We start from the raw sequence: 70640 nt of genomic DNA, 5'->3' as shown, positions 1-70640 counted from the left end.
CCCCCCTCAAAGGGTGGGCCTAGTGATATGAATGCAAGGCTAGCCTTGGCTATATAGTGAGCTCCTGTCTGAGACAGACAGTCAGAAAGAGAGAGGGAGAAGGAGGAGGAAGGGGAAGAGGAATGGGAAGGAGAGGAAGAGGGATGGGAAGAAAGAAGAAGGAAAGAGAGGGGAGGGAGGAGGAAAGGGAGGGATGAGAAGGGAAGGGAGAAGCAGTGAAGACTGAATACTTATTAGCGTTCTAATAAATAGTATTATTCTTAATAAAGAACTTTGGTGTGGGGTCTGATCCAGCTGGCCTGCTTCCTCCCAGAATAGTAGACTGAGAACTCCAAACTCTATTTATCAGCAGAGGTCAGTTCTACTGAGAACAGGCTCTCTAGTAAGTGCTGGGTCTTTATTTGGGAAAGAAGACGCCAAATTTTGCCAAGGTAGGCTGCCACCTCTTGATCCCCCTTCATCCCACTTTGCCCTTCAAGGTGATATAGATGCATTCTGAGCAGTTTTAGGGACCTTGTCCCCATCCAGAAGAATCCACAGCCACAGAGAACGGGTGAATGAGCCCATGACAGAGCTTTCTCTTGCAAAGTGAGAACAGGGGTGCTGAACAGCCGTGGCCCCACCCACTTCACCCACCTGCACACACTGGAGACACCGGGGTGGGGATCACATGAGAGGCCACTTTGGGATGATGACACAGCGTTGTTATCACCACCATCACTTGTTTCCCTCCAGCTCTAACCTTCGTCATCAGACCGAGGAGGCACACACTGGTACTCCCGCCTAGTCCACAGAGGAGCAGGCCAGGAGCAGTGTCTGGAGCCGCTGCAGTGTGTGCCACACCCAACACACATATGACAACACCCGGTGGCATTTTCTGTTGGCCCAGCTAGAAAGGAGATACCACCTCCGGTTTGCTCTCTCTGCTTTCCGCTTGTGGACAGAGATGTGACTTCTCAGCTTCCTGCTCCTGCCACCACGCCCGCCGTTTGTGGCCACCCTGTGACGGACCCTCATCCCTCTGGAACCAGAAGCCCAAATCCACTCTTCTCTCAGTTGCCTTGGCCATGTGTTCCATCAACAGAAAAGTGACTAGTGTTGGCCCCAAGCACTCGTTCCTTCCTACAAGACAGAACTGAAGGGGATGCTGAAGTCGCAGAGGAGAAGCAGGGACCAGCCGGGAACCGGGAGGGGTTCTACCTAAGGAGAGAGCAGTGGGGCCCGCCAGCATGCTGGGCACCTGCAGTTCTCTCTGCCTGTACTGCTCTGAGTGAGAGTGGCCCCCACAGGCTCACAGATTTGAGTGGTGCTATTTAAAAGGATTAGGAGGTGTGGCCTCACCGGAGGAAGTGTGTCACTGGGGGTGGACTCTAAGGTTTTGAAAAGTCTCTCTCTTCCTGCTGTTTGCAGATACAGATGTAGAACTCTCAGCTACTTCTCCAGCGCCATGTCTGCCTGCATGCTAGTATGATCCATCCCTGCAGTGATAGTGGACTATACCTCTGGAATTATAAGTAAGACCCAACTAAATGCTCTCTTTTATAAGAGCTGCCATGGTCATGGTGTCTCTTCAGAGCAAGAGAAAACTGATGGAGATGGTGCCTTACGAGATGGTGGGAAGGAGGCTATCTGTCTCGAGTCCATGGAGCTAGCTCACCTCTACTGGCCATGTTGTTACTGCACTAAGGTACAACATCTTGAAGATGGGGCCACTGTTGTCATATGCCCTGCTCCAAGGACAAGTGAGGACGCCATTCATTGTTCTGACCCTGAGGCTCAGTTACTGCTGAACCACCCTGCCCTATGGCCTGCCATTCCCAAGTGCAGCTATTCATGCACCCTGCACTAATGGCCAAGCTGCAATGCAGCCTCCCCAGCTGCCTCCCTGAGTACCACACACTGAGGTTACACCCTGCCTCCTAGGAAGAGGAGGTCCATATTAGTCAGGGTTCTCTAAAAGAACCAATGCAATAAATATAAATTATAATATATTATTAATATTAATTATAACATATTTTGATATACACACACACATATATTACAAAAGAGAATTTGTTACATTGCCTTATACACATGGGTTGGGAAGTTCAACAATGGCCGTCTACAAGGATGGGTACCTCAGCATCTTTGATCTGAGGCTGAACCTGGAGAGTTCCTGCTGAGCTATAGTCTTTAACACACCTTGAAAGCTTGATGAAGCTGGGTTCTAATGGGGGTGATGGATGACAGTGGCAGCAACGGAACAGTAGAATAGATGCCCTTACCAGCAAGAAGCAAAGGTAGGCAAGCAAACTCCCCTGATATCTAGGCCTAGTACAAAGGTACCACCCACTCCAGGTGAGGGTCATCTCTCTGAGGTTAATCCCTCCTGGAAGTACTCTAACCGGCACACCAGAGACTTGTTTTGTGAATGACTCCAGATTGAATCAGGCTGACAATCAAGATTAGCCACAACAGTGCCTCAACAAGTCATTCGCTCTCCTTCCTTCTGGGCCTGCTTGTCTGTGACTAAGCTAAATCTTCACACTGCTTCCAGGCAAGGTGGAGCCTTGATCACCCAGAGCAGCCTCTGTCCCTGTGCTTCAGATAAAGTGATGTCCTTCCTTCTGGAACAACATCTGGCAGAGCCATGACCCAGAGTAACGTGCTTCCCTGGGACCCACCATCACCTCCCAAAGGCTCTGCCTTGCCTTGTGGATCAGTGCATCCCAGGGCTGAGCTGAGATAGCTCCCAAACCCAGGGAAATAGTGTTGACTGAGCTGGGATGCTCTGTCCTATGGGCCAGGCCACATCACCATGTAAGGTTCCAGCTCCCCTAGCACTGGGTGAGGGCCCCTGCAGTCTGAGCTGCTGAAAAGTGGGGCTATCACTGTACATAGAGCACAGACAGACCTCAGGCGACAGCTGTGGTCTGCTACTCTAAAGTTGTTGCCTCTGCTCTTGCTTTTGTAGACTCTGAGATGCTGTCATCCCCCACTCTCACCCCTGCATGATGCCTCCCCCACTGATCACTAATTGAGAAAATGCCTTATAGATTGTAGTGAGAGGCTGTTTGTTTGTTCCCAACTGTTCAGCCCCAAAATAACCACACCAAAACTGTATTAAATCCCTGCTTGGCCTATTAGCTCTAACTTCTTATTGGCTAGCTCTTATATCTTAATTCAACCCATTTCCATTATTTTATATTTTGCCATAAGGCTTGTGGCCTACCAGCAAGGTTCCAGCTGGCAGCTCTGTGTCTTTCCCCTCTGGTGGTTACATGGCATCTCACTGACTCTACCTTCTTTCTCCCAGCATTCAGTTTAGTTTTCCCCACCTAGCTCTGTTCTGCCCTGCTCTGCTGTAGGCTCACAGCAGTTTCTTTATTAACCAATGGTATTTACAGCATACAGAGGGGAATCCCACATCACCTCCCCTTTTCTGTTTAAATAAAAAGGGAGAGTTTAACTTTAACATAGTAAAATTACATATAACAAAACAGGTATCAACCAATAATTACAGTTACAATATTTATATCTACTTTATCTCTTATCATAACTAAGGAAAACTATAATTATAACTATTTATTCTTCAACCTCATCAAAGACTCCAGAAGGATATAATATTACCTAAATAAACAGGAAGTACATTGTAAGCAACTTTGAAAACTCTAGAACTGACAGAGATGATGGAGGAAGGTCATTGGCTAATAAAGGAACTGCCCTGGCCCATTTTATTGGTTAGAGGATAGGTGGGAGGAGTAAACAGAACAAAATGCTGGGAGGAAGAGGAAGTGAGCTCAGAGTCTCAACAGCTCTCCTCTCGGGAGCATACACCTGAGAGAGACGCCATGCCCTGCCCCCGGGATGAAGCTCCGACCCAGGATGGACATAGGCTAGAATCTTCCCGGTAAGCGCACCTTGGGGTGCTACACACAGATGATTAGAAATGGGCTAAATTAATATGTGAGAATTAGCCTAGAAGAGAATGGGCCAAGCAGTGATTAAAAGAATACAGTGTCCGTGTAATTATTTCGGGGCATAAGCTAGCCGAGCAGGCGGCTGGGGTGCCGGGACGCAGCCCCGCCGCGCCTCTAATTACTACACAGAGACATCTTGCTGCCTTGACAGTCACCCAAAGTTCTTCTGTAACATTGGGACACCCATCTTCAGCCTACAGGTCCATAGTGTCCGGCACACTTTCCCACGAAGCAGGAAATTTCAAAGACAGTTCTGCCTATAGTGGCAGTTTGTCAGTCACTTTTTTCTGTGTCCTGCAGAATGTCTTGCAGACTCTTTCATGAAGCAGGAACCCTGAAGGACTGTCTCACCTTTAGGCAAGTTCAGCAGTCATTTTTCCTGTGGGTCCTGCATGTCCAGTTCATACAGTATAATATCAATCAGTCCAGGCAAGAGCAGTTTCTTGTCCAAAATGGCTAACAAACTCCATAAGGAGCCTCTTCGATACCCATCTTCCTCTTGAAGTTATTGCTGCTGCCAGGAGCAGATGTGTCTCATGTCATGAAAAGTCCTAAATTATTAAAACATTTTAAATGCCATATTCTGCAGTCTTTGAAAGGTTTGAAGAATGCCTATCCATCTAAAATATATCTCTTTTAAAAAAATATTTATTTATTATGTATACAATATTCTGTCTGTGTGTGCAGGTCAGAAGAGGGCACGAGGCCCCATTACAGATGGTTGTGAGCCACCATGTGGTTGCTGAAAATTGAACTCAGGACCTTTGGAAGAGTAGGCAATGCCCTTAACTATTGAGCCATCTCTCCAGCCCTGAAATATATCTCTATACATCTAGAAAACCTAACATAACTACAAGCTTGACTTTTATGAATGACTATCTATTAACCTATATTTCTTAATTATGCATTACATGTTTAAATGAGCCACACAAATGCAATACCTTAATCAAGAGCATATGTGTGTGTGTGTAATAAAATTAACCTTAAATTATATCAATAGACCAAGATCCATACCTGTAGTGGGAGCTGTGGGCCTGCTTTTCATCCCGCCCGGCTCCCGCACGGCTAGCTTTACACCAGAAATAACAACACACAAATTGTATTCATTTAAACACTGCCTGGCCCATTAGCTCTAGCTTCTTACTGGCTAATTCTTACATCTTGATTTCCCATTTCTATTTATGTGTGTAGCACCCCAAGGTGCGCTTACTGGGAAGATTCTAGCCTACGTCCATCCTGGGTCGGAGCTTCATTGTGTCTGCCCCAGAGAGGAGAGTTATCGAGTCTGAGCTCACTTCCTCTTCCTCCCAGCGTTCTGTTCTGTTTACTCCACCCATCTAAAGGCTGGCCTATCAAATGGGCCAAGGCAGTTTCTTTATTAGCCAATGACCTCCCTCCATCACATACCAATACAAATCTCTATAGCAACAGCTGGAGCTCAAGAAGGCCTTTCCTCAGCTGAGGCTCCTTCCTCTGTTGACTCTAGCTTGTGTCAGGTTGACACACAAAACCAGCCAGTACACAGTAACTTTTAAATCACACACCTGATGCCCAGGGAATCAGATCCCCTGCAACTGGAGTTACAAATGATGTGAGTCACCCTTACTGGGAATTGAACCTGGGTCCTTGGCAAGAGCAAAAAGTGCTCTTAATCTCTGAGCCAGCCCTCTATCCAGGGACTCTTTAGGAACTAACCCAAAAAGAAAACCTACAAATTACCACAAAAGACGTTCAAAGTAATAATCCTAAGGGAACTCTGAAAAACAGGCAAAAACACAAAGTTGGGCCAAATCACAGAAATTAACTCAGGATTAAAATAAGAAATAAACAAATGCATACCATAGAAAAGACCCAAATGAAGCAAGGCCAAACAGTGAACTTGCTACTCAGTGTTAAGTTGGGAGCGTAGACCCCAACCCCTTGCATCTATCCCAGCCTCCTGAGAGTTTGTACTGGACTCCAAATCCCAGCAGGCCAGAGTATTTAAATGAACTCCCAAAAGAGGAACACGTGGTCTCTTTTTCTTCCTCCCGGTGTTCCCCTCGGAGCCACCTGAGAGTGCAGAGCTCCCATTAAACCTGGATATTTTTTAATTTGACTTGTTTTGATGTGTCTTGATTGGGATTTTGCATTGGCAGAGAGTTTGTGTTAGGAAAATATTCCTAACATCTTGGAGGTCCCACCGAGATAGGACAGGCCCTTTCCATGCTGCAGGCCACGTGTTGAAAGCTCCCTAGTCTACAATCTGAGTTCTCCACGCCTTGCTAAAACCAGCTTCTGGGCTGCGGCAGCTTCATGTTGGTGAGTGCCTTTTCTTGTCTGTGCTATAGGGTTTTGGGGGGACCCATTCGTATTTATTTTTGTCAATTTTTGGATTCTTGTCGAAGTTGTGGCCCATGCCAGGGACTCGATTCCCAGCAGCGGTCAGACCGGCGTACCAGCTTGGCTAAGGTGGAGAATTATTTGTTTTGGGATGCCAGGCATTCCATTTCCACGGCCCCATATGGACCTAAGAGCCATTTTGGCGGACGCACTGGAGTGGACTTAGATCACGTGGTTGGACATAGATTTTAAAATGGGCACTTACAGTTCAAAACCAGATCTACTGTTGCCCCTGTAATGCCTCTTACAAATTAAAAAAATCTTTTTAAATTGAGCCTGACCTAAATCAATCTGTCTCGAATGACTAATTTCCATATGTACTAAGTCTTGAGCTTACCACCCTCTGGGACCTAAAAAAAATTTGTTGCCATATGGACAAATGGACAGAGCTTACATATGTCCATGGTTTTTGGGCTCTGTGCTCTCACCTCCCGCCACCCTTAGTATCTTACAGTACCATGCTGCCAGAGGCACTGGTCTCTCCCCCACTCCCTCAAGCCCACACTAACCTACTCCCTCTCTTGGTTCAAAGTCATCTTCCACCTTACCCACCTCCCCCTCCCCTTCCTACCTCAACTCCCCACCCTCAGACCCCCTCTACGCACTGGGCTAGCCCTTCCCAATCCTCTCCATGTTCCCTTTCTCTTCCAAATCTCTCTCAGATAGAAAAGCAGCTAGGTTCCTTTTCTACTAATCCTTCTGCTTACCCATTTTATCTCTTAGTCAGTACCAGATATTAGGAAAGAGTTAAGAAAGGTTGAGGATGTTCCCCAAATCCCTATACGGGAATTGGTAAAAGTGGCCTTTAAAGTTTTTAATGCCCAAGAGAAATCAGCTGAGTCTTCCCAACAGACAAAGCTACAACAATCTACAGGCCCAGGCCTTAGCAGCAGCACTAAGGTCATAGGAATGGGGACAAGGGAAGCCAATCACAGGGCTCTACCCTGATAGAGCCCAGCCTAAGTCAATCTCACAGACAAACTGTTTCAAGTGTGGCCTAAATGGTCACATGCCACAATATTGCACTACACCTGCTCTGAGGTTGTGCCCAATCTTCCAGCAACCTGGACACTGGAAATCACAATGCCCCCATGTGGGCTTGTCCTCTGTGCCATGCCATGGAGGTCCGGCCTCACCAACATTGGCAAATGAAACTGTGCCAGCCTTGCAGAGGATTGACGCTGCCCAGACTTGGTTTATCATGTAACCCTATCCGAGCCTAGGGTAAAGCTGCAGGTAGTGGGTAAGTCCATTACTTTTATTCTCACTCCGGTCTTAAGTTTCCCTCACCAATTTCAGCTATGGGGGTAGACGGGACCCATTCCTCCCCACTTAAAATTTTGCCACTGCCTTGCATTCTTGCAGGACAATTTTTTCTCTTTCTTTCTTAGCCATACCGGCTTGCCCAGCACCTTTACTGGGTGGAAATATCCTTAGCTGCTTCCCCAAAGCTTTGTTCCTTTAACCTCACCCATCTCCGAGATTCTATTTTACGGTTCACTCCTCCTGCCAGACGTGTGCCCAGGCCAACCCACAGGGGCTCTCCACATTTGTCAGTCTCTACACCAGCTCTGTGGACACCAACTAGACGAAGATTGGCAGGTTGATTTCACTCATATGCCTACACATAAAAAACGTCATTATCTCTTAACACTTGTGGACACTTTCACAGGATGGATAGACGTGTTTCCAGTCTCCAGGGAAACAGCAGATGTGGTGGCTTAGGTACTGGACCACATCATTCCTCTCTTTGGTGTCCCAAAAACCATCCAGACGGACAATGGACTAATCAAACAACAACTAACCAAGTTCTCCACTGAACTCAGGTTAACTTGGCCCTCGCCTCAGCCCCCCCCCCCACGTTCCCCTACAGGCCTGAGCCCTTTTGAGCTGCTTTATGGCAGGCCCTTTCTCCTTAACCATCACCTCCCAGTTCAAACTCCTCCTCTGGTGGGGTACCTACCCTACCTCTCCCTTTTAAGGTCCCTTCTCCATTCACATACTGACGGTTGTCTCCCTGCCACCACACCAGTGGACCCTAATGCCCCTAAACTTGCCCCGCTCTCTCCAGGGAACAGAGTACTCCTCAAACAGTTAACTCCTAGGTCTCTCGAACCTCGATGGACAGGACCTCACACGGTAATCCTCACCACCCCCTTGGCTGCCAAACTCTTGGAACACCCATGCTGGTACCATCTCAAGCGGGCACCTACTCAGGACACTTGGTCTGTCCAGCAGACAGGACCTTTCACCCTCCGGTTTTCCAGGATGCCATAAGGAAGGGCCTACCTGCTCATCCTGACTCACTCATCTTTAGTGATAACAATTTTTTTCCTAGACACCTGCCTTCTCATTTCCCCCAAGGAACAGATGCCTGCCGTCTCCGGGATGACAGTTCATGGGATGCCTCTCCAGGCACACCTCTCACTGAACGTGGACACCTGGCTCTCCCCTTCCACACCCTGCCCCATGCCTGCAGAAAGTAGCCAGATTTGAGTCTATGCCCTTTTTTCCAAAGAGAGCCTAAATGTTTGTCATAATTTCACTCCAATTTTCTGTCACCCCTATATCCAAAGAGTCCGGAATGTTAAGTTGGGAGCGTAGACCCCAGCCCCTTGCATCTATCCCAGCCTCCAGGTCTGAGAATTTGTATTGGTCTGGACTCCAAATCCCATCAGGCCAAGTCCTGACCCCTCTCTGGAGGGTGGGTTCAGGACCACTCCCAAGAGTATTTAAATGAACTCCCAAAAAAAGGAACACGTGGTCTCTTTTCCTTCCTCCCAGTGGTCAGGGCCACCTGAGAGTGCAGAACTCCCATTAAACCTGGATATTTTTTAATTTGGCTTGTTTTGATTTGTCTTGATCGGGATTTTGCATCAGCAGAGAGCTCACGTTAGGAAATATTCCTAACACTAAGTGCATGGGAAACACAAGCAGAAGGCTCAGAAGTTCATGGCCAGCTTCATCTATATAGTGAGTTTGAGGGTAACCTGAGCCGAATGAGACCTTGCCTCTCCCTCTCCCCAAAAAGAAGCGAACACAAATCTTAGAGCTAAAGGATTCAGTGATCAACCCAAAAATGCCATCAAGTACTCTAACAGCAGACTAGACCAAGCAAAAGAGAGCCTCTGAATCACAAGACAGGTCTTTTTAAATGATCTAGTCAAAAAATAGACAGACAGATATATAAATAAATAGATAGATGATGGATGGATGGATGGATGGATAGATGGATGGATATAGAGAGACAGACAGACAGACAGAAACAGCCAGCAGAACAGACAGGGGTCACTAAGCGACCAAGCTTTCACACTGTAAATTCCAAGAGACAAGCTGAAGGTCGAATCAGAAAGCTTCTTTAGTAAAACAATGACTGGAAACTTCCCAAGCCAAGGAGAGATGTGGGCATTGTGAGCTGTGAAACTCAAAAGGCCCCAGAAAGATTGAGCCCAACCCAGAGCCCTCACGAGAGACCCTAACTCATCGTGGGTGCATGTCTGTAATCCTAGCACTTGGGAGGTTAGAGTGGGAGGATCGTGAGTTCCAGGCCAGCCTGGGCTACATAGTTGGCTTTAGTTTTTAAGGGAGGAAGGGTATCAAGATGGCTTAGAGGGCAAAACTGCCTGCCACCAAGGCGGACAACCTGAGTTCATCTAACAGGAGAGCCCCGACTCTTGAGAGTGGTCCTGTGACTTCCACACGTCTCATAATTTCCTCCTCAGAGGGAGGGACTAGACAATGTTTGTCCCTCTAAGGTCCCAGAGACAAACTAAACTTTGACTCTACTAAAACCCCAAACCTGAGGGGTCATGGGTGACAAGCTGCTTACAGGAATATGGGGGACCCCAAATCAGCTTCCCTGGAAAGCCTCCACCCAGCATGGATGATGGGACAAACAGATATACAAACAGAGCCCAACCTCTAGTCTTCACTAACCTATATGTGCTTGTTCCTCCCTGAGAGCCCAAGGCCACGTTCAATTGGGCAGGATTGTGTACAAGTGGATGCGATGCTGGAGTGGATTGATCCCTCCTTCTAGGAGTGAATGTCAACAGTCAACAAGCCCGGTTGGGTGGATCTTCTGCAAGCAGACACAGCTGGTCTCATGGAGATGGTGGGCTCTCTACTCCATGGACAGTGCTGTGCAGCAAACGTGTGTGGTATGACACACATACATACACACTAAAAGGTCTGGCAAGATGGCTAGTGAGTGAAGAGGGCTTGCTGCATAATCAAAAGTACTAGAGTTCGGATCCCAGCACTCATACAAGAAGCTAGGCTTCCCTAAAATGTCTATAACCTCAGTTCCAAGAAGACAAGTTGTTTCTTGTTGGGTATTTTGGTGGCAGCAAAGAAAACAGTAACTAATATAATCGTTTCACAAGCCCATGGGTATTGTCTCTCTCTTTCCTCACGGTATACAATGGACATGGTGTAACATTTGGGAATCATTAACATAAAACGTATGAACGTGCCAGGAGATTTGATGCACACCTTTAATCCCAACACTTGGGAGGCAGAGGCAGGCATATCTCTTGAGTTCAAGGCCAGGCTGGTCTAACAAGTGAGTTCCAGGACAGCCAAGACTATTACATAGAGAAATCCTGTCTCAAAAGAACAAAACAAAGCAAAACAAAAAACACACGAACATGTAAGATTTACTGGTTTCTTAGAGGTATCATCATTACTGCGATAAAACACAATGACCAAAAGCAATTGCGGGGGAAAGGGTTTGTTTGGCTTACACTTCCCCATCACTGTTCATCACTGAAGAGACAGGACAGGAGCTCAAACAGAGCAGGAACCTGGAGGCAGGAGCTGATGCAGAAGCCATGGAGGGGAACTACTTACTGGCTTGCTCCCCATGGCTTTTTCAGTCTGCTTTCTAATAGAACCCTGGACCACCCGCCCAGGGGTGGCCTCACCCACAAGGGGCTGGGTCCTCCCCCATCAATCACTAATTAGAAAAGGCTTGCCTACAGCCAAATTTTTTCTTGTTTCTTTCTTTAAATATTTATTTATTTTTATTGATTTTATTTTATTTTATTTTTATTTTTTTGGAGTGAAAGATCATGATTTTATTGTCTTCATAACAAGGTCAGCTTAGAACTGGATCACTTGGCCCTTTCTCTTCTTATCACCACCCAGTTCAAAATGCTTGCATCTCTTAATAGCCAGCATCCTCTTAGATCTGCAGTTGGGCTCCACACATTCCAGTCTCAGCACAATCTTCTTTGTAGTTTTTGCCTTTTTGCGGAAAATAGGCTTAGTCTGCCCACCATAGCCACTCTGTTTCCTGTCGTAATGCCGCTTTCCCTGGGCATACAAAGAATCTTTGCCCTTCTTGTACTGGGTCACTTTGTGGGGTTGGTGTTTGCCACATTTCTTGCAGAATGTACGGCAGGTCTTAGGAACGTTCACCATGTTGGCGGGTGCGATATCGGCACAGAAAGAAAGAGGGAAAGCCAGCAACGGAAGTTTATCTTTATTGATTTTATTGATTTTATTTTTCTCTGCTCCTCTCCCTGCCTATCCCCTCCCCTTTGACCCTCTTCCGTGGTCCCCATGCTCCCAATTTACTCAGGAGATCTTGTCTTTTTCTACTTCCCATGTAGATTAGATCTATGTATGTCCCTCTTAGGGTCCTCATTGTTGTCTAGGTTCTCTGGGATTGTGATTTGTAGGCTAGTTTTCTTTGCTGTGTGTTTAAAAACCACTTTTGAGTCAGTACATATGATAATTGTCTTCCTAGGTCTGGGTTACCTCACTCAATATAATGTTTTCTAGCTCCTTCCATTTGCCTGTAAATTTCAAGATGTTAGTTATTTTTTTCTGCTGTGTAGTACTCTATTGTGTAAATGTACCACATTTTCCTTATCCACTCTTCGGTTGAGGGGCATTTAGGCTGTTTCCAGGTTCTGGCTATGACAAACAAAGTTACTATGAACATAGTTGAGCACATGTCCTTGTATCAATATTGAGCATCCTTTGGATATATACCCAAATGTGGTATTGCTGGGCCTTGAGGAAGGTTGTTTCCTAATTTTCTGAGAAATCACCATACAGATATTCCAAGGGGTACAGCCAGATCTTATGGAAGCATTTTGTTAAATGAGGTCCCCTCCTCTCATGACTCTAGCCTGTGTCAAGTTGACATCAAACTACCCAGCACAACTAGAAAAGGTAAATATAGAATTAAACTTAGAATATTCCAGCACTGTTAGGGTACTATGTAAGTCATATATCCTTGTATGAAAGTCAAAGTCAGAACAGTTTTTTATAATGAGGCTAGAGAAATGGCTCAGAACTTAGCAGCATTTGCTGCTCTTGCAAAGGTTTCTAGCTGAGTTCCTACACCGAGGCCAGACAACTGACAACCAACTCCAGCTCCAGGGAATCTGACGCCCTCTTCTGGCCACTAAGGGCACTTACACTCATGTGCACATACCCACATACAGAAACATATACACACAATTTAAAAAAATAAAGAAATCTTTTTATTTTTATTTATTTTTTATTTTATTTATTTATTATGTATACAATATTCTGTCTATGTGTATGTCTGCAGGCCAGAAGAGAGCACCAGAACTCATTCCAGATGGTTGTGAGCCACCATGTTGTTGCTGGGAATTGAACTCAGGACCTTTGGAAGAGCAGGCAATGCTCTTAACCACTGAGCCATCTCTCCAGCCCCAAGAAATCTTTTTATTAGTTTTTTTTTAATTTTTTTTTTTTAATTTTCGAGACAGGGTTTCTCCGTAGCTTTTGGTTCCTGTCCTGGAACTAGCTCTTCTAGACCAGGCTGGCCTCGAACTCACAGAGATCCACCTGCCTCTGCCTCCCGAGTGCTGGGATTAAAGGCGTGCGCCACCACCGCCCGGCTAAGAAATCTTTTTAAAACAAATAAAATAAGCTGTTAAATATCTTAATATAAAAAATATAAACCATGATAGCAAAATTAGAAATTGTTGGGGAATACAAAAGTGCTAAGTTTGGGTATGCAAATAAAGGTATAAAATGCTCTACCTATCTGATGTTCTGTATAAGCTTTGCTGTGATCAGAATGGTACAGTGTAATAAGGAGTCCACTTGTTCATCCCAGCCACCCAGAACCAAAATAATCACACAGAAACTACTGCTTGGCCCATGAGCTCTAACGTCTTATTGGCTAACTCTTACATATTAATTTAACCCATTTCTAGTAATTTGTATATCACCACGTGGCTGTGACTTACCAGCAAGATTCCAACCAGCATCTGTCTCTGGCAGGGCTACATGGCTTCTCTCTGACTCCGCCTCCTTCCTCCCAGCATTCAGTTTAGTTTTCCCCACCTAACTCTGTTCCCCTATAGCTCTGCTATAGGCCCAAAGCAGTTCCTTTATTAACCAATGATATTCACAGCATACAAAGGGGAATCCCACATCAGTACAGCACAAACCATAAAGAAAAGGTTATCAATAAAGAACACCAAGCCTGGTCTGTCTCACACCTGCAATCTCAGCACTTGGGAGGCAGAAGCAGGAGGATTCCCTTGAGTCTGAGGCCAGCCTGGGTTATATAGACTAACTGGGTTATATGGTCTATGCTGCAGAAGAAGACCCTGTGTCCACAAAGGGGGAGGATGGAGAGAGACAGAGACAGAGAGAATGTGGACCTACAGAGTAAGTGGCAAACAGCTAACAAAATGGTGGAGGGGAGCGGGAGTAAGCCTTACCTATCAACAATATGTTAAGTAGAAAGGGATGGTGCGGTGGGGGGAGTAAGCCTTACCTATCAATAATACCTTAGCTAGAAAGGGATGGCGGGGTGGGAGGAGTAAGCCTTACCTATCAACAATATGTTAACTATAAAGGGATGGTGCAGTGGGAGGAGTAAGCCTTACCTATCAATAATACCTTAGCTAGAAAGGGATGAATGAGTGAGGGGAGACCAGGGAGGGGGCAGCCCTGTCAACAAAGAGCTTGCTGTGCAGTCATGAGGACCTGAGTTCAGATCCCAGCACTCCTGTTCTGTATCCTTAGCACTGTGTGAGGGGGTACACGCGGGGACACATGGTGGGGACAGGTGTCTGAAGCTCAGTTCTCATCCACAGGCATAGAGAACTGTTTGTTACCAGGCAAATTAATCCTGGAATCCACCTGTATTACCAGTGTGCATCATCATGGCATGTCAAAACCCCCCTCCAGCGTGTGCACAGCACAGGGACCAAAAACATTCCACTCCCCAAGCCAAGAAGTCACTGTGGACCCCACAGTACCTGGAGCACGCAGAGCACAGCAAGCGCCCATGCTTGCACACCCAGAGAAGCCTGGGGTGGGAGGCATTGAGACCCACCAGTAGCATTGCTCCAGTCAAGAATGAAGCAATGCCAGGCTGAACCTGCCACCCAAGCTGGGTCCCTGCAGCCCCGGGTTGGTGTCCACAGCACAGTCCTTGGAGGAAGTCTGTAGCTCTGGCCCATGCAAAAGCAGAGAAGGAAAATCCATTCGGGCCAAGAGCTGTCTGAACTTTGTCCTTTTCTCAAGCAAAAGAAAATATTATTTCACCCTCTAAAGAGAACCACACATAATAACAGGCGAAATGTCAAGACCAATGTTGATATAAACCCCCAAGGAAAACAAACATCTCCGTACCTTCTCTGTGGCCTCCCCACCTCACCCTGCTCAGCTAGTTTAAACAGACCTTGGCAGAGGGCAGAGGGAAGGCAGGGAATCCTTCCTGGCCTGGGGCTGCCTGCTGTTTGGTTCTCTAAGAACCCATAGATGAACCTGGGAAGGACAAGCAGATGGGCCTTATGTTAAAGATCTTGGACTGATTTCAGATCCAAGCTCACTGAGCGACCTTGGGCAAACAGCCTGACCTCTCTGAACCTGTTTTCTCTTGGTAAACTATAGGACGAGGTAGCATGAATAATGTAGGTACCAGGCACTGAGTACGGGCAATCAGCACTCTGCCCAGCCAGAGTTCCACAGTGGGAGAGGAGTGGGGGTTCTGCTGTGGCTACGTGACCAACTGAATACCCGGAGGTGCCCAGTACTCACCCAACTGCTTCATGAGATTCAAGCGGCCCTGAAACAAGGATATGGTGGAGAGCCCAAGGAGGCTCCAGGAGGTGGAGGGTCCTATCTGAGGTCGCACAGCCTTGAATAAGGGATGGGATTTTAAGCCTGACCTCCAGGAAGCTGGAACATTCTGGGATGGAGGATGGTGAAGTATGCATCTCAAGAGTCCTCATGTTTGACTCAGTGTGTCCACTGAATAGCTTCCAGCTCTCGGATCCCCTGGCTCCAGGTTAGCCCAGAGTTCAATATGTAGCTGAGGATAGCTTGAACTCCTGGAATTACGGGATTTTTTTATTCTTTTCTTTTCTGAACTGAAGGCACAGCGAGGGTTTAACGAAGATCCAGAATCATATTCTTGCAAAGCTCTGCTTCTACAAAGTTCTCAATAAGCGCAGGGAAGGGAAGAGAAAGACAAGACTTCATTATGGCTGCCCCACATGGCTGTCCCATAAATACAGGCACACGGAAGAAGGAAGGCTCGGCATTTCCAGAGGATGGAAGGGAACCGACTTTGGCATCAGAGAAGTGGCTCACCTGGATTCCGAGCAAGGCTCGTGTAACAAATGCACATGGGGCAACTGTGTTTACTGCAGGCAGCTCTGATAGTCAGTGTCAGCAGACCCTCGGGAGAGGATAAGTAACTGACCTGAGCCCTGTGGGGGGGGCTGAACCCCTGGCCAGGAACAACCCCTGGGAAACATCGCTGTGTGCACTGGAGGACAGGGTTTGGAGTAGCTGTGATGAAGATGCTCAGGGACAGCCGAAGGAGACCGGAGGGCTGGTGACTGGCCTAGCGTCAGGAGACCCTGGGGTCCATCCGCGGCACCAGGGTGTGGTGGAGCACCGCTTCAACCCCAGCATTGAGGAGGATCAGAAGTTCAAGCTTGGAATACATAAGAATCTGTCGATGATTATGGGTGCGCTTGGTGGTGCATGCCTTTAATCCCAGCACTGGGGAGACAGAGGCAGGTGGCTATCTTATGAGATTGAGGCCAGCCTGGTCTACAGAGCAAGCGCCAGGCCAGCCAGGGCTACATAGTGAGACTCTGTCTAAACATCAAACGCATAATAAAACAAAATAAAGGAGACTGGGATGAGAGCGGTGGCCCCGGGAATGCTGAGCAGAGAAGACACCAAGAAAGGTAGGAAGAACAGGCCCGGTGCCAAGTTGGCAGAGGAGTGGGTACAGAGTGAGGAGGAACCTCACAGGATGATCCTCTGCACGGCTCACTGGGGCTGGCAGCAGTACCCCTTCCCACCTGGCATGATAGCAACCCACCAGCAAAGGCTAAAGAGGAGTTCCATGGGGCCCCTGGGGTGTTGCGTCAGAGAAGAAGCTGGGCTAGGAGGTAGGCTTGGCTGTGGTCCCTGGAGCGGGCAGTGGGTCAGCCCTGGGCTGGGACACAGACACACCTGTATCAGAACAGGGAGTCACATAGAAGGTGACTGGACACGGATGGAATACAAAGACGTAAGCAGGTTGGCGCAGCAGACACGTGTGGCCCCATTGACTGCAGCCATGCCAGCGCCCATCAGGAGACAGACGGAAGCCAGGAGCTGAAGAGATAGGCCGCATAGCACTCAGCCACCTGGCTCGTGAGAAGTGTGGGGGGAAAGGCAAACAGCATTGGAGATGGTGGTTTTGAGAAGGCTGGGGGGCCAGAAGGACTTGGATTTCAAAACAGAGGCTTGAGCTACTGTGAGTTATAAATGCAACATACAGGAGCTGACAATTGTCTAAAGGAAGATAAGATGTAGTGATGACCTGTAAGGGTCACCCAAAGATGGACTGGGGCCCCTGGTAGGCCAGCAGGCACATGTGGGGCCATGGACTTTGGATTCTGACCAGACTAGCTTTGTGAAACCCCATGCACCCCCCGCATGGAGCTGCAGACGCCCTCCTGGTCCCCCATGCAACATGAGGGTGGCAACTGTCCCTGCCCCATGGGAACAAATGCCTGAAAAGACACTTGACACAGGACCCGGCAAGCAGAAGACCTTGACAGATACTCTCGAATAAGAATAATAAATAACACCGAGCAAGTCGAAGGGGCTTGAGGCCCGGAAGTGGCAAGGTCAGGGCTGTGTTTTAGAAAGTCTGGGCTGGAGGAGGAGGTAGCCTTGGGGAGAATCGAAAGGTCGGGCCCTTCTGGAGGTATTTCTCTGAAGTCTGTGGGAAGTTTGTAGTGTCAGGTTAAGGATCTGATTGGTTCCATGTTTGGTTTTGATCCGGCTGCTTCCTTGAGTGCTCTGGCTTTAGATAATCAGGTCTAAGCAGGAGGATGGTGAGGCCTGCTGTCCATTCAAGTGGGGTGAGAGGGTCCAAAGCAGCTTCAACGTGGATCTGGGCACTGAGATCAACTGATGGGGAAAGGCAATCAGAAAAGCAATACATTACATACGGCATGGATTTGGGGGAAGGGCTAGGGTGACGGGGTCAGACTCAGGTCTCCTGTCCCAGGGCTGTGGGTCTCTTGGCCCATTCTTTGGGGGACAGTGAGCGTGGGGCTTCTCGCCATACTCAGCCCTTCTTCCACGCGGCATGGTTCAAGGCGTCTACTCAGGAAGACACCCTTGGCCCGTGGCTCACTCAAAGGTCCAGGACCAGATGAGACAGGAAAATGGCCACAACAATAAGATCCGCACTGTGTTCTTACCACACACCAAGCTCTTCCTCAAATGTCCCGACCCTTGGATGAGACGGAGAAAGAGACTGAAGGTCAGGGAGCCATTGCTTGGCTGAGACCTCATGTTGGCTTAGAACTGCCTTCTGGAAAAAGGCTTCATTCAGACACAATAGAACGAGTGACCCTCCCCCTTCCAGCTCTCCGCTGCTAGCCTGCTGTGTGACCACAGGTGAGAGGTTTGCCCTCACGTGTGTGTTGGGAATCCCACTGACTCGCGGCTGTCTTTAGCTCCGCACATAGTAGGTACTCCATGGAGGCCGGAGCCCTCTTCCCAGGGTTTCCCTGTCTGGCGTGATAATCTCCATGGAATCCACGCTGTGAAAATAAACATGAACTCAAGTGGCCCCAGTCTCCGTGGCAGCCAAAGGGAAGCTAGGTCCCCAGCCCATGTCTGTTTGAGACAAGAACAAACGTTTCCCTGTGAGCTTGACTCCCCCCATTCGCTTCTGAGGCCAGCTGGTATGGGGGTGGGGCGGGGGGCCAGGCCCAAAACAGTGAGCTCAGCTGCCAATCAAACCCAAGCCTGCCTCCCGGCCTCCCTTCCCCCTCCCTCCCTCCTAACCTCTCTTTCTCCAGTCCCATCTCAGCACCCAGACAGGTAAACAGCCTGCAGGGAACAGCTGGCTCTGGCGGAGTGTCTGGGAAGGCTCCCATGGTGGCTCCCGGTGGGACTGTCACCTCACCCACTTCACCCACTGCCTAGAGCTCTCGAAACTGACGGAAAATGGGACATCCCCGAAGGACACACCAAAACTCTCACGACTCGGTGTCTAAGAGGGATAAATTCAAATTTTGAGTCTATCATAACTAAGAAATCTTGGGAGTGTAGGGGCTCCCCTGAGCCCTGTCCCGCCTCTGTCATGGCATGGACTGTGGGATAGGGGCGGTGACACCCCAAGTAAGCACAATGCCCCTGGCCAGCTGCTCTTTGGATTCATTAGAATGGTGGAGAAGGGGCAGATGCCAGGCAGGGCAAAGTGAGCCAGCACTCTTGTGGCAGCCTGGGAGCCAGGGAGGTGGTGAGAGCAGGGATTGTGGGAAGGGTGGTGACCCTGAGAATCTTCCCCAGGAGTAACCATGAGTCACACCAAGCCAGGGATGAAGAGCAGAGGGACGGCTGAGTGGCAGTGGACACAGGTCTGCTGAGGAGGAGGAGGAGGAAGAGCCCAGCCCCCCCTAAGGTGCTAATAATCCTGGCAGGGCCCCCACAACCAAACCTAAGTGTGAGGAGTGAAGGAAGCCCACAGGCGGAGCAGGAACGGGACCTGGTAAAGCAGCAGCGGGACCCCAGCCTGCATCTCTTTTCCCACCCCAGGGGCCTTTGGTGGTGAACTGTGCCCCAAAGATACAATGGCAGAATGAGACAGAGGAGTGCCCAATGGCAAATGTGACTGAGCCCTCAGCACCCCGTTCATGCTGTTCTGCTGGCAGGAACTGGGAATTCAATTGGTTTTCTTATTTCGCCCTTACCTTTCGCAATCTTACTAAAGCTAGTGATTAGTTTGCTTGCTTGGTTGGATTGAGACAGTGTCTTGTTTAGCCCATGCTGGCCTTGAACTCATTACGTGCAGAAGATGACCTTGAACTCCTGATCCTCCTGCAGCTTTTCCCAAGCACTGAGCTCACCAGTAGCTGTCCTAGGCCTGGCTCCTCACCTCTTGTAAGTTTCCTTGTGGGTTGCATTGGATTTTCCAATCAGTTGGTTATGTCATCTACAACTAAATGCAACTGTACTTTTAAAAACATGCATTCACTTATTTATTTTGTGTGACCATGTCTCTGTGCATGTGTGTGTGTGTGTGAGCAGGCATGCCTTGGCATGTGTATAGAGGCCAGAGGACGACTTGCATGACTCAGTTTTTTTCCACTATGTAGGTCCCAAGCATCGAACTCACGTCACCAGGCTTAGCAGCAAGCACCTTTAAATACAGAGCTATTTGCTGGCTTCATACTTTCTTTTTTCTTTCAAAACAAAACAGCCACCAAGACTCATCTGGGGTGTGGACACAGTCCCCACAGAACCTCAGAGCCAGCGTTGTAGCCTGTTGACCACACTGGCCCCCTGCTGCATGTCATAGGTCATGACATAGGAGCTGAGAAGGTGATGAATGTGGGAACGAGAATCATGGAGCCAGCCTCTCTCCCTGAGGATGGAGACATGGAAAGCCAAAAAGCAGACTTTTCAATATTCAATTCACAGTAGATTTTGTTATTTTTTTATGTTTTATTTATTTGCAGGGGACATGCATGTATCTCACTGCATATATGGAGTCAGAGGACAACTCGTGGGAATCTGCTCTCTCCTTCCAAGTGGATCCCAGGGTTTGAACACCGATCCTCTGGCTTAGCAGCAACCTTTTCATCCACTGATCCATCTTACCAATATTTTTTCCTTTTTTAGTCATGTGTGCGTGTGTTTAGTGGGTGTGTGCACCTGTTCATATGTACATGTGTACATACAAGTCCATGTGCATGTGTGTGCATATTTGGAAGGCGGAGGTCAACACTGGATATAGTCCTCTATATCTCTCCACTTTATTTTTTTTTTAAGATTTTTTTATTATGTGCACAGTGTTCAGCCTCCATGTACTCCTGCAGGCCAGAAGAGGGCACCAGATCTCATTACAGATGGTTGTGAGCCACCATGTAGTTGCTGGGAATTGAATTCTGGAAGAGCATCCAGTGCTCTTAACCTCTGAGCCATCTCTCCAGCCCTCTATTTTTTGAGACCAAGTTTTTCAATGAACTTGAAGTGTTCACACTGGGGAAGTGGAGGCAGGAAAATCAGAAGCTAGAATCACCCTGGGCTACACACGACCCTTCTTTTTAAACAGTGCAGATCAGCCAATGGCTACCTGATACAGAATCCCATGTGTATAGTTTGTACAAGTGCGTCTAAATATCCAGCAAGAGACTTGCCTCATGGCTACTTTGAAGGACTGCAGATATCTTCAAGGCATGCTTGATTCTTGCGTTTGAAGGTTATTTATTTGGGGGACACACACTCATATTTCCACATGACTGTAGAGGTCAGAGGGTGGCCTACAAGCCTCAGTTCTTTCCTTCTGCCATGTGTGCTCCCGAAATTGAACTCATGTCCTCAACCTCAACAGCAAGCTCCTTTAGCTGCTAAGCCATCTCGCTAGCCAAGTTTGATTTGTGGCACTATGATTTCATTTTGGCACACACACACACACACACACACACACACACACATGAACAAATTTATGTACATCGAAAAATGTCTGAAAGATAAATATTTCAAAATATTTACCTAGGCTTAAAAGGTGCGATTTTAAAATGCCCATTTTCCAATCTATTTAATCTTTATTTAAACTCATAAAAATATAAATAACTTCCATTTATTAAGCACTTGCTGGGTGCCAAACATCACACAAAAAGTTTTATGTTGCCTTGGTGGAGTTTACAGCAGTTCACAGATACATGTACTGGAGCTTGGAGACATCGAATCTAAAACTGAACTCTGAAATGCTTCAAAATCCACAGCTTGGGACTGAGAATGCCACCCACCAAAACATGAGTGGGGGTTCCAGAGAACGACTGTAAACACAGTTCTCCAAATCCACCTTGCTGTGGGTCCCAGGGATCAAACTTGGTCGCTAGGCTTGTGTGACAAGTGCCATCCTCCTGAACCATCCCTATGCAGTTTCCCGAGTCCAACCAGACTGAATACTCAACCGAATCCCGGTTAAGCAAAGAAGAAGAGGAACCCCAAGAGCATCCATGAAAACCTACTCACAGCGTCCGCTGGGGCTCGGGACTGCCATCTGCGGGAGGTTTCTCCTGGCCTCACCTCCTGGGGGTGGCATCATTCTCAGACAACCAATCCCTCTTGGGAGCCAGGTGTCCCTGAAGCAATTGCACCCAAAACTGCCAAGTCATGGCAAAGAGGCACTTCAAGCAAAGACCTGGAGCATCACCCTGTAAGCTTGGCTCGGGCCACTGACCACACTGACCATCGGGGTCACTCTCCATGCCACAGTGATGGATTGATTCATTTTGATTGGCTTAAACCTGGATCACATGGTCTATGGGGGAGTCAGAGGATGAAGTCGTTCTAAAGAAAGACAAAGTTGGGGTGGTGGCTATGGAATGGCGTAATATAATCATGAATTCCTGTTAACGAACTGTGGTAGACTGGGGGTATATGGCTTGATCCCAAGGGTGCTTGTTTAGGACCCTGGGTTCCATCGTACCGCCACATGAAGCAGGCATAACTATCCTTACTCAGAGTCCCAGAACTTGGGTAGTGGAGACAGGAGGATCAGGAATCCCAAGTCATTCTAAAATAGATAGAGAATTTGAGGTCAGTTCAGGCTACATCAGACCCTGTAGGAAAAAAAAAAAATTATTTGCGTTTTGGGTTTCTTTAAGACAAGGTTTTTCTGTGTAGCTCTGGCTATCCTAGAACTCACTCTGTAGACCAGACTGGCCTTGAATTTAGTAATCCTCCTGCCCTCAGAGATCTACCTGTCTCTGAAGAGATTCCTGGGGGTTGGGATTAAAGGTGTGCATCACTAAACAAAATTAATAAATAAAAAAATAAAACTTTTATAGAGGTAGATGAAGTTGTCTAAGCTGTGGCAGGGGGTCATACCATGCCAAATATACTCCGACTGGTACTTCCAGCCCAAAGCTAGGTGGCCGTCACCCAGCAGTTCCCTAAGGCCTGGACTAGCCTTCCACCAAGACAAAATGACAACAGCAGTGACGCTAGAGAATAAAATAACTATTTGCCATTTGGTGGTGGAGGCGTGGAGCACACCTTCAATCCCAGCACTCAGAGGCAGGCAGATCTCTGTGAGTTCGAGGCCAGCCTGGTCTACAGAGAGAGTTCCAGGACAGCTAGGGCTACACAGAGAAACCCTGTCTCAAAAATAAAATAAAAAAATTAAAAAAAAAACACGTAACCATTTGAAAGAATGCCTATTTATTGGTAGCTTATGAAGCAATCAGGAGCTGAGTTCCAGGGCCTCTCCCTGCCTGGGAATGGGTCCACTCACACCCTGCACTGCTGAAGTAGAAAGCCAAGGTCAAAGGGACGACCCAGTCTGCGGTGCTGAGGGCAACAGTCCTACTGGCCTGAGTGCTAATAACACTCTCTACAGCCTGCAGGGCCCAGAACTGTAGACAGCCAATGTGCTGGGACAGAACACCCAGGGCAGAAGAGACCAAGGCAGGCAGGTGCCTCTGGATACCGTCCTTGCTGCATTTCCCCGGCATTGGTGGGAAAGGTTACGCAATCAGCTGGGAAACTGTGTGCGGCCTCCCAGCCTGCTAGATAGTCCTCTTCCTGTAACTGCAGCCTTCATCTCCCCTTGATAATTATTTTATGTGGTAAAGGATGTCATCACTATGAAAATAAATCCAAGCCCTAAGTAGATGGTGAGGCGTAAAGGGATGTTCGGGGAGGAAAACCGTCCTGGCGGACTATGAACAGCGGTTTTCTAAAGTGCAAACAGCACTGTGTATTCATGCATAAACATATGTACATAGATGTGCGCATGTAAAGATTCTAACGGTTTATAAGAGGCTATCTTTATATGGGGCCAACTGCGGATGTAAGCTAACATCGTGGTTAATTTTATTATCTCGTTTACTGCACTTTCCAGGAAGTCTTTACTGAAGTCCGTTATCTTTATAATTTAAAGATTTTTTAATTTTGTACCAGAGTTTCTCAGTCCAAGAGGCTGAGGCTGTCTGTAATGACCGCAGGCTTTGTTTTCCTTTTCTCTTTCATTCAACAAACTTACACTGATGTCTGCTGCACCGAGCACTGTTCGGGGTGCCGGGAAGGGTTCCTGGTGCCGTGGACGGACAGACAGACAGTCCGACATTACAATCAGGTACAAGAGAAGCATGACTGGCCCCACTTAACATTAAACCCGTGCGAACAGGCCATGCTCCTGTCTTCTCTGTACCTGAGAGCCCAGGGTGGGATCAGGAAAAAGGCTAGACACTCAAGTGACACACTAAGGACCGAGTCCCGGGATAGATGCCAGCATCCTGTCCTGGAAAAGGCGAGATGGGTCCCTTGCATGGGGTGGTGTGAGGGCTCGATGAGCATGCTGAGCACCCTTCTTAGAGTGTCCGGGGAGTGGACTGGACTGGCAGCAACGGGCAGAGATGGCTGGAGGCAGATAGGAGGGCTGTGAGGATGGGCAAAGCCTGACTTGACTTGAAAATCAAGCACACATTTTATGTACCATAAAGTTACTAAATATTAAATATTTGAAAAGAATTTCAAAGTATCAAAAGGGAAACAAAAGAAGAAGAAGGAGCTAGCATTGTGTCAAGTTGGTGATGTGGTCCCACAGTCAAAGTGTGAAAATCTAAACTACATGTCACTACGATGTCCCCAGAAGGCAAAGAAAAACAAACACATAAGGGCTGGAGAGATGGCTCAGTGGTTAAGAGCATTGCCTGCTCTTCCAAAGGTCCTGAGTTCAATTCCCGGCAACTACATGGTGGCTCACAACCATCTGTAATGAAGTCTGGTGCCCTCTTCTGGCCTGCAGGCATACACACAGACAGAATATTGTATACATAATAAATAAATATTTTAAAAAAACAAACAAACATATAAACTTCCCTGAAAAAAGTCTAATCTTATTGGTGTGACTTAAATTCATGGTGGTAGGAGGTGGCGGCTCACATCTGTAACCCCAGCACTCCTGAGGCTGAGGTGGAAGGATTGCTGGGAATTTTAGACTAGCCTGGGCTACACAGTAAATCCTGTCTGGAAAGAAAAGATATGGGGTTAGACTGTGGCTCAGCTGAGAGTTCTGCCACCGCGCACCAAGGCCTGGGTCCCACCCAGCACCGGTACCACATAAACCCAGTGTGGTAATGCTTGCCTGTAACCCACAGTTCTGAAGGTGGAGACAGGAGGATCAGGAATTCGGGTTATTCTCATCTATATATGGTTGGAGGCACCTGGGCTACATGAACCTCTAACTTAAAACAAAACCAAACAACCCACTACAGTCCAGAATTTAGGTTAGAAACATTAATATCAACTTAATTAAAAAAAAACTGCCAGGCAGTGGCACACGCCTTTAATCCCAACAGTTGGGAGGCAGAGGCAGGAGGATCTCTGTGAGTTCGAGGCCAACCTGGTCTACAGAGCTAGTTCCAGGACAGCCAGGGCTGCTATACAGAGAAACTCTATCTTGAAAAAACAAAACAAAACAAAAAGCAAACAAACAAGCAAGCAAGCAAACAACAACTTTATTTTCAGCAGTGTTTGATACAAACCTTGAGCACATGTGCAGAGTGTCTGTGCGCCCTGCACTGGTTGGCGCCATTTGCTGTGATTTCTAAGCTAACATCAGTGCATCCCAGCTACAGCTCGTCTCTGTCAGCTCCTTCTTCCCGGTGGGCAGCCTGTGGCGGGTGTGTGACATGAGTCCACAGCTATGTACTAACAGACACAGAAAGAGGTTAAAATATTAATAATAAACAGAAAAGTTATGGCCTGGGGGCATAGCTCTATTGGTATCGGGCTTACCTAGCATTCATAAAGCCCCGGGATTGATCTCTAATGCTGAAAAAAAAGGGGGGGGGGGCGTGGTTACACAGGCCTGCAATTTCTACAGTTGGGAAGTAAAGGCAGAAGGCTCAAGGTCATCCTGGACCACATAGGAAGTTCAAGTGTGAGGCCCTATCTCAAAATAATAAATAATAAATAAATTAAATGGGGGCTAAGGAAATAGCTCTGTCAGTGAAGGCATGAATTTGATACACAGAACCCACATGGGATGGGGGGGGGGCAGTGAGGGATGATTGCCTTTTAATCCCAGGATTGGGGAAATGAAAACTGATAGACCCCGGGTTCATCTTACATAATTGGTGAGCCCCAGGTCCCAGTAAGAAACCTTGGCTTAAAAATAAGGCAGAAGGACTACCGATGAGGTGGTTCAGCAAGCCAAAGCTATCACCACACAAGCAAGGGGATCTGCAGTACATCCTGGTAACCCACATAAGAGAAGGAGACCAGCTCCACATGCCAAGGGGCACACACTCCATCCAACACACACATGCACTTACTAAACCAATCTATCAAGCCACCAATAATAAAGTAGGAAAACAGCTGACGTCAGCCTCTGGCCTCGAGACGCGCTTACCGGTGAGCACACCCACACACATCACACACGCATATGCTACCCGCTTCCTACCAATAAATCATCTAATAAGTAAGCAGATAAATAGCACTTTAAAAATAAAAATAGACAGCCAAGCAGTGGTGGCGCACTCCTTTCATCCCAGCACTCGGGGGACAGAGACAGGTGGATCTCTGTGAGTTCGAGGCCAGCACAGGTTCCAAAAACTACAGAGAAAACCTGTCTCAAACAAACAAACAAACAAAAATAGACAAGCCAAAAAAATGAAAGCACTTGCAATACCCCAGAAGTTCCTGTGATGACCAAGATGGTAACCAAGTGACCACCAGGTGGGTCACAGCATGGACACGCTGATCCATACCCCAGAGGGGCAAGGTGGAGCAATTGGAGATTTTATCCTGCTGTTAGCTGTGAAGCACCACAGGGAATTTTCCATTTGATACGTTTAGATCACTATTGACCCTGGATAACTGAAACTGGGGAGTACACTGTAGACAGAGATCACTCTGATTACCAGAGAGACAAGCAGAGTCATTTCACTGAACTAAAACCCCTGTGCTCCACTAGAGAGGTGAAATACGCTCTCTCTCCTCCCAACACCTGTCCATCACCCACCTTTCTACGGTCTCCTTAGCTTCATCTTATTCACAATGCTATGTAATTAGAATCAGACATACGGGCTTCCTTCATATAGCAATACGCACTTAAGGGTAAACACCTAAGTAATGTCCACTGAATGGACCTACCCGTCTGCTAAACCATTCTCCTAGTAAACATGTGGGTTGATTCCAAGATCTGGCATTCATGCCCCACTCCAAGTGGGGTGGGGGTAATGTATTTCCTAGCTCATCCACAGGAAATGCCCAGAAACAATGACCAGTCCAATAGGAATGCATATTACTTAAATCTAGATTGTGGTCTCTAAGCATGATCCCTGCAAAGAAATTGGGGCTCCTTAATAATGATTCCAGATGTGTAGCAGCACATTTTCAAGGTCCATCTGGAGCACCCCAATCTTCCAGAATGCAAAGGGGTCTCGAGAGCCTCCTGGGGTCACAGGTTTCAGGGGTCAAAGGAAAGAATGGGGCATGAATCGGAATTTGGGGGGTTGCAGTGCATTAAATCGCTATAGTCACGAGGATAGTAGAGAAATAGCCTCTGGGCCAGTGAGATGGCTCAGTAGTAAAGGCCTTGCCTCCAAGCCTGACAAGACGAGCTCAGTTCCCACAGCCCACCTGTGTACTGTGGCATGTGTGTATCATATGCTCACATACAGGTATACAAAATAAATAAACAAACAAATGAGGGTAAAAATAATTTTAAGGTAGCGCCAGTCTGGGTGTGTAGCTCAGCAGTAGAACACCTGCCTAGCACACCCAAGACCCTGTTTTCTATCCCCCAGTACTGAAAACAAAAGTAAAAATTGTCTGGGCGTGCAACTCAGTTACTGAATGCTTGCTTAGCAAGCACAAGGCCCTGGATTCAAGCCTCAGGATGGCATAAGTCAGGCACAGTGGTCACACCAGCAATATCAGCACTTGGGAGGTGAAGGCAGGAGAATAGGAAGTTCAAGGTCATTCTTGAATACCTAAGATATTCCAGATCAGCTGGGTTACAGGACATCCTGGGAAAGAAAGAAAAGAAGAAAAGAAAGGAAGGAAGGGAGGGAAGGAGGGAGGGAGGGAGGGAGGGAGGGAAAAAAGGAGAGATGAAGGGAGGGAGGGAGAGGGAGGGAGGGAGGGAGGGGGAAGGAGGGAGAGAGGGAGGGAGAGGGAGGGAGGGAAGGAAAGGGAAGGAGAGAGAGAGGGAAGGAGAGGGAAGGAAAGGGAGGGAGGGAGGGCATGAGGGAGGGAGGGACGATTTGAGAACTAGTAAAGGGCCAGAGCTGCCAGGCCCAGTGGCCATACCTGTATTGTCCTCTTTGGGGAGGCTAAGTCAGGAGGGCTATAATGAGCCCCAGTCAGCCTAGGCAGCTTCCCATGACTATTTCAAAATAAAATTTAAAAGGCAAAAAGATAAAAATAAAAAAGGACAGGAGCTAAGGGTGTGGTTTAGGAGTAAAGTACTTACCCGACATGAGTGAAGTTCTGAGTTCTATTCCTAGTGTTAAAAAATAACAGCCAAGAGCCAAGTAAGTTCTCACTATCTCTCGCATACTCTAAAGGGGATCATATGGTACTTGGTTCAGCTAAAGAGACACTGCCGTCCTCACAGATCCCAGCTAACAGACGAAGAAGGAAACTGGCCACAGAACAGCATCCTTCTGCAAGTCATGTTACAGCGATGCATCTAGATGATGAACACCAATGATCGCTAACACACACACACACACACACACACACACACACACACACAGATGCCGCATCACCGTGTGGACTCCTGGCAGGAGGACACCACACCCCCCTTGAGGCAGGCTGCCAAAAATTGAACCTGCATCTGAGCGAGTCTCCAGATCTAATTATAGGAATTACAGAGGACAGAGGAACATGTTTAAGGATCCCACAGGAATACAGGCAGCGGGCTCCAGACCTGAATCAAGGCTGAAGAACAGTGGTAAGGGCTGGGGAGCCAGGCAGGTCAAAAAGGAGCCTGACACAGCTTCAGAGACCGGGGAAATGGCTCGTGGTCCTTCTTGTAAGAAGGGCAAGCATAAGATGTCCCGGGTCTGAAACAATCACTGGGTAAGTTTGGGTAATAAATTCTCCAGACTGTGTTCATTATTTTCAATTGTCAAATTGATTGGCTTAACAAATATCTGGGCCCAGCACTGGGGGTGTCTGTGACAGCGCATTCATTCCCAGAGGACTGGCTGAAGAGAGAGGATCCACCCTGAAGATGAGTGTCGCCATCCCAGGGGCTGAGGTCCCAGACTTAATAAAAAGGGAGGGGAGGAGAAAGCCAGCTGAGCCCCAGCCACCTGGATCTGCTGCCACCATGCTTCTTCGCCCACCACGATGAATGGCACCCTTAAACTGTGAACGAAATTAACTTTCTTTTCTTACATTGCCTTTGTCTGGCCTTTGGACACCACAACCACAGCAGAAAACTAACTGGTACAGTGAATGGTATTAGCACAATTTTAAAGGGGGAGGAGACTTCAATCCCTAGGACCCACGTGGTGGATGGAGAGAAGCAATGTCACAAGCTGTCCTGTACCTCTATGTGTGGTCCACGGTAAATAGGCACCCTTCACCACCCCCACACCCCCACACACAAAGCAATCAATAAATATAGTTTGTTTTTTTTTTTTAAAAAGATCCCCTTTCTTGGGCTGTTGAGATGGCTCAGAGTTAAGAGTACTTACTGCAGTTGCAGAGGACATGAGTTCAATGCCCAGCCCCCACATAGCAGTTCACAGGGGATCTGACGCCCTCTTCTGGCCTTTGTGGGTACTGTACACATGTGATGCATTTAGCACACACAGAAACAAAACACTCATCGACATAAATTTCAAAAATAAGTAAAAGCGCCGGGCGGTGGTGGCGCACGCCTTTAATCCCAGCACTTGGGAGGCAGAGGCAGGCGGATCTCCGTGAGTTCGAGACCAGCCTGGTCTACAAGAGCTAGTTCCAGGACAGGCTCCAAAACCACAGAGAAACCCTGTCTCGAACAACCAAAAAAAAAAAAATTAGTAAAAGAAAAAGATAAAATGGTTCTCTTTCTTTTAGAAATATATACCAAGTTGAGTATGTTGGTATCCCCACCTCTCCCTGTACTTCTAGCACTTAGGAGGTTGACACAGGAGGATTGCAATAGGTTTGAGACCAGCCTAGGCTATATGGTGAGCTCAAGAAAACCCAGTATCAAGAATATTTTTCACATACTCCAATAGTGATGCTTGATACAATATAGAGTTTAGAATCTGCTGAAATAATCCAAAGGAATAATAAAATAAAGATATTTTGTTTTTGAATGGACGAGTGAGATGTTTCAGCAGGAAAGGCACTTTCCATACAAGCCTGGTTTGGTCTGTGACGCCCACATAAAGGTAAAAGGAGAGAGCTGACTTCATAGGCTTCCTCTGACCTCAACACGAATACCCACATGTATGTATCAAGCATATGCAGCATGCAAAGGATAAACAAGCTTTTAAAATGCTAAGTAATCCATTGGCAATGTGAAAGGGGTTGGGAAAGTGCTTGTCTAGCATAGATGAGGCCCCAGGTTGGATCCACACTAAATAAATAAATTAATAATTGTAAATCCACTGGGATGGAGAAACTGAAGTGTGATAAAAATGAAAGAAGATTGCATGTGTGTTGTAATAACTGAACCTCGGTAATGGGAATATTATTCTACTTTCATATACATTTGAAGTTTTTCATAATACAAAAGAAATTGCTGGCTGTGGCAATCCATGCTTTTATTCCCAGCACTTGAGAGGCTGAGGCAGGAGGATTGCTGAAAGTTTAAGGCTAGTCTAGCCTACATAATGACTACCAGGCCATCCAGGGCTATAAAACAGACTCTGTCTATGAACAAATAAATAAAAAGTTTACCAAAACTAAAAGGTTTGGGAGCCAGGCTTGGTGATGTACACCTTTAATCCCAACACTTGGAAGGCAGAGGCAGGTAGATAGCTGAGTTTAAGGCTAACGTGATCTACAAAGTGAGTTCCAGGACAGCCCAGGCTACACAGAGAAACCCTGTGAGGGGGGAATGAGGCTCGACGATTAAGGTGATTAAGGCACCGACTGGGTTAGCACCCACATGGCAGCTAACAACTATCTATAACTGACTCTAAGCACCCTCACACAGACATACATGCAGGCAAAACACCAATGCATATACAATAAAATAAATAAAAATCAGGGGAAATGTATCAATCAATCAATAAAAGCTTTGAAACTACTTTCTCAAAACAAAAGCAGAGTCCTGCTGAGTGTCTCCGGTTTTACCCTTGCTTTGTCATGGTCTGGGATGAAGTTGCTGGGGGGAATTCTTTCCCTGAATGCCTCTGCTTTCAGAGTATCTGTGAGTAAGCTTGCTCTAGGTGGCCCCAGACGCCTGGCACCCATCCCTGCTCCAGTTTTCCTCCTGGGAGAGACTGCCAGCAAGCTACGGGGCAGAGGAAGCCCAGTCTAGCAGCCAACAATGGCAGGCACAGGCAGTGGCAGTGAGCCCACCTACCGGAAGGCTTCGTCTGGGGCAGGTACAGGGCTGGCTTCCTCTGGGGCAGGTACAGGGCTGGGAAGCCCACAGAAGACACTGGTCAAAAAGATGTCCTTGGCGTGATGCAAAGTATAAACTCAGGCTCTGAGAACTCAGGTTCCAATCTCAGGTCTCGTAGCTACTGTCTGGGGGGTGTGGGCGTGTGTCCTCCCATGCCTGGACCTCGGTTTCCCCATCTGTGGACTAGGGGTGAGACGGAGACAGGGCAATACGGGGAGTGTGTGTCTATCAAATGACCAAAATCTATAGTGCCCACTCGCTCCCCATCAGCCCTTCCCCGTCCTTCCTGGGTTTCTCTCGAAGCTGTAAAGGAACAGAGAGGGGCCGAGGGACACATACTTACACAATGAAGGAGAGAGAAGGACAGTGAGAACCACAGCCAAGGTAGTCTGACCTGTCAGAATGTGAAGGAAGGCTTCCGGGAGGAGGTGACATTTACAGGGACATACAAAAGATGCGTAGGAGTGAGTTAAAAAATGGAATGGAGTCCAGTTATGCAGGCTGTCAGAGCAGCCTGGCCAAGTTCGAGGAGCTGAAATAAAGCCAAGAGTCTTGGCAAGGTGAGCCAAGCAGAGAGCATGGGGGCGGGAGGCAGAGACCAGGCCAGTGAGAGGCCATCGAAAGATGTCTGCATTTGGAGGCTTGTCCTGGGTTTAGAAAAGCCTGACTTGGCAAACTCTTCCCAGGGAGGAGACCTCTGCTGGGCATACCATGTGGGCTGGCACAGAGGTGGGGCTAGGATGCACAAATAGAATTCTGTGGCCTTTCCACACACACTGTGGAATAGTTGCAGGGCTTTCTAGATCTCAGCAAGCTTAAATACACACCAGACACACACACGCACGTGCACACACACACAAGCACACACACGTGCTCACATAGAATGCTGCTTGGTACCCAGAGGTGTCAGTGTGGAGGCAGTGACCCTGGGCACAGCACTTCACCCTGTGAGCCTCACCTTCCTGGTGGGTTCACCAGGCAACTGTGACAGCTAGCTAGCTCACAGGGTCACTTTAGACTTCCGTGAGGTCACTGATGCCAGGAGCTTCACTGGGACCACTGAGCAAGCCACCCGCAGTGCTTAGAAGCAAGACCAGCACCAGAGGCTGCTGTGCCTTCTGTATCTTGTACTCACAGAGCCCCTCCTTCTGTGGAGGGTCCGGCAGGGGTTGCTTGGGGGCCACATTCCAGAAAGAACAGCTCTGTGTAACATGAAACCCTGACTCTGGAAACATAACCTCTATGGGAAATTGGAGGATAAGGCCTGTTCTGCAAACTGCCCAGCTTCATTGCATACAAAGGGGATATTGAAACCCAATGCCTGGTCACTTGGCCTCTGGCCTATGGGCTTGCCCCTCACTGAAGCCAGAGAGATTGTCCTAAGCAACACACTTGACCGTGGCATGGCTGGTGGACCCTTTCCTTGCTTCCTATTTGCTCTCAAGTGCAAGTCCACGCTCCTCACCATGACCCACAGGGCCTCGTAGTCTTCTCCTCCCCAGAAGTAGCCCAGAGCCTTGCTGTGATCAGCCACAGAGGAGGCTGTCCCATTGCTCCAGTGCCTTCCTCTTTCAGGGCCTTGGCACATTCCCTTGGCTCCTCTAATAGGAGGAACTGATATTCTGAATTGCTACAGAGAGGCTGGGGAGATGGTTCAGTAGTTTAGATCCTCAGAACCCCTATAAAAAACAAACAAACAAAAACAAAAAACAAACAAACAAAAAACAGGCAAATGGCTGTAATCCAGCACTCTGGAGACAGAATCAGAAACTCCCTGTGGCAAAATGGCTAGCAATCTGAACCAGAATCTACAGCTCCAAGTTTAGCATGAGATTCAGCCTTGGTAGATAAAGTGGAGGGTGATTAAGACACTACACACACACACACACACACACACACACACACACACGGATACACAATCCCGTGTACATGTGCCCACATATACATACAAAATGACCACAGGCCTTGTTAAACTCCCAGCAGTAGTGTGAAGTTGTGAAATCACTCTTGCTTTCTAAATGTGAGGCCAGGGGAACAACCAAGGGCTCTCTGCTACTCAGTCCCCCCTTTATCCGCCCCCCCTCAGACTCCAGAATCTTAGGGCCACACTGAAAGCATCACAGAACACCAAGAGTGGATCAGATAATAAAGTCAAGGACAAGACTTGTTCAAGGTAAGATTAGGCAGGTGACGCTGGAACCCAGTTCAGGCTCTGAGAAACTGCTGGGTTGAGGCAAGATGGTCTGTCTGTGCCTCAGTCTCCTCATCTGTGAGGTGGGGCTGAGTAGCTGACTTTCAAGAATGAGGTGCTGGCATGCTCGCTGAGTGGCCCAATGCCACCCACTGGTGACACACAGCATCTAGGGAGACCGGGCCAGTCCAGACCAAACCTGCCCCGTCAGCCTTGCACTACCCAAGGTTAGGCTGCTGGGGCCTGGGAAACCAACCTACCCTGTTTGCTGTTTGGAGTTTTCTATTTCCCAGCGTTTCCTTTGGAAAAAGTCCAGCTTCCTCCCCGCTGGAAGAGGACTGTTCACGCCTGGGCCTGGATGCCCAGGGGAGCCATGTGGAGAGGTGACAAGAGCCTGGGGTTTGGAGTTAGGCCAATTGGGGTCTGAGTCCAGGATCTGACCCTTTCAAGGCTGTGTGACCTCACCAAGTGACCTCACCTCTCTGAGGTGCTGACTCCCTCACCAATTGTCTCAGAGGGTAGAGATGCGTATGGGGGCTGAGATGAAAGAAGAATCTGGGTGCATTTCTCCAGTTGTAGAGGGTGCTTCCTTTGGGGAATTCTAGACTGGGGGTGGGGGGACAATTCTAGACTTATAGCAAGACCAACCCAAATGCTTCTGGCAAGATATGGGAACCATTAGGGTGTTCTGATTGTGTGGGACAGATATGTCATGGAAGTGGATCAAACTCCAGAAAACCAGCCCCTGAGAAATGAGAGTCCCAAGTTGCCAGCCCCCTGCTCATCCAGCAGAGAGAACCAACTTTTCCTACAAAACCTCATGATTAAGTACAGGAAGGAAAATGTGCTTTGTGATGTCACTTAGCTAAAGTTCAAACACGGTCAAACTGAAGGTAGAACGGGGGAGAGCAAGCTGGTGAAGGGAGGCAGTGCTTTGGGGAAACCAGAGGCATCCTTGGTCTTAATCTAGGATTAGTGGCACGGGAGTGTCCCCTTTATAATTTCATGCTTTGTACGCGTTTCTATATGCACATTATAGTTCAATAAAGTTCTATAATCAGTTCAAAGCAAGCACACCAAGGCTGCAGGGCTGGGAGGAAAGAAAGCTCCACAGAACCCAGCCGAGACAGGAAAAGGATCCCCTCCAACTATGGTGAAAGGTCCGGTAAAGAAGGGCGGAACCCCAGCTTCCCACCCTGTCCATACTAGAGGCTTTTTCTGAAGAGGACTGGCCAGTCAGCCTGCCTCTCTAACCTGTATGGTCTGCCAGGCAGATGGATTGAGCTCACACAGGCAACAATGTAACTCCCCAAACTCACCCTTCCTTAGCGTTCATTCGACTTTGCCTTAATACCCAGCGGGAGTGAAGAGTGGGTGAGCCTTGTTCTTTTTCCAAATAGGCCTTTCCAAAAACTAGCAAGTCACCAAGTCTGTCACCCAACCCTGATCACCCCCACAGAGCACACCCAAAGGCTTCAGACCCTACCGGCAGATTCTCTGGGGCCTTTGGGCAGGCCTCGGTGTAACCAAGCAGCCAGTTGGCGGGGTCAGCAGTGGACCAGCCCAGGCCCCGCCCCTCTGCCTGATGGATGCAGAGGTCCTGGCTTTATTTTATTTGCTTGTGCCTTGCCCTTTTCTCCTCCGAGAGCCAACGCACGATGCACACAATCCTACATCACACGGAGCGAGCAGCGGAGCCAAACAACCACACATCATCAGATGCATTGATTTGCACAGACACTCATAAAAACTTTACTAGACACCAAATAATTACAGGAAGGGGCCAACCTCCAATTCGGCTGAGCCGCAGTGTTTTGAAGTGGATTTAAGATAGAGATCAAATAGGAGAGGCACCCGCCCTGGCTCACACCCACCCCCCATCCCCAGCCGTGGACCCTCAGGGTGAAAACCAATGAATTTCCCTGGCCTTTGTGAATTTGTGTCCGATTCTGTGAGTTATTCTTGAGATCCTAATGAGGCTTTTATGACTCCGAACATGGTCCTTCACCTTCTCTTTGTTCTGGCTCCTGTCCTGGGTTGAGGAGCCCCTTGTTCTTAAAGACAGAATGCTGAAACCATCCATTTGGCAAGAAATGCAAATATTCTTAAAGAAAGTGCTCAGTAAAAGCAAACATAGCACACACGCGTGCGCGCGCGCACACACACACACACACACACACACACCAGTCCCTAACACGGGTTTCTGAGCAATGGGAGGGAAAAGTCCCAAAGCCTTCACTGTGAGTGCTACCTGCTCTCAGCCCCAGGTTTCATAGCACAGTGAGTGAAGAAGACTGAGCTATCTGCTGAACGCCCAGGCAGTGCCCAGAGTCTTGTGGCCAGCACCTTGACTTCACCTGTCCCAGAGGGATTGAATTTGCAACAAGTCTATTTTCCCTCTGGCTCTAGAGGAAGAAGAGAAAGGGGACAAAGAGAGCCCCCATGTCTAAATAGCAATTCCCCTTCATACAATTATTCATCAGGTAGTAAGTCTAGAGTCCTACGGTGAGCCAGGCACACAGAGAGCCAGCTCTTCCACATCACCCTCCCAGCAATCCTGGAAAAATCAGTGCATTATACCCATTGCACAGACAGGGACATCGAGGTGCAGAGATGTGGGACTGTCACCCTAATGTTTTCTAACCAGACCTTCAGACAAGACCTGCAGTACATCCTGAGGCCTGCCATTCTCCATCTTTAATCATTGCCTGGCTGGTGGGAGACCTGAGCTCTGGGCCACCCAGTCCTTCCCGAGGGCTTCAGGCAGCCTTTGGACCTGAGGGAGCCCGATTTCCTGAGATGTGGAGCGAGCCCATGACTAATAGTGCAAACTAATGGCCAGAGTGGGGGTTGTTGGAAGGCTGAGGGACTTGGCTCATCTCGGGGCTCTGGGCATAGTACACAGTGGTCCCCGGTGGAGAATGAGAAGCACCTCAGGGGTCCCTCCCCAGTCTCTCCTCTTTGGAGAACCTCCAACTGGGCTTTCACCAGCGCAGGAAGACCTCAGCCGCTTTTCCCTAGGCGTTGGGAAGTGACGGTCCCATCCTTTGACCCGTGTCTTCTGTGTTAAGTCCAGCTGGGATGCCTGGTGTCGCTTGGGAATTGGAAATTGCCCACCTTCGACCTCTGCTGAGCCTTGGGCGCGCCCTTGCTCCACTTCCGGAGTCCATGGGTTCTTCAACACCGGGGACCTGGGACCTGCTGAGTCTCCCGGAGAGCTGCTTCCGACCTGAACCACGGCTTGGGGCAGCTTTGATTCAGCGCAGCCGAGTCTCTTGAGATCTTGAAGTTCCATTAGCCTGGAGAGCACCTGGGGTGGGCCTAGGTGCTCTGTGGTCATTGTGATAGAGCAAAAAGGCCCCTGCTGGATGCTTCTGAAACTCTCCTTACTGGGGCATCCAAGGCCGCGCCTGGTGCTCATTCCTGCTGTGTTCTGAACTCCAGCTGCGGTTCTAAACCTAGAGGGTACTCTCTTCTCTCTCTCTCTCTCTCTCTCTCTCTCTCTCTCTCTCTCTCTCTGACTCTGGTCAGAAGCATGAAATGGTTGGAGTTCCACTGGTGTAGCCCTAACCACCCCCCTACACACACACACACACACACACACACACACACACACACACACGCCCTGAGCGCGCTCGTACGAGGCGGGTCGCTACCGAAAGAAATTGCAAAGTCCTAAAGGAGAACCAGGAGCTTCAAGGCAGGGCTCAGGAGCTGCGCGCCTCCGGGAATAGGTAGATTCCAGATCCCTCCTGTTCGTTTCTTGCAAACCCAGCTGTGCTGGCAGCCTGCCTCCACGGTCTTTGCTCAGGTGGAAATAATCCTGAGTGGATTCTGCCACAGACTTCCGAGACAGCAAGCATCCCGCGTCGGACAGCGCGGGTTTGTCCGGGAGTACGATGGGCCGCTGGTCTCCGGCCTTGTGAGTCTCAGTGCCGCAGGGGGCAATAACTGGTACCAAAACAAAGATTGAGATCCCGCGGAGCCAAGAACTGCTTGAGGATGGCTGAGAGACGTGGGATCCGAGCCTGGGCCGTTATCCTCCTTCCTGTCCAGTCGTATTATTCTTCCACAGGGGCAGAGGCTTGGGAGGCCAAGAACCCTAAGGACGAAACATGGACGACTGCGCGCAGATTTGTGAGAAGGACCGGTGATCGTCAATTAAGGCTGAGAGAGTGAGGACAAAGGACAAGGACCAAGGCCTACAGGTCGGGAGAATGGACCGAAGGAAGCAGGCGTGGAAGAGAGATCAAGGTTGTGGATGGAGCATCCTCAATCAGACCAGAGACGGACACCTAGTTTCCCTTTCCAACCAAGGAGTCGCCTACATTTCCGGCAGCCCGTCCGGGGTCGAACAGGGCTGCGGCTTTGACAGGGCGCAGAGAGAGACGCTAATAACCTCCGCACCTTGGAAACACACCATCCACGCACCAAATGGGGGCTACAGGTGTGCCCTCGACGCTGAAACCTGGCTTCAAGTACTGCCTAATGCGCAGCAAACGCAGCCAAAGGCCCAGACCCGGTCTTAGACGCCAGTCACAGGGTCAGGAAAGCCTCAGAGGCCGGGCCGCAGGAGCCTCTGTTTAGTCAAAGAGAAAAGAAGAGCGATGGAGTAGAAATGGCAAGGCACAGGGCGCGTGGGGAAATGGGAAGGTGAGAGATGGGGGCAGAACACTGCGCGGAGACTTCAGGGTCCGGGTGCATCTTTAAGGCTCGAGACAGAGAAGATACTTGGCAGCCTGAAGGAGGTGGCGAAGGTCCCGGCTTGGAACTAGGGCTTTCGCCTGCAGGCGGTGTCTAGCAGTGGTTGCAGGGACACACAGTGGCCAGCAGAGGGCGGAGTGCACCCGATCGGCCAGCCGGCCCGGCGCGGTTCGGTGCCTCCCGGCTTTGCACGCCTAAGGCTTACTCGCCCCGGCTTCTTCCCGCAGCTATGCGCCGGGGCCCAGAAACACAGAGAAGGCAGCCCAGGCCTAGGCCCAAACTCGGAGCTCAAGGCCTAAGATTTCCCACACTGGGTAAAGACAAGAGGACGAAGGGTGTGTGAAAAAAAAAACTCTACATCCACATACCCATGCTCTAGGATACAGACACACAAAGGCGCCGAGAAATACTCAGAACACAAAGCCACAAACACAAAACCCCTGAGCGACACAAAACAATTCAGAAACTTGGGGGCAAACAGAAACACAAAGGTAACTCGGAGACACACATATAGAGAAAACTCTATGAGAGACATTACTGGGGCCCGAGGCGCACACAAAGGCGCGGGCATCTTCATGGTGACACAGACACAAGGACACACACAAAGATGTGCAAAAGCATGCCACAGAAGCAAGAGAAGGTCTGCAGATAGGCACACAACACACAGGCACTCGCAGCTTGGAAAGTCTCAAGGCCACACAAACACAAAATTGTATGTGCACAGGGACACGGGTGTACAAATACTCAATAGCATCAGAGTCGGGAGCGCCGACACGCACAGACACACTCGGATACCCACCGACGCACAGGCAGGTACTGGGGTGGGGCGGTGACCGCTAATCCTCCACAAAGCCGGGCCCCTCCGGGGGGCCCCCCTGAAGCACAGGGGGCCACTTCTGACCAAGCCTCCTGCAAGCTCCAAATCCGATCCGCCCTCTCGCCTCCAGCGGGGTCAGGGGACCCGCCCTCCGTGCCCTCCACCCCCACCCAACTCCGCGCCGCTGCTCCACTCCCGGAGGGGCTAGGGCCGCCCAGCAGAGGCTCATCGAGGGCAGCCAGCTCCTGCCCTGGGGCCGCATCATCTCTTCAGGACCAAGCACGCGCAGTAGTGGTGGAACCGAAGGTGCCCAGGGTTCTGACAAGAAGTCTTCTAGTTTTCTCCCGGGGGGTGTCAGGCGAGGTGCACACAGGAGTCGCCAGCTGCGTGTCTCTGGCCTTGTGCTGCCCGGTGTCGGTGTCGAGGCCCACTTTGCCCAAGCTGGCCAGCGCTCGGTCTGGACCCCTGGCCAGGCCCCTTGGCCACAGTAAAAGGGCACCTACTGAAGAAGTCACCAGGATATCCTTGGAGCAGTCAGATCCGCGATCTTCTAGGTCTTCACCCCTAGATCTTGGCGACACCATTTCTTACCTGCACCTCATACTCCAAACCCTGGGAGGCCCAGCCTTCGTTTACGGCCACCTCCAGTGACCGAGCCCCTTTCCAATCCTGTTGATCCTCTTACAGTCTCCTGGTCTCAACTCTGCTCTGACCGTCCTCGCCCACCCAATGTCTCCCACTCAGGATCTGGGGGCCCCTTCAGCTCACTCTCCCGCCCTATTTCTGCCAGGCCAAGGTTTTCAGGACCCCCTCAATCAAACCGCAGCCCGTCCGTCCCCGTTTCCTAGCCAGAGCTCCCTTTGACCAGTCAGGGGCAAGCAGTTCTCGCCATTTGAGGCTCACTATCTCCCGATCCCTGGTGCCATCCCTCTCTTCGTACAGAGCTGTCCGGTGCAGGCACTGCCTCACGGCAGGACACCAACTCAGACCCTGCAACCTACCTTCGCCAACAAGTCGAAGTCCCCGGGCGTTGATCCCGCCTGGCGCCGTCCCGTGGAGGAGTCCTGAGCTCCTCGCCTTCCGCAGTCTGGCCTCGCTTGGGGCCACTCCTCTGTGCGCTGGAGCTCTTAAAAATATATTAATAATAAAAAGGCAAGAAAGAAAAAAAGAAAGAAAGCCTGATTCCCCCAACTCCCAAATCAATTTTTCAAGAGGGGTGGGGCACAGGGTTTGTTTCGATGGCTACGCAAACTTCTGCCAAGGATGGGTAGGATGGCTGGCTGGGGCAGGGGCGCGGTGCGGGGCGCAGGCAGGGGGCTCAGGGAGCCCGCCCGCGGGGAGGGGGGGCGGCGACGGCACTATTTGACGTGGAGCCGCCGGCTCATCCCGGCGCAATGATACGAGGCGCACCAATGAGTTCAAATGTCAGGAAGTTTGAGGAGGGGTGAGGCGGCTCCCGGCCGGAGTATCCCTCCGCCGCCAGCCCCAGCTCTAAACCGAGCGGCTCCTCGGGCGCACCATGGCACTGGAGTAGTGCGGGGAGAGCGCCCGGAGCCCCGCGGCCCGCTGCGCCCCGCCCGGGACCCCGCTGAGCTGCCTGCGCCCCCCCCAACCCGTGGGGCCGCCCCTGCACTCCCGCCCCCTCCCCCGCCCGTCGCCGCCGTCGCCGCCGCCTCCTCCTCCTGGCGGCTCCGCGTGCCGCCCGCCGCCGCAGCCGGGACCCGGCCGGGACTGACAAGCAGGTGACAGGCGAGCCGCGGGCGCGCGTGGCTGCGAGTGGCCAGGAGAGCGCGGCGCGCGGGGCTGCCAGCCGCCCGGGCCCGCCCGCAAGACGCCGGGGCCCGGGGCCAGCGCGCCGCCGCTCCACGCTCGCCCGGGGGCAGCTCGCGGCCCCGACCCCGCGGGCGCCGCGCCTCCCCGGCTGAAGCGGAGCGGGCGGACGGGCGGGAGGGCGAGCGGCCCGTCCGGCAGGGTCCGCAGCGCTCCCGGCATCCCATGGATATAGCAACAGGTCCCGAGTCGCTGGAGAGGTGCTTCCCTCGCGGGCAGACGGACTGCGCCAAGATGTTGGACGGCATCAAGATGGAGGAGCACGCCCTGCGCCCCGGACCGGCCACCCTGGGGGTGCTGCTGGGTGAGTGCTGGGTCACAACGCCTGAATAGTTCTGATCAGGGGTAGGACCATCGTGCCGCTGTGGACACTGGCACGAGAGTCAAAGGATAAAGAAAATGGGCTTGAAGGACGTGGGGAGGGGGTCCGGATCCCTGGAAAGACCACTGAAGGGGCAACAAGCACACGTAGACAGTCTCCCCGAAGGGACAACGTTCAGGGACATCACCCAGACAGAGAACCGAACAGCCTCAGCTGTCACTCACACCATCCTCTACGGGGCTGGGTTCTAGAACTGCTGCTACGGACTACGGACGGGGCTGGGGTGGAAAGCGGGTATTAGGGATGGTGGAGAACCAAGTTGTCACCTTAGAGTCCGGGAGAGGTGCCAGGTCAGTTAGGGAAGGAGAACTTCTAGAAGGAAAAAAAAAAAAAACCCTATCCCCGGGTCCATCCAAACCACGGGTCTTGGGGCAGAAGGCACAATCAGCATCGTGGGCGCGTGTCAGCCAGCGAGTAACCCGGCCTGACCTCGCTGGTTGGGTCCCAGCCGGCCACCCCGAGCGGAGCTCCTTCTCGTTGGATCTCCGCAGTTGGGGAGAGTGCAGTGCCCAGCCAAGGTTGCAGGCCCTCAGCCTCTCCGTGCCCCAGCTTACAGACAGGGACGTGCTGTCTGTGGCTGCCGGGTCTCTGGCGAGGCGGCTGGGGTTCCTCTGGCGAAGGGTGGCGCTCCTGGACTGGGCCAGACGGCGCTGACGGCCCGGCTCTCGTCCTGTGCGCTGCAGGCTCCGACTGCCCGCATCCCGCTGTCTGCGAGGGCTGCCAGCGGCCCATCTCCGACCGCTTCCTGATGCGAGTCAACGAGTCGTCCTGGCACGAGGAGTGTTTGCAGTGCGCGGCATGTCAGCAAGCCCTCACCACCAGCTGCTACTTCCGGGATCGGAAACTGTACTGCAAACAAGACTACCAACAGTAAGCGCCTCTTGCCCTCCTCTCTTTCCCCGCCACGGACCAGTACTCCAGCCCGCCGGTCCCTGCCGGGAAGTGTCCGCGCCGCCCTACGGCCAGCTCCGCGCTCCACTGGGCTTGGTAGCTCGGAGGGCGCAAAGGGCTGCGTGTCTCCGGGCTGGGGCCAACTATCGCATCCCAGCCAACACTGGTGGGGTGGCCCTTAGGTGCCATCTGTTGTCCCGGAAACCTGCGCTGAGTGACTGAATTGGGGTACAAGACAAAGCCCTGGGCAGACTGGTGGATATGATGCTTGTGCTGGGGAAGGGCTTGGCCCCACTAAGGCCTGAAGTGGGAACCAACAATTTATTATCCAAGAAAGGCATTGCTTTAGAGAGCCAAGCCTTACTGTGTGCTTCCCCAATCCAAGAGCATCTGGGATTCTTGAAGCCAGGGAGGCGGGTGCTGAACCCCGGCTGGGCTGCCGTTCAGGCAGGGAGGTCTGCACCCTGCATGGTTCCTTGTAGCACTTTTCTCTGGTAAAGAGAAGTGGGTGTCCATCTTCCTAAACCGTTTCATACTGGGAATTTTGCCCTTATAATTTTTCTTAGCTGGAGCTAGGAAGCCACCACCTCGGGATCCTAGTTGGAGTGGCTGACTGAAGGAGTCAGGCCTCCCAGACGGCCTCCTTTCTTACAGTGTACTGGGAAAGAGTGGTTGACACAAGACAAGTGTGTTGAGCCCTACCTATAGTTTCCAGGCTAAACTGGTGCTGGGGATTTGTATGGCTGGAGGCTGGGGACAGAGCACAGCAGCTTTTTCTTATGACCTGCCTGGGGTCATATGCCTGGAAATGCAATTGGAGGGGGTGGGGGGTGACGACAATGAGGAGCCTCAGTGGAGAGAAAGATGTGGGGGTCCTGGGAGTGGGGTTGCAGGGATAAGCGTGTGTGCGCCTATGAGAACTTCTAAGCGGTGCTCAGAAAGGTGTCTTGGATGGGACTGCAGGTCCAGGTCGGATGGCTGCTCAGGTGCTTTGGGCTCGCGGTTCTTAGTACCTAACTAAGCCTTTGGAGAAAAAGGAGGCAGGGCTATGTGTGCCATTCAGTGAGTGCAGACAAAGTATTTGTCACCAAATCCAAGGTCTAGTGTGAAGAGGGGCAGCTAGACTCTTTGACTGGGGCCTGAAAATACCAAACTTGAGGCCGGAGTCCAGCATAGGGCTTTGGTGGCAGGTCCAGGTCGGGAGTGTTCCCAATGACTGGGGAAACCACAGAAACTGCTTTCTGCACCTTGCTCTTTTTGGTGGCTGGAGTAGGGTGGTGTTTCTATGGGCAAGAATTGGGCTGGGTTTCAAAGATCTGTCCTTTTGTTGGTCTTATAACGTGGTGTAGGACTGGCCTTCTGTATGGCGTTCCCTGGGTGGAGGCACCTTGTTGAGGTCCTTGCCGCGTCTGTGCCTGACGTTCACCCACAGCCGTGCATGCAGCCGCACAAATAAAATGGGGTAGCAATGACTAGGGACTGGAGATGACTCAGGCAGCCCCTCTCTGGGATGTGCGCCTGGCTGAACTCTGGGAGAAACCTCATACATCCCACTTAGCCTCCCACCTAAGCAGCCCCACACGTGGGTTTTCTAAGAGGCCTGGGAAAGTAGATAGAAAATGGGCCTCTGAAACTTTGGGGGTGGTTTTTAATTTTTTAATTTTAACACTGGAAAGACTTTGCAACCTTTTGCACATAGTTGCCCCTAGGGTCGTTCTGGAGCTTCTTCTGAGAGAAAGAGAGCAAAGACACCTCCCAGGTCCTTCTGGCTCAGTCACGAAATAGCAACAGGAGCTGGATTTTGCCTTAGAGAGAAGAGTGACCAACCTCCCCACTTTACAAAACAATTAAACATTTGCAACTTCTTTGTCCCACTGATATTTGTTTTTGAAAGAAAAGAAAAACACTTCACCAAAGAACCCGTTTCTACCCAGTTGCCAACCCTGGTGCTGGGGAGGAATTTGTTCCCCAGGACTCTGGTCCCTGAGTTTGAAGTGTGCATCCTCAGAAGCCTGGGGAAAGGGGAGTCTGTCTTACCCTCTCCTCTCATCCTTCCCTCCTCCACCATTCCTTCTTCCTAATGACAATGACGATTAAGTACCTGCTACAGGCGGGCCTCCTGGTGTGCTTGGGCGGGGTAGTCGTTATCAACACAATCTTGGGGAACAAATCCCCAGGGTCTCCTGGCAGCATTTTGCAGGGAGCAGATCGGGCAGGCTCCCTGAGAACTCACACGGAAACAATGTTCTTTGTATACAATAAAAAATATTTTTATTCATGATTTTTTCTTTGAGAATCCCACATACATATTTATTTCATGTGTGCCCAAATGCTTTTCAGACGAGAATTAAGGCAAATGGGTGCGGAGACGTGCTTTCTTGATTTTGAGTGTGTGCCTCCTCGGCACTGGGAATTTACAGCAACACACACACACACACACACACACACACGTTTTATAAAAGGCACCCCTTACCCGGCTGAGCGGAACGGCAGGCTTGGTCCTTGTAAAGAGGTTGCTGGTCTTTTTGATGTGTGTCTTCCTTTCGGTTTGTTCTCAACGATCTCTCACGCACCCAGAAGCGCGAAGTTGTTTTCCGCACCACAGGGCGATTGATTAGCTATTGGGAACATTTAGGACAATTGATAAAATCAACTCGCAGGCCTGGCAGAGCAAGGAAAAAATGTGGGCCGCGGAACTGGGACTTTTTTTGTTTGTAACCTGAAAACTCTCCTTTTTGCCTGTCCTTATGTGCGTTTTTGGGACTCCTTCAAAGAGACCTCGGTCCTCTTCCGAATAGAAAACCGGGTTAGAAACCGGGAAAACACACGGCCTCCGCAAAATCGCTAACACCGCTCTGTGTCTTCCACTGGAGAAACTATGAGAAAAAAAAATTGACAACCTCCCTCCCCAATATATGTTGTTTTTCTTGGCAGTTTGGTGAAATCGAATTATGTAACTCCCTTCTCTTGCCGGCTGTCGCTCACTAGCTCCGAACGCTTCTTGTCTGGAAAAGGTTTCTGTCCTAAGGAGGTGGTGGATTCCTGGAGGAGGCTCCGGAAGGGGGGGAAGGGTCGGTGGGAGAGTCCAAAAATCTGTCACACAATGGAGTCTGAGGGCTTGTGGAGCGGCTCCGGGGCCTGGAGGATATTAGGTGTGCGCGCGGGAGCCTTTTGTGCTGGGGGGGGGGGGGTGGATGCGGAGCTCCTTTCGGGAACTCTTCCACTCGCTTGTAAGGGGCCTGCCGGGGCGCCCAAGCCTCGGGTGCTGCGACCTCCCGGGTCTGCTGAAAATGCTGGCAAAATCCTTGGGTTAGTTCGCCCAGGTAGGGTACCCCTCCGCGGCAGAAGTGGGCATCCAGAGTCCTGGTCTGGTTTTTAAAACGTTTCTCCCGGCTAGCTGCGGCCGCAAGTGGCTCAACCCGGCTCTTCCCATCACCTTCTTTTCCTCGGAAGTGTTTACCCAGGCTAAAGCTTTCCTGGATCGAAAGACTCACCGCGGCCTTGCGAACAGGGACAGCTAGTGTCAGTGTGGCATCTGTGGGGCAAACCCCAGGCTCCTGGCCCTTTCTCGCTCCTGGGTTTCGTTTCCCAGCTTGGAAGGAAGGCCTCTTCCTTAGATGTACTGGGGTTACCACTCGCCACCGGCACCCGCTTAACGGTGGGATCCCCAGCCTGAATTATCTCCCCACTGTATCAAACGAATTCAGAGTTACAAACACTCCAGCCCACTGCCGGGGGTACCGGCTCTCTCAAGAAACCTGATTAGAAAAAGGAGCCAGTACGTGGCCTTACAAAAGTAGGGTATTCTTTCTGGAGCCCCAAAGACTGAAGGGCTCCCGCTGCCAGCGCCAGTCCGGGGATCCCTTGGTCCCTTAGAGGGAGCCTGTATGTTTAACCCCAGCACCTCCTCTGTGGGCTGGAGGTGAGGGGAAGACTTCCTGCCGTGCAGGCATCTGGGGCTGAAGGAAAGCATTATTCACAGCCTGGCTCACCCTCTATTCCCAAGGCTCTGGGCTGCTGTGGCCTTATTTGTTTGCAGTGTTTTTCTCAAGTGGAGGGAAGCGGCTGTGAGAATCTATTCTATGGTATGTGATTGGAAGGTCCGGGTTTCTTCCTGCCTTCATGCCAAACTTAGAAACACAAAGCCACGAGGCACCTATCTGACCCTCTGCGGTATAACCAAGACCTGCCTACCTAGGAAAGTATTCTTATAGACTCTCTAGATTGGGTGCCCAAAGGAACTGGTGTCTTTGCCTGATATGTTGTTACCCTTTGGAAATTATTGCTGTCCTCGGGGTTGCATTGGCAGGGAATGTCTTGTTTCCAAAAATCCTCTCCAGACTTCGGACAGGTTTCTAAGTAGATCAACGTCGTCCCCCAGGGAAACCATTCTCCTTTGCCTGAGAGGACACTGCCTCCCTCTGCTACAAAAGAGCTTTAGATACTGAGTCACAGCCAGGTTCACCCCCAGCCCTAGCACTCAGCTAAATGGCAGCCCACCCTCAGCCCTTGTCTCTACCTAGCTGATGACATCACCTTGCTCGGTGACTGCGGGACACCTGGTGGAGCTTCAGTCAATGTTTTCATCTGAAGGCATCCTTTATCCTCTGCTTCAGTGTTGGAGAAACTTCTGCTTGTGAGGATGGGTGCAGACACCAATAGTGTGTTAGCATCTTGGGCTAGCATGTGACTCTGTTCCTCCAGGGGTCGTGTATTGGTCCAGAGAAGCAATATTTCCACCGGGCAAGCAATGGCATCTCCATGGCCTGCATATTACTTGGGAAAGCATAGTCAATAATATGATTTCTCAGCCTGTAATTGTTCTGACTCAAGTGCCAGACAAGAAAGCTCAGCCTACATCTCCGGGGAGGGGGGAAGATGTGGGGAAGAGACCCCAAGAACCCCAAGTTCAGAAGGAAGACAGACATAATGGCGGCAGAGCACTCCAGAAGGTTGGAAGATAGCCTGTGTCCATGCTCACTGGCCTTGTGAAGTTTCTGTTTGTGATGTGCTAGTATACTTCCTGGGGGAAATGTCTTGTGACTATGCCGGATTTTGAAAGAGACAGCCTGAGGGAGGGAGACAGACTGGGGGGGGGGATAGGGGGTGGAGGGTTGCAGGGTATATAAGCACAATTCAACAACTTTGGCCTCACTTTGGCCAAAGGATAGAGGACATTCCCAATGTCATGAGTTACAACTTGCATTTTGTTAGACTCACAGTTGGTCCTTGGCCTGAGGTTTGGAGGCTGGGAGGATGGTCCACCCATCATCAGAGCCAGTGTGAGTTTGAGTTTTCAGTCAGCCCCGAAGTGGCCAGGACTCCAGGTCTCTGACTGTCCCAGCCAGATCTTTAGCTCTCTACAATTCCCAGGTTCTGTGTTGATGGCAGCAAAGAGCAAAATCCAAATTATGTGTATTTATTACCACTGCGGTCAGAAGTGGAAAGGTGACGGGAGGAGGGGAGGGGAGGTCTGAAAAAGTTGGTTCTAAGGCAGGGGAAGAGAAGTGGCAGACGGCTGCCTTTCCATCAGCCGCTGGTGTTCTCCATTCATGTCATAAATGTCTCCTGTCATTTGATGCCAAAAGCAACATGATTTGGATCCCTGGTGGCCTATAGAGGTTTTCTCCTCCTCCTCCTCTTTTTTTTTCCCTGCAGTAAATGTTTATTTGTTAATAATATACTTTAAACAGCCCAGCCTTGACCTCAAGTCTCCTGAAGCATCCATCTTCTTCTAGAAAAATGTTTCAAAGTTTGTGTAATTTGAGGGAAAGGTGTAAGTGACGGGCAGAGAAGGGCCTGTGTTTGCTCTAACTACCGCTGTGGCGTGCAGTGCTGGGGCACAAGGGGCCACTGTGTTCCCAATGGCATCTTTCTTGGGTTTCAGGCCTGGCTGACAGCACTTCCTCAATGGCCTTTACCTTTTGCTTGTCTCTGATGAGTTCAAATAAATTCTCCTGTGAGCCTTCCTTTGTTATTTCTCAGGGCAATATTGTCTCCATCTCAGCTCCATGACCCTGGGGGTCCTGAAGGAAGATGGGGAGACACGTGGAGAGAACAGGACCTCAGGGAGTGCCTGGCCCCAAGTGACCCTAGACACCTGGCTATCCTGGTGCTCTGCCTGAGACTCAAGGAGAAAATCTCTTTTCTAGAGTCTCATTCTAAAAGAAACAAAACTGCTTCCTGGCTGGCCTGTGCTAGAAAGAGTCTCTCTCTCTCTCTCTCTCTCTCTCTCTCTCTCACACACACACACACACACACACAGAGAGAGAGAGAGAGAGAGAGAGAGAGAGAGAGAGAGAGAGCGCTGTGCAGAGATTGCTGGCTAAGAAGGGAGAGGCAGGAGCAAGCTGCTTAAATGAACAAAGGTGCTGGGGAGGGAGGTGAACCTACCACAACACTGGGCCTCCAGCTCCCCAGCACCACCGGTGGGAAAGAAGGGGCCTTGCTGAGCTGGAGCATGCTGGGGGTGACTGTGTCTCTCTCTCCCCATCTGCCGCCTGCAGAGGGGATTCTGGTCCAGTAGCGCTGAGATTGCTGCAGTTACTTGGGTCATCCTTGTGCATCCTAGTTGAAGCCAGGGTGGAAATCAGAGGGCTAAGATGCTATAGGGTAACCTGAGCTCTGAGAGGAGCACTGCTGTCAAAATAAATAAATAGAACAAGGTTGCTAGCAAGTTCTACTTGGGGAAACAGGCCCTAATCACCTCCAAGTAACTGGGCCAGAGTCTGAGCCTCAGTTTCCTCATCTGTGGAATGGGGATGACAGGTCCCATCTCATTGGATTGCTCTGAGGAAAAAGTGAAGCAAATTCAGAGATGCCAACCTGGCCTGGTAGGAAATTCAGTCGATGTGTGTTTTCTTCCTTTCTGCTGGGAAGTAAGCAGGAGGCAGGAATGCTTTGTCTACCGTGTGTAGGAGGCCTTAGGCCTGCAGCCACCTTTTGCTTCTCACCGAGGACTGGAGCCCACCTCTGAATCCCCTGAGAAGGAAAGGCTCTGTTTCCCGCCACATGCAGTCCATGGATGGCCGCCATGACTAGTAGGCTTGATGGGACCATTTTCTCTAACACTCTGGGACTTGACCAGTGCAAATGAACTTGCAAGAGCAGAGCGGGGTTGAGCGGAGTATGCGAGCTGGATCATTTCTTCTAGAAAGAAACGGTACTTGTTGAGTGCCTGTGGAGTTCACTGGCTTTATGCCCCCAGCTGGACCTGTGGGCGAGGAAACAGGCTCCGAAGGTCTCCGTTCCTTCCTGGGATCCCCAGGTCGCCATCTCCTGACTTGCTGGAGCCCCAGGTATTGAGTCTGAACAATTGAACCTATTTTCTGAGCACCGGACGGAAAGGGTTGGGCAGGGGTGGGTCCCTGCCCTCCCAGGACTGAGTGCTCTTGAGGGACCAGCCCTGACTAGAGGACAGAAAGGTTAGAATAACTCCTTCCCAGAGGGAAGAGCTCCGTTTGCCGAGGCCAGCCTGGGCCTGCGGTATGTTCCAGACACTCCTCTCAGCCGTTCCTGCCCGGAGTGGGGCAGCGAGGGTGTGCAGGCTCCCGGGCTCCTCGGTAGATGGAGCAGGGGCATTGGCGGAGGTTGATGAATTTCAGTGTCACCAGGGGTTTAGCCCGGATTTGGGAACCGCGCGCTCTAATACGCGCACACGGTCCTGCCCTTTCTAACGCGCAGCCCTTTCACCCAGCCGCTGATTTATGAAGGAATCCGATCCGATCCAGGACGGGCTGGGCTGGAGCCCGGAACCCTGGGCCCCGCCGCAGCCACTTGGGTTCCCTCGCGGCTGAGGGAACCTCGAAAGCGTCGAGGTTCGTCGCGGCTGGAGTCCGGGTGCCCTGTGGGATAGAGCACCTACACGGAGTGGCGGAATGGCACCCCCTTGGAACCACTGGAGGGAGCGTGTGGGGAGGGCTAGCTTTAAGGTTCCGGCTCCCCGGCTCTCCGGCTCTCCGGCTCTCCGGCCCACCCCTTTCGGCAAGCACGAAAGCAAGTGGGGAGGTTTGTTGATCTAGGAAACAGAACATTGAAGGGAAGCCTGTAAGATCTTTTTCCCGCCTGAGAAATGTCCAAAGTTTGTCAGATCCTGGAGCTGGCGAAGGGGCCCGCAGTTGAGTACCCAGCAGGGCTGTGTGCGCAGCAGACTTGGGCCTCCTCCTCCTGTGTACCATCACCGAGGCTGAAGGTTTTTACCCCTTCCAGATTTGGTTTGCAGGGGAGGGGGTGTGGTTGTATCAATCCACAAATATTTACCCTTAACAGACTTGTATCTGTGGAGATTTCGAACAAAGACAGTTTAGGGGGATTACAAAAACCCTAAACCCCGTTTTTCTCCCGGACTTGGTACTTTAAATGCCAATTACAGGCGAGCCATATCCAACAGCAACCGGGGAAGGCGGGAAGGGTCCGGGAGGGTGTGGGGGACGAGTGCAGCCATTAAATGTAACTTTTCATTATGAAAAAGGATTTCTCTGGTTTTATCTTCTAATAAGATTATGTCAGGAACACAAGTACCTAGCCTGGTGCTGAGTGACAGGGCTCTGGCGTTTAATCAGAAACTGACCGCTCAAACCGCGGGGCCCTTTGTCCCACCGAGTGACCGACGGAAACCTGCCGCCCTAATCCCCTTATTCATGTCAAGCAGAGAAAAGAGGCTGAACACCTTACAACCGTGTCCCCTCCACCCCTTCCGAGGGTGACTGGAGGAGGGGGGCCTTCGAGGTCCCCAGAGTCCCCATTACCAGCTTTTCGTTTAGGAGTGGTTAGGGCCACTTGAGACGGCTAAAATGAGCAGAAGAGAAAGGGGAATATGGAAAACTCAGTTGGCAGCATCTGGGAAATGGAGACATAGATCCACGAGCAGAGGGTACCTTAAAGTCGGGTATTTGGGGTCTCCAGCTTAAGGGCATGTAACTACCGCCCTAGTCAAGGCAAGTCTGATAGGAGCCAGCATGGAGTTCCAGTGGAGACGAGGGTCCTCTGAGGAGCAGATTTCCTTAGAGTCTAGGGACTAATGCCGCAGTCCTGAAACTCCCGCAGATCTGGAGCTGGCATTCCCAGCTGTGAGCTCAACCCCTTTCTTCAGAAGCCAAATTCCTTTGTTCGACCCCCGCAGAAACCCGCTTCTCAGCCGGGGCACTGGAGTCTTTATTCTCCATTGCAACTACCACTCCCTCACCCCGCCGTTCACCCCGCTGTAGTGCAGACGGAGCTCGGTCTTGTTACCACCCCTAGGAACCCCAGATGCCTGCATGGACTCAGAACCGCAGCTGTCACAGGCCAGCTAGAAGCAGGGACTGAGCGACTTCTAGGCACAGCGGGGAACCCGCGGCCTTGGAGAACAGGACGAGCAAGGTTTCTGGGGCCCTGCATTCTACTGAAAACAGTAACCCTGATACCTAGCAAGAGAAACTCCCGAGGTCTGGGCTGCCCTCTGGTATAGTCATCCATACCCCCTGAGTTTTAGCCCAAGGCCTCCACAGAGCAGGAATATGTCCTTTGCAAGAATTTTGTGTCTCATGCCAGATCTTTGGTTGTGCCAGGGACCCATGTACCCTGGCAGGGTGGGGTACTGGCAGTTAGTCTCCTCCAGTGCCTGTAAGATAACCCCCCCAGAAAGGGACAGGTGAGACTGTTTTATGGAGTAAGAGACTGGCAGGGGTAAAGTTCCCATCTCTGGCTGCACTGGGACCCAGAGATTCGATGGAGGAGGGAGCTGGATTCCAGAGGAATGGGACCACAGGGCCCAAGGGTCTGGCTGGTAGAGTAAGTGACAACTGGGGCCAGGGACCAGTGGACCTGATCACTTGAAGCCTATTCCCAGTATGCTTTCTGAGCCCCTCTGCAATCCCTGGCTCAGCCGAGTGGCAAGAGGCGGGGGCTGCCGGGAGACTTTCTCCCTCGAAACACTTGATACCAACTTTTGTTTTTTTGGCAAGAAAAAATAAGGCTTGTTTGGAAAGGGAGGGGGCGTTAAGCGCGAAGGGAAGGAGTGAGCCTGCGGCAGGCAAACTTTGTGGATTAGGTTTCAGCGCCTCCACCCCACCCCCAGCCCCTCGGTGGTGATTTGTGTGCGGGGGTCTGTGACCCTGTGAGCATCAAACGGCCCGCGAGAACAGGCCGAGTTCAGAGGGACAGTGGGCAGAGGGGCAGCCTAAGACAACGCAGATGGTTCCTATCAGCCAGCTTGCCCGCCGCACCCTAGGCTCACAGGATCTACCTCCTGGCCCAGGGCTCCTCCATTGGGAAGGGATGGACAAGAGGCCTTGGGTCTTGGGGAGACCACTATAGAGCTCAGACCACTCTAGGGGGTCAGAAAGCAGTGGTCAAAAGACAGAGGTCTAGGACAGCATTGAGCTACCAGGCCAGACTGACTCAGAAGAGGCCAGGGCTTGGCTGTTTGCTCTAAGCGGCCCAGGCCCTCCCGTTCAGGTAGAGAAGTCCTATGGTGCTTTGCCAGAGGCCAGCTTACCCCGCTATAAGCAGTGGTCAGTGCCAGGAAAGTGCCCCTCCCAGAGGTGGGTCTTATCGCTTTTTTGTTTGTTTGTTTTATTTTTTTATTTTTATTTTCTGAGACAAGGTTCCTTTTGGTAGCCGCCGTGGCTGTTCTGGAACTTGCTCTGTAGTTCGAGGCTGGCCTCGATCTTGAAGATCCGCCTGCCTTCTGCCTCTCAAGTGCTGGGATTATAGGCATGCACCACCACCCAGCTCATTCATCCACTCTTTACTGAGGTTGGACAGGCTTCCCTCCTCCCTGCTTGAATTTGAACAGCTGGCCTAGGCTGAGTTTGAAATCTGAAGTGCCTCCCATGGCAGTGTCCTACATCTTGACTTGTCCTCTTAAGGGTGGGACCTTAGAGCTTGCTACCTCCCTTTCCCTGCAGCTACAGCCAGGGCTCTCCACCCCCCACAGATGCAGGATCCAAAGATACTGCTTACAGAACAGAGAGCCTGCCCATACATCCCTTCAGGGTCTTTGGAAAGACTGCCGCATCATGTTCCCCTGAAATCTCTTCAAGATCTTTGAAGCAAAGTGGGACAGAGGGGGCCCACACCTTTAATCCCAGCATTCTGGAGGCAGAGACAGGCAGATCTCTGAGTTCAAGGCCAGCCTGGTCTACAGAGAAAGTTCCAGAACAGCCAGGGTTACACAGAGAAACCCTGACTTGGGCGGTGCGGGGAGGATCCTTGAAGCAAGGGAAGAACTGAGGCCAGGTGCCTTACTAGGCTTCCTGCATGTGGTACCTGAGTGGAAGCAAGAGCCAGGTTTGTGCACACCTGTAGGGGTTAGCACTTTGCAGTTCTCTGTAGAACTGTCTTCCAGGCTCTGGCATTAGTACTTGCCTGAGGTGTTAGACTTCTGGCTCCTGAGAGGGAGCTGGTGGCAGGTAGCTCTGACAGTAGGATGGTTTTGAGGTTTCTGAACTGTGGAGGTCTGGGACATTCAAGGGTGAAAGGCAGGTTCTCTGATCCTTGTGTATGACTCCCAGACACCCTGCACTTGGCCCTTTATTCCCACAGTAGGTCATGGAGAGGCCAGCAGCCTGGCCAGGGCCACAAGGGCCAGTAGACTGCCAGGACCTCTCCAAGTTCCATCTTCCAGGGTCCCTTCCTCGGGGGAGCAGCCGACTGGGTCATCTGTGTATGGAAAGTACATCTGTCCTCCACATGTTGGACACTAAGCTGAGGACATGTGGTTTCAGACGTGTTATCTTAATCATATTTATTAGCCAATCCTGAAAAGAGGGGGGGATTTGATACTGTTACGATTTAGAAGAGATCCCCCAATCTGCCTGACGACAGATCAGGAGGGACAGCCAGCAACAGCCGGGTCTCAGCTGGGCTTGGGACATGGGTCCGGAAGTCCTCTGGGCTGTTCCACCGTGATGATCCCTCTCTGCTGTGAAATGAGGGACACTCGCCTTTTCCACTTTTCCCCACGCAGAGGTCTGAAGCAGCATTAATTACCTCGTCTTGACTGATAGCTGGGCTGCTAGAGTATGGTTCTAATCCTTATTAACAATCTCTAAAGTCAGGCATGAAATATGACTTTTGCACCACACTCTCCTGCATGTCCTTTTCTTTTCCAGGATATTTTTCAGGCTACCTCCAAGCCCCTCTGTTGTTCATGATTCTCTGCCATAGATCTAAAGTTGCCAGCCCAAAAGCCAGTCTTGCGGGGAGCCCAGACGGGGAGGGGGGTGGTGGTGCATGACACATCTCCCTGCACAACGCAAATTGCTTCTGATTATTGAGCTTTCGAATATTTCCCTCCATCATGTTTTTATTAAGAATGCCAGCATATTTACGCTTGATAGTGTCTTCAATTATGTTAAAAAAAATAAAAAATAAAAAACGGGGGTTCCCCCTTCCATAGCAGTATGTAAAGAAAATAGTTGTCATGACCGCAAAATTACCATCTAAGCCTGGTTCGAGTCAAGCCAGCCCTGCTTTGACAAGCCCAGCAGGGCTGGGCGCTTTTTCTACTCTCCCCAGCTGCTAAGGAAACAGAGCTGAGGGGAAACCCTCGGCAGCCTGAGAGCTGCAGGGCGCTCACTCGGGATACCTCTCAGTAGCTGACTCTTCACAAGTCTGAGAGGCAGAAGGGGGCCCAGCAGCACAGGCTTCTAGCAGGCAGGGCAGGACCCAGAGAGCAGAGAGCTTGCAGCAGCCGCTGCCGCCACAGCTATGTGCTTGCTTAGAGCGGGTGGCCCTGGAGGCACAGCTCAGAGGGCTTTCCCTTCTTCAGTGGCATTTTGACATAGGTGCTAACTTTTATTTTCATTTTCAGGGAAGATAGGAGACACAGAGAAGTTAAGTAATTTGTCCAAGTTCACCCAGCCAGCCTGTGAAACTGAAAGTGGAAGCCTGGCATTATATCACCAGAGAATTCTCCAGAGATCCTTTGGGAGGACGGATTCTCTGGCCTCTTGCTGGTTTGGTGCCTTGGCAGCAACCTGAAGTGGGAGCTCAGTGTACTCCGAATGGATGGCCCCTGATAAAAGTCCAGTGCTTCTCCTGTGGTGTTGGGGTGTGGCTTGGAGAATGGCTATCTCACCAAGTCCTCCCATCGGGGTGCAGTGGAGTTAGTGGGCTTCTGAACCAAGCCCTCCCTTAAGTCTCACTGGGGTTGCTAGAGCAGTAGGCAGGACATGTTTCAGCACTAATGGAGTTTAGCTGTGGCCTGTCTAGTTCCACTGGGCATGATGTCATTCCATCTTTGCCTCATATCCTTCTTGAGAAACAAGCTTAAGGAACTTCTAGTGACTTGCCCTAGGTCATACAGCTGGGAAGCAGCTGATGAGAGACACACACAAGTGTCCTGGGGTCTGAGGTGGGCTTTCTCATTGGTATCCTTTGAGCATGCCCCCTGAGTACCCTAGGTGTGCTTTGCAAGTGCACAGAAGTAGGGAGATTCAGGAGAGTCCTGGTTTCCCAGGACTGTGCAGCCAGGGGATGCCCTCCTACCCAGCAAGCACTGACAGGGCACAGCCAGACCTCCCAGGGCCATCTTTACCCCTGCATCGCCTTCCTGGCTCCGGACTGCTGCTACAGCAACTGGAGGCAGGCTGTGTCTGCCCTTTGAAGGGACAGCCGCCTGAGCATGTCACTTTGAACTGCAAAGGGGCCTGTGGTGAGGCTCAGCCCCCTCCCACGTGTCCCTGTCTGCCCACCCCACCAGGTCTGGTTCCAGTCGGCAGGCCTGGAGCCAGAGGGGGCGGGCAGGGCAGCTGCCCCCTGAGGGACATCAGACTACTAAGTGAGCAGTGACAGACCCCTGGAGAAGGACAGAGCTGGCCTCGCACTGGTCTGACTGGCCTACATGGCAAGAGCTCAGGAAGGTCACTTAGGTGCCACCCTCCCACAGACATGCTCCCTTGGATGCAGAGCTCTATCTTCTCAACAGTCACGTTTAAATTTAAATGGCAGTAATGACAGAGAGAAATAATTTGGAAAAGGAAACAGCTCCTCTTAGAGATGAGGGACCTAGTGCATACTCAGCCTGGCCAACATCCTGGAGGAGTCTCAGCAGGAGGAGTTAGGTGAGCCTGGGCATCTGGATGGCTGCTCCCTACCAGGCCAGCTGAGGACCCAGCTGCTCAGCTAGCTTCCTTAGCCAGATTCTTCAACAGGACTTTGCAGCCTGAGTTCGAGTCTGCGCTATGCTGCCTTCTGACTGTGTGTCAGACCTCATTTCTAGGGCTGGTCCCAGTCTATCAAGATCTAAATGCTTGCTTCAGGGCAATAATGCCTTTCAAAGAACAGAGTCCCTGCAGGCCTCTGGGTAGGAGCCAGGCCGGTGAAGATTCCATGATGGGTTTTCCTGAAGGTATTTGTGTTTGGGCCACAGCAAGTATGTGTCTTGGGTATATGTGCTAGGCCTTGGTATATGGTGAGGTAGATGATTAGTCGGTATGGAGGAATAGGACAGGAGCCAGACTTTTCTGTCGGAAGTCCTGGCTTGAGTCCTCTGTAGCTGTGTGACCCTCAGCAGGCTCCTCGGCCTCTCTGAGTCTAGTTCTCTCACCAAAAATGTTGGTAGTCAAGGAACCTAGCCAGCCCCCAGAGTGGTCCAGATGTTAAGTGGGTCGATATGTGTAAAGGGCCACATCAGTCAATCTGAGTGACTTTTGTAGGGAAAGGACCTCTGGTTGGGGCTGTGAGAAGATAAGAATCTGTGGCTGGAGGGTTAGGGGTGTGAACTGGCTCAGCTGCTGAAGGTGCTGCAAACCGGACCTGAGGCGAATCCTCAGAATTCATGTTGGGAGGAAGTCATGCTCTGACCTCCAAACACATGCTGTGGCGCAAGCAGGACCCCCCCCCCCACTCCTTCCCTCCTTCCCCTCGCACTAGTAATAGGATCTGAAAAGACCCTGTAAAGGGCTGGGAGTGTAGATGCACTGGTACATGGTTGCCTGACGTGTGAGAGGGCCTGGGTTTGAGACCAGCCCCGAATAAAAGGGTGTAGTGACACACACCTGAGATCACCTGTAATCCCAGCACTCAGTCAGAGCAAGGGGATCAGAAGTTCAGAGTCATCAGGCCTAGTGTACAAGAGAGACCCTGTGAGTCAAAGAGTCTGGAATGTGTTAGGTAAGCAGGTTCCTGGGAGCTGAAGCTAGGCAAACTGGGGACAGTATTGCAGGTTAGCGCTGCGAGCAGAGCCATTTGGAGTTAAATGTGGACTGAGAAGGGTGGTCTGGGGCAGCAAGTCTGGCCGGAGGGGCTGACTTGGGACGCTGGGACAGGAGGCTGCGGAGCAGGGCAGTAGCCGGTGTTAGATTTGATCCTGTGGGCAGGAGGGAGCCATTGAAGGTTATTGGACAGGGGAGTGACGGGAGCTTGGGAGGCACTTTATGAAGATGAGCTGGCGGCCTATGAACAGGATTAGACACTGGTAAAGACGGCTGCTGGCCCCCAGAAGACAGGAAGTAAGTGGCAGAGGGAATGAGTGGAAGCCAACATCAAGCTGTGACTGAGCGAGGGCAGAGGGAAAGTCACAGAGGCCCGGGGGCTAGAACCTCAGATTTCAGTAGTCTGGCTGCTGCCTGGGGCCCCGGTGCTCTGGCATGCTTCAAGCAAGGCTGACCAACTTGGTCATGTCTCTAGAAGGAATTTCGGCTCCCTGGGCATGTGACCAGTCACCAGGGCTCATATGTCTGTTCTTGGTTTACTGTTCCGCTCCCCCATTGGTGAACACCTGAGCTCTGACCAGGCCTTTGGTTTCCTGCAGGGGGGGCCATAGGCCAGCCCACATCTGAGAGTCCCCTAGCCATGTCCTTTTACTTTCTGTCTGGAAACATCCAGTTCTAAGGGCATAGCGCACAGGTCACAGTCTCATGGAGTCTCACTGGCTGTGTCCTGACCCACACCCAGCCTGGATCCGTCCAGAGGTGCTTATTAAATGTGCATATTCCCTGGACGGTGGAGAGACTCAAGCTTTTATGTAAAGCCTGAGTATCACAGTGTAGCTGACCCAGGGGATGCTTATGCACACAGATGTGTGGGAACCCCAGCTTAGCATCTGTGCCTGGATGCGATTTCATTGTGAATCCGTAAATGAGATATGGCTGGCTGTCTACGCTGGTGCATCCATCTCCTGGGGCCTGGAAAACAGCACCAGCAGGACAGAAGAAGGTATGGGTATAAAGAGGGCTAGAGAGGCCATGGTTGGTGTGGGTATAGAGAGGACTAGAGAGGTCATGGCTGTTAAGGGTATAGAGAGGGCTAGAGAGGCCATGGCTGGTGTGTGTATAGAGAAGGCTAGAGAGGCAATGGTTGGTGTGGGTATAGAGAAGGCTAGAGAGGCCATGGCTGGTGTGGGTATAGAGAGGCCATGGCTGATATGGGTATAGAGAGGGCTAGAGAGGCCATAACTGGTGTAGGCATAGAGAAGGCCATGGCTGGTATGGGTATAGAGAGTGCAAGAGAGGCTGGGTAGGTTTTTTCTCTTCCATAAATCCCAGGATAGAGAGGGGGGCAAGCTAAGAAAGGGCAGGGCAAAATTAGCACCCTCTGAGAGGCAAGAAAAGGCAAAGGCCCCCAGAATGTCCTCTCTCTGGGTCTCCCCGACTTCTGAAAGGGCTGCATTTTCTCAACCATGTTCTGCCTGTACACTGTGAAGACAAGGGTTATGGTCTGTGTTTCTAGGATCTTTACACCATGCAGATGTTAACTGAAGACTCACAGTTAACACTAAGAAGAGATGATGTAGCTAGGTGGGGATGCAAATCCTTAATTTCAGCACTCAGGAGGCAGAGGCAGACGGATCTCTGAGTGAGCCTGGCATACAGAGTGGATTATGGGACAGCCAGGAATACACAGAGAAACACTGTCTCATTCCCCCCCAAAAACCTCTTAAGACTTTTAAGGTACATCTGTGTGACTCCCCATTTCAGAGATGTGCAAAAAGAAAAACAGGAGAGACCAGCAGTCTCCAAGATAACAAAATTTGCTCCCCACTTCCCACCAGCCCTCAGGGAGGATCCCTGCTCTGAGAAGACTCAGGAGTAAAGGCTACCTAGGAACAACCAGAGGCAAGATAGTGATCTTGCAGGGTGAGATAAGAGGTAGCAGAAGGCTCCTAGATCCCAGAAAGCCCTCTTGCCCAGAAGCAGCAACACACCACAGTGCCACGGGCAGGCCAGTCTTTAAATTCCACATTCCATTTCACAAGAGTGGCCTGACACCACCAACCCCCACCATGTCAGGCCCAGCCAGGGAGGCATGGGGGAGCTAGAGCCATGAAGACTCTGCTCTGAGAGAAGTAGATCCTTGTTGCTGAGCAGCGTGTCTCTAGTCAAGGGACAGCAAATGCCAAGAGTAAGCATGGCACATAGTAGATCAGTGACTGTCCCCAAGGAGTTTAGGTATCACCACTTTCTACAGCAGCCCTATTAACCCCTGACTTCTGCAGCTGAGTATATGTCAGCCTGTGAGCTGGACTTTTACCTGAGTCCCAAGTCATTATCTGTGAAATGGGTACAAATTGTTGTAGTGCTAGCAAGAGGAACTTCAAGGCTGCTAAGGCAGTGCTCATCACTGCAAAAACTGAGGGGGATGACTGTGGGCATAAGTGTGTGTGTGTGTGTGTGTGTGTGTGTGTGTGTATGTGTATGTTTGCGTGGTGTGTGTCCAGTCAGAGCTGAGGACAGAGACCAAAGCTTTGCTCATGCTGGCTTCCATCCTGAGTCCCACCTCAGCCTGTTTGTTATCAATGAACACTCAAAAAAGCCTTACCAGCCTTGGCCTCTGGACTCCCCCTTTGTTCTCTGGGTCAGCTCCCCACCCAACAGGAAGTCAGGGGTCCCAGCCCTGCTAAATTTAGAGGTTCACAGGCTACAGGACCAAGGTAAGCAGGGATGGTGAAAACAGCCTCACGTGGCAGCTGTGACCCGGGGAAGGTCTTTGGTGATGGATACCTAGGGGAAGGGATGATGAACGCTGCCGAGAGGCAGGAAGACCTTTACCAGCAGATGACACTGGATATCAGCAAAGATTCCTCACAGCAGGAATTGTGAGGCTGTGGGGAGCAGCCTTCCCTTCCTCATAGTGCCCTGAAGAGCAAGCACCTACCTACTGAGTGCCAGGCACACAACCCATGCCTCCATGTTACACTGAGGTGACTGAGACGGGGCCACAGAACACAGACAGGGCTTGATGTCAGTCCCTGCACCTCCACCTCCCCAGGTGTCCTCACTTGTCCTCACTAGTCATTGTCACCTTTCTCAGACGTTTCCCCCAGCATCACCTCCCTAGCTCTACCTTCAAAACTGATCTGATCTCTCTAGGCGCCTTTGTGTTAGTCTCTGCCTGGAGCTTGCTTTTCCTTGGCTTGGATAGCATTGGGAAGTCCTCTGTGCCTTCTGCAGGGTGGGTAAGAAGCCCTATCCTTTACTAGAGACTAAGATGTCCTGGGTGAGAACAAGCAGGACATCCGGGAACTCCCACAAAAGTAGGCAAACTGGAGGAATTGGATCCGTTGTGCGGAAGAGGCAGTCTGGAAGCTTGGGAAAGACACCACCAGCTGACCAGGGTCTGGGCTGGCGATTCTGTGCACATGACTAATGTCACAACACAGTCACAGACAGGACCTTGGTGGCTCCAAGCAATGAGGGTGAACTACAGAGTCTGGGACCCTGAGCCTCAGTTCTGTCTCTCACTGCCTCCAGCCTTAGCTCTTTACTTATAGAACTGTGGTGTCTTTTTTTTTTTTTTTTTAAGAAGGTATCTTATGCATCCCAGGCTGGCCTTAAACTCACTATGTAGCCAAGATGACCTGAAACATCTGATGCTCCCACCTCTACCTCCTAATTGCTGGGATTACAGGTGTCTACCACAATGCTCACTTTATGTAGTGCTGGGAACCAAATTGAGTTCTTCATGCGTGCTAAACGCTCAGTCTATCAAGTGAACCCTGGGCTCCTAAATGTCCCAGGATTCAAGAAAACCATCAGGATTTCAACAAATGAAAACTAACATGCTGCATTGTTACTGCTCAAATCTCACAGAAGCTGAGGAGGAAAGGAGCTCAGGTGGAGGCTGTACTGGGGTCTCCCGGGTCAAATGTTTGGCTTGGGATGGGCTTCTGGGAAGCCCTGAGGGTCATCTATCTTTAGCAGAAGAAAGAAAAGTAGAGCCTGAGGCCACACAGTCTAAACCAGGCTGGTAGGCCTGCAGCCTGCTAGCCCTCAGTGAGGACAGGGGAGGCATCCCATTCCCATGGCCCAGGAATGACTGACTGGAGAGGCAGCTGGATGGCCCCAGCATTGCCTGTGCATCTTTCCTGTGAGAGCCCTCTTGTAATGACCTTCCCTCCAGCCTCTGTAGGCCTGAATTGGCCAGGACCCCTCTATAAGCTTCCTCCTCCCTCTTTACATATATTTGTCAAAGCCTTGAGTGCCTAATCCCATATACTGTAGACACAGGCTACCCTCCCTATAAAGAATCTCAGACCCATGGGAGAGAGAAAGGAGGCCTGGGGTAACGAGCTCAGTTGGGATCTGGAAGAGGAAACACAGGGCTTACCTGGAGATAGGACAGGGCTCTTCACCCAGTCTAGAGGACTTCTTGGAGGGAGGATACCCAAGCCCAAACATTATCCAGGGAAAACAAGTGGGAGTGGGGTGGTGGAGGGTTAATTCTAGGCAGGTTGCAGACAAAGGTCGACACACAGATGCAGAGAAAATTCACACCTGGGGACCTAGAAGGCCCTGCACCAGTGGCCGCCTTTACTCCAGGGGTCACTAGATGCCTAGCAGGATTCTAAGTAGGGATAGCCTGCCGGGTTTAGCGTTAGAAAAAGCACTGAGTGTGGTGTGAGCTGCTGGGAAGGCTGGGGGACCAGAGAAGAGGCCGGACCTGGGGAGAGCGCTGTGGGCATGGGAAGGAGGTCCCGCAAGGTGGTAGTCACCGCTGTACATTCCAGAGGCCAGGATGTCAGCCCGCTGGAGCTCTGTGAGGGTCTGGTCTTGACCTTAACGTCTAGCACAGGACCTGTGGTGGAGACTGAGTGGATATGTGCGGGCAAAGGCTACTGAGCCCAGATTCTCAAGTCTCTGCGGCATGCTCGAGTACGCACAGATGGCAGTAGTGTGACCTGGGCATCTCCAAAGAAGTGTGTACACAGGACTTGGTGGCTTAGGATTCGAAAGAGTGTGTGCTCCAGAGGCTGGTAACCTTTATCTTGGCTCTCTCGTCCTTGCTTTGAATTCAGTCTCTTCATCCATAAAATGGGTATTCTTGGCAGTGGGGATCCAGCAAAGGATAAAATTGTAATCCCTTCATTGTTATTCTTCAAATTTGGAACCAAGCAAGGGAGCCTTAAGCAAGAGGGCAGACAGCCTGTAGGTCTATATAGAGTAGTCAGGCCTGACGCAGGTACTGTCTGGTTTTGACATCCAGCTAGAGGCCACCAGGGCAAGCTCTGCTTAATGTTAGAGCCAGGTGGTTGCTCAGGGCTCTCCCCACTGTGATTGTCCCAGCTTAGGCTGCAGTACCTGTCCAGCCCTCCATCTGAGTCCCATAGGCAGGTGGTCCTGCCTCATACTACTCCAGCACACACAGCATCTAGAGAGGTCGGCCCTGTGCCTCTCTAGGAACCCTGGCTTCTGCTGCGCATGCCAGTGCATGCAGCCAGGCAAGCAACACAGAGGGGCGGTGCCCATGTGTGTGCAGCCCAGTGGAGCATGCTCTAAGTGTGTGTGTCACGGGCTGACACGGGCTCAGGGTGTTAGTACAAGCGAATGCTTGGTGAATGTTATTTGGTGGGTGGACTGATGTGTCCCATGATGTGTGGCCCACATGTCTGCACTGGGGACACTGAGTCTGGGTGTCAGCATGTGGTGTCCACGGAGGGCTCTGCAAGGGCATGAGAAGACTTTGCTTGTGTCTTTGTGTCACTTGGGGGCCATGGACACAGGTAAGCATGGCAGGTGGAGCGTGATAGCCAGGCAGAGCCTGGTAGATGGCAGGCTCCAGGGGTGGGAGCAGTGGGGAGCCTCATTTGTGCCTTTTCTTCCTTCTGCTCCCTTCTCTGGTGCTGGGACCAGACTGAAGTTCAGGGCCACAGGGATGGATGCCCAGGTGCAGCTCAAGTCCTGAGAGAAAGTGGGGGCAAACCCTAGCCAGCGTCTGCTTTGGGTCAATGCTCAGGCTGGGGTCTCAGGGTTTGGAGGTGTCAGGCTGGCCTAGGAAACATGAGAAAGAAGACAGGATGGTGGCCATGTTGGGGCTTAGGGAAGTGGAGCGCAGAGAACAAGTTCTTGGAAGCCTAAAGAGTTCCCAACCAAAATGATCCTGTTCCCCTTGCTGGTGTCCCTGGCAGGTGGGTCATGACAGGTGTGCTCCAGTAGGGTGTGCCCTGGCTGGTATGTTCTCACAGGTGTGCCCACCATATCCCCCAACAGGTGTGCCCTGACAGGTGTGCCCTGACAGGTGTGTCCTGACAGGAGTTTCTCTGGGAAAAGCAGGCAACTAGCTAGGTCTCCGGCTCCCCCGGGGCTCCCCGCAGCCTGTATGCTCACCCCTAACCCAAGAGGCCAGTGCCCTCCTCTCCACTGCTGCCTGTCCTGCCCAAGGCCTTGCCACCCTGGAGAGCTGACCCTGACCCCAGCCGGCCCCCCACGTTCCAGCTCGAGGGGCTCACAAAGGGAGAGGAGGGAAGAGAAAAAATCGCAGAGATTTGTCTTGTGTCGGGCTGACAGCGGAGCGAGTGATTGCCAGGCCCGCTTGGCAGTTTTTAATCATTTTATCTCTGTTCTCGGCTCTCCGGGGAGACAGGCAGTGCTTAGCAGTCTGCTCAGAAAGACCTCGGGGCGCATGGCGCAGCGGCGGCTCCGAGCTCCCATTATTAGCTGTGCTCTTCGGAGCGCGCTGCGATCTCTCCCGGGGGAGCCGGTGAAAAATTAACACGGGCCGGCGGCGCGGGCGCCCGATGTAACTGTAATTACTCCATTGATATTCCTCACACAATAGCGCTGTCATCAGTCATTTACATAAACTTTACTCCGCCAAGGCGGGCGGAGGTGCCTAATCCTATTGGTGCTTCCATCGCATGCATTATACATGGCGGCCGCTCCTAGGTGAGCACATAGGGGAGGGCGTAATTGGGCAGGAGAAGGAGAGAGAAAGGGGAGGAGAGAGGAGAAAAGGGGAGGAGAGCTAGGAAGGAGACTGGGTGAGGCTTGGGAGGAGAGGTGGGGAGGCAGGATGGTAAGAAGTAGAGGACGAGGAGACACTGGGGAGAGCCAAGATGAAAATCCGTTCCTAGCGAAGGGGGTCGCCTAGGTTGGAACCCAATCGGCCTGGGGTCCCACCAGCACCCTGCAAAATCCAGCCGGCCCCCAGGCTGAGCACCGGTTCCGCATCAGCCAGCCAGGGATCCTTCTGTCCTGGAGGAGGTGAATTCAATCTCTAGGGACCTGGAATCAAGTCCAACCCCTTCTCCAGGGCCATCCCACTCTTTTTCCAGCCAGTGGGCTGACTCCAGCCTGATCCCTTCGGGAATTTGAGACTAAGCTAGGGGCTCTTCGGTGGCTAAGGAGTTAAAACCTCTCTGGAAATTACCCTATAATGACCTAATTAAAGACTTCGGGGGCCACGTACTCCTGGGTGAGAGCTAATAACACCCGCCTAGCAATAATAATCCTGGTGGAGCCCCCTGTTATTGCTGCCTCCTCTCCCTCGCTCACCACCGTCCCAGAAGCCCTCCCCTCACCCTGCCTGTGGAAGCCATGGGGGAGAGAGTTAGGGGAGAGCAGGGGTTGAGCCCCCAGCTGGGGCCAAGGGGAGGAAGCCTGGATAGTCAAATTTCCATAGCTGAATATTTAATGAGGCCTGCCGGTTTATTTGGTTGGCCTGTCGATTTTTATTCTTCTGTCAATAGCCCCTCATATGTGGGGCTGTGGTGATCTTTAGCAGCGCCTCTCCAGGGACGGCTGCCACTAAATGCAATTATGGATTTTATACCTCAATGTGTTTGATATTTCCACTGATCTAATTTGCAGCCTGGTAGTTTATTGTTTGGCATTTTAATGGCGTTCAAATGCTATGGGAAATTTGATTTCTTTTTATAATTCCTCCTTAACATAGTTAATGCGAGTGGCGGGATGGCCCAGATTTTAGAACCCAATGTATAGAAAGAAGTGTGGGGGGGAGCACACCCTTTGATATGCTTAAAAATGTGTCCATTGGAGAACTTCATTGAGTTCCTGGTCTAGGTGTTGGCTAGATGTAGGGGAGCAGGTGATGGCAGCAAGGGCTCAGGCAAAGGCAGACAAAGTGGTTCTTTGCTCCAGCTGTCCTGAGATCTGCTGGCCTTGTCACGGGACCTCTCCCACTAGCTCCAGGTCATTGCCCTGCCAAGATCTGAACAGCTGTGGAGCCAAGGAGGCCAAGTTTTCCACTGCTGCCAAATTTTGTGACCTGAATCTGAGTGTAAGAACGGCAACAGTGGGTGCTTCTAGGCCATGCTTGTCATCTGTGACAGATCCCATGGGACCTCACCACATTCACTAAATGTGCTCTCCTGAGTTCCGGGTCAGAATGTCCTCTCTGCAGCCCCTCACCGATTGGGAGGCATAAATAAAGGGCAAGGCCAGGGCGAGCCAGTGTCCCGTGCCCGGCTTCTCTTTAGGCTGGTGCAAGAGCAAAAAGGATACCCTATACCTGCTTGGGGCAACGTCTCCAAGATGAGCCACCTGCTCTGGTAACAGGTTGATCGAGCAGCTGACCAGAGGTGGCTCTGCCCTTGGTTAGCAAGCTAGGAGCTCGGAGGATGCTCCAAGAGCCGCTCCTCTTGGAGGAGGAGACTGCCAGTCATGGTGGCAGTTCCACAGAACATCTCTGGGAAAGAGTCCAGAGAGTCTCGGGAGCCATGAACTGTCTCTCTCTATCGGTGGGGCTAGGGCCCCATAGGGCAGGGCAGGCTACCTGGCTTGGTCCTGAGGAGGGAGCTCTGATGGGCACACTCAGGCCTCCAGGGTCTGTGTAAGTGCCTATGACACTAGTCTTTTTCCTAGTGTCTGGAGAGGTTGTGGGATAAATTCCCGTGACCCTTTGCAGCACAGCCATTGCATTCTCAAGAAGAGTCGCTCCATTGCTAGTCCCATCTTCAGAGACAAAGACTGAGGCCCTGAGAGCTTTGTTGCCTGTCTGAAATAACAGCTAGCTGGCAGGGCAGGATGTGAAGCCAGGTATAGCTTCTTGGGTCCAGGCACTGATAGTGTGGTCTTCCCAAGGCAGGCTATGCCTGTGGAGGGAAGGAAGAGACTACTACCTCTGCTATCCTAGCCAGAGTTTCTGTCCTGGAGTCAGGTCCACACCTATCCTAACCCATGTATATGTGTGTAGGAGAGGGATTCCTTACTCCATCTTTGAGGATTCTCGTGTCAGCATCCTCCCAGGTTTCTCCTGTGTCCACCCAGAACATGGTCTGCCCCCCGCCATGTTGTACCCACACGCTATCCCCAGCTAGCCTACTCTTCCACATGAGCATGGTGGCTCTCAGGCTCTGACCCTGCAGAACAGGCTCTGGACTCACATTCTCTAGGTCATGCCCCTCCTCAGATAAAGACACTGAGGTGCAGAGAAGAAAACACACCCCTGTGAGGAAGGGGACCAGCCACTTGAGACCCGCTTCTCCGACGGGGACAGCTGTCTCTCTCCATAGTTCTCTGGATCATGGAGTCTGGAACTATCTGGAACTATGGCAGTAGGATTCAGGTATGTGTCAGCTGGCCCAAAAGGCCAGACAGGCCCGAACCTGGGTCTGTCCACATGCTGTCTCTCACAGAGCAGAACTAACCCCCCCTCAGGCCCCAGGAAGAGTCTGGTACACTACACAGAGGGTGGGGTGGGTTAGAGCAGGGGAAAGGCCTGGATGTGACACAGGCATGGGACTCCTGAGCCCTGCTCCTTGCCCTCTGTCACCTCCAGTCTCCCGGCCCCCATGGAGCGCTGTCTGGACCCCAGATGATCATGAATGCTAGTTCTTTTCTAGTTTTTTCTCTTCCCTCTGCCTCCAGAACTCACCACCAGCACTCAGTGCCTCCCCAAAGGCCCTGCCCCCTGGGCCTTCCACTCTTCATACCTCTGTGGCTAACAACAGTCTTATGCCAAGAAGGTGGCTTCTATCCTCTGTCCTAGGCAGCCAGCCAAGCCCCGGTCATCTACTCCCCCTCCCAGCTGTCCACCAGGATTGACCCTGCCTGCTTGGTCACATGTGTTCACTGCCATCTACCCCGCAGCCTGACATTACCCAAGGGTGGACATTCCAGCATAGCCACTGGGGAGTTCTCCCAATGAATCAAGGAACGGGAACATGAGAATGGCCACCACAGCACTGGCCTCACTTGTCCTAGAGGCTGAGATAGGCTGACCCCAGCTCTCATCACAGCCCCCACCTGCCCAGCCAGGACAGCGATGTTGGCAGCTGGTGATGGATATGCAGTCCTCCCCCTTCTCGCCCTGCTCTAGGTGTTAAGTGGCTACCCCATCCCCGCCCCCCAATCCGCAGTGGAATCAGAGATGAGTATCTGATGTTCCTCTTAGGAAAGAAAACAGGATTCCCTGGGCTGAGGAGGAGCTGCCCACAGTGCCCAGCAGCAGCCTCCAGCCTCCAGTCCTCTGATAAGATCTCAGCTTGTTATCCTGGGTCTCGTCCCTCTGTGTACACAGCTGGAGCGGGCGGTGCTTTGCAGGTAGCCCGGCCTGCTCTCGCTGACCTGAGCATCCAGTGGAAGGCAGCATGTGTTTAGGAGACAGTTGCAGAAGGAAGTGGAATCTCACGACTCTGCCTGGGAGAGAGGCCAGAGCATCTAAGGCAGACTGGATGAATGTGGACAGTGCAGTGGGGCTGGGATCCATGTGAACCCCAACTTTGCCACCTTCAGGTGTGTTAGATGCCCTTTCTCAGTCTCACTTGCCTCCCTGGGGAGCGAATCCCTACTCCTAGGTTATCGACAAGATTTAGAGGCAGCCTGTCTACCCCTGGCAGAACTGAGCGGTTCAATAAATCAGTGACTATATCTTCATTATTCGAGCAGGGATGCTTTCAGAGCAAAGGAAGAGGCTGTTAATCCTTAGGGTGGTCCAGACCACACCTGTACGCCAGGATGGTCCCTGCATCCTGGGCCCTAGATTCCTCCCTCTCAGTAAAGGGCTCTTTACAATTCAAGGACACAGCTGATCAAGGAGTGTCAAGCGTTCCTCTTCCTTTGCCTCTGTTTTGCTGGGTAAAAAGCTCCTGAGGCAGGGCAGGGGAATTCCCTTGCAGATGATACCTGGGCCCTTTATGGGGTACTTACTGTGTGTAGAGGTACTGTATTCTCACTGAGATGTTACCGCAACCCTGGGAAGTGAACCCTAGTCTTGTAGAAACTGGGACTTAAAGGGGTCCAGTGAGTGCCAGGAAAGGGTGGAACTGTGGCAGACTTGGGGCTGCACCCTAACCACTGTAAACTATTGCCCCTTCTGCATCCCAGCAGCTGACAAAGGGCCATCTGGAGGCCAGGTGGGAGTCATCTCACCCTGCCAGGTAACCAAGGCCTTGTGTGTCCTCCACTCAGTCAGTGTTCTCCCAGGCTGGAGAGTCTCCCCCATCAGCTCCACAGCTGTCAGGCTTAAAGAATGAGGTAGGGAGAGAAATCCATAAGCCAGTTCTGAAAAACCTGTTTGCTGGGAAGCTATTGATCGATCCCCTGGGAAGGCCCCTCCCAGACCCTCTGCACCCTTCAGCTTCACGCTGCAGAGATGGCAGGAGAGGAATGGCGAGCTTCCTTGTTCTCTCCGGGAGATGCTCCCACCGAAGCCTCTGGGGGTTGCTTTTGAGGATCAAGTGTTTGCTCCGAAGTCCCTCCAAAGCCTGGGTCCCCTGAATTGTGAGATGGTCATGTCGTATTGAGAGGGGTCTCCTCACTAAGGCAAGACAGGGAATGGCCATGCCCTCCAGCTGACTTAGGGGAGAGTCCCCCCTAGCCATGGTGCTAGGGTAAGTGGCTGTCCATCCCCGACCTCTAGCTTCCTGTCCCATGGACCAGAATCCATTCCTCGTCCTCAACTTTGTCCCTGGTTGGTTCTGCCTGAGTCAGGTGTGAGGTGCAGCTGAAGGCCAATCTGCTTCGCTGGAGTTTCTCTCGAGCAAGACAGATCCTTTCAGCAGGATGTGGAGTTCCTCAGAACCCCTGCCAAGTGCTGACAGGGACAGAGGGCCTGGGGCTCTTCCTGCCATCAGCTTCCCTGTGGAAAGGTTGTCTGCTCTCATCTCCCACCTGGCCGGGCGACAGCAGCCACTCGAGGTATATGCTCATCTGGCTAGCTCTGCATGTCCCACTGCAGGAGCCCGTGAAGACCCTCAGAGCACAGAGCAAGGAGATGCTTTCTCCAAACTGCTCTTGCCCTCTGGCAAACTCCTCAGCATCTCCTCTGGGCCCACTTGACACTGAAGAGGAACTCAAAACTGGACCATGTTGCCAGGGACTCCTTAGACTTATAAGGGAGGTACTTAGGGATATCAATGTTACCAGACCCAGCTGATATTACATTAACATTACCTGCTTTGTGAGGGATGCTCTAGAGCCCAACAGGGTGCAGGACCATCTCTAATGTAACCCTGGCAGGGCGCATGGTTAACTCACTTATGATTCTGGGCACTTTGTTCTGTTAATAGCTTCCACTATCACATAGGATCTTGTGAAGGGAGTGAGATCCATGAAGGTAGAGGTACTCTATAGATCTTCAAAGTGGGTGGTCCTGACCATGTGAAGGGTAGAAGACCCACCCTCCGTCACCCTTGAGGATGTAATAAGAGTTAGGATGTGGTGTTGCTGAGGAAACAGTTCCCAGAGACCTAGAACTGGCATTTGTCCTCAGCGTCCGTGTTTGAGATGACTGTAGAGTCTCAAGCTGCAGAGGCGACAAAGAAGGAAGCCATGATGTCCTGGTGTCTCATGAAGGACGCGTTGTGAGGGACACTGATGGGACAGGAGGCTTAGGGATATAGCTCTGCTGGATCCCTGGAATAGAAGTGGGTAAAGATGAGTCTGCACAGGAACCAGCCATTTGAGCCCTGTGAATGACAGGAGGGATGCCAGCATGAAGAAAAGCAGAAAGGTGTGCTGTCCCCTCCTGTCTCAGTCATCCACCTGTCCATCCGTCTGTCCATCTTCACACCCAACTCCCATTCATCTATCTATACACTCATTCATTCATCTTCTAGCCATGCATTTATTGTCTTATCTGTCCATCACCTGTCCATCATCCATCCATCCATCCATCCATCCACCTGTCCATCCATCATCCACCTGTCCACCCATCATCTTAGCCATCCATTCACACACACAGTGTTTACTGAACTCACATGCTATATGGATATATTAAGCAAATGAAGACACACAAGAATAAAGCCCACAAGC

The 70640-nt window shown here is 51.1% G+C and overlaps 2 protein-coding genes and 1 long non-coding RNA gene across 3 annotated transcripts; 1 reads left to right on the top strand and 2 right to left on the bottom strand.

Annotated features, from left to right (window-relative positions):
* Positions 1 to 11417: 11417 nt before the first annotated feature.
* LOC121463100 (60S ribosomal protein L36a-like) lies at positions 11418 to 11765 on the bottom strand. The gene has a single exon (XM_041675169.1). The coding sequence runs from the start codon at positions 11763 to 11765 to the stop codon at positions 11445 to 11447; it is 321 nt and encodes a 106-aa protein (XP_041531103.1). The 3' UTR covers positions 11418 to 11444.
* Positions 11766 to 22340: 10575 nt separating this feature from the next.
* On the bottom strand, positions 22341 to 40246 carry LOC121462577. The gene is made up of 3 exons (XR_005976342.1): positions 40121 to 40246; positions 25370 to 25535; positions 22341 to 22395 (listed from the first exon to the last, which is right to left on the bottom strand). It is a non-coding gene; the product is annotated as an uncharacterized LOC121462577 (long non-coding RNA).
* An 868-nt stretch (positions 40247 to 41114) lies between these two features.
* Positions 41115 to 42205, top strand: LOC121462958 (LIM homeobox transcription factor 1-beta-like). Its single transcript, XM_041674938.1, has 2 exons — positions 41115 to 41253; positions 42015 to 42205. Exons 1-2 carry the CDS (start codon positions 41115 to 41117, stop codon positions 42203 to 42205), a joined length of 330 nt encoding a protein of 109 aa, XP_041530872.1.
* Positions 42206 to 70640: the final 28435 nt, after the last annotated feature.

The sequence above is a fragment of the Microtus oregoni genome, unplaced genomic scaffold (assembly GCF_018167655.1).
Source record: "Microtus oregoni isolate MIOR12 unplaced genomic scaffold, Mior012 000025F_ref0000491, whole genome shotgun sequence".
NCBI lineage: Eukaryota > Metazoa > Chordata > Mammalia > Rodentia > Cricetidae > Microtus > Microtus oregoni.
This window is presented reverse-complemented; position numbering and strand designations above follow the sequence as displayed.

What these genes read in the sequence shown, in the direction of transcription:
- LOC121463100 (XM_041675169.1), bottom strand. Translation starts at nt 11,765, where the DNA reads ATGGTGAACGTTCCTAAGACCTGCCGTACATTCTGCAAGAAATGTGGC.
- LOC121462958 (XM_041674938.1), top strand. Translation starts at nt 41,115, where the DNA reads ATGGATATAGCAACAGGTCCCGAGTCGCTGGAGAGGTGCTTCCCTCGC. An exon ending in CACCCTGGGGGTGCTGCTGG is followed by an intron (nt 41,254 to 42,014) that starts GTGAGTGCTGGG and finishes TGTGCGCTGCAG; the next exon opens with GCTCCGACTGCCCGCATCCC.